The sequence below is a fragment of the Heteronotia binoei genome, chromosome 1 (assembly GCF_032191835.1).
Source record: "Heteronotia binoei isolate CCM8104 ecotype False Entrance Well chromosome 1, APGP_CSIRO_Hbin_v1, whole genome shotgun sequence".
Classification (NCBI taxonomy): Eukaryota; Metazoa; Chordata; class Lepidosauria; order Squamata; family Gekkonidae; genus Heteronotia; species Heteronotia binoei.
In genome coordinates, this window is record NC_083223.1 from 20,895,117 (window position 1) to 20,955,600 (window position 60,484).

The following is a 60,484-nucleotide window of genomic DNA, read 5'->3' on the forward strand; positions in this document are numbered from 1 at the left end:
TAAACATTGGTTTGCCCTTAAACTACCAGCTAAGCCTCACAACTAAATCCCCCACCTTAAGTGAGGAGGGCAGTTTGGCTAACACAGGCAGTGTACAGTTGCCAGCTCTGGGAAATCCCAAGATTTGGGGTCCAGGCCTGTAGTGGGTGGGTTTTGGAGAGGCCCTCAGCGGGATATGATGCTATAGGGTCCACTTTCCAAAGCAGCCATTTTCTCCAGGAAGATAGTTTTAGAAGGTAACCATGCTGGTCTGCAGTTGGAACAGTTAGATTCAAATCCAGGATCAGTAACACGGTTTTCAGGGTCTACATTTTTGAAAGCCTCAGCCCCCTTTGTCAGGCACAAGCAGAGTAGAAATGCAGATCTCTGAAGGTTTTCTTAAAAAAAAAAATCCTAGTCAGAAAGTGAGAGGGGTGGTGGAAACAATGTTTATAAAGCATGCAAAAGTGATGAGCAATAGTAACACCATTTTTGAGAGATTTTGCAAAGTTGCTGCAGGCAGCCAACATCAGGCTGGGCTTTCACTCAACTCAGTGAACTTTTATATAGTTTTTTTGTGTAAAATAAGAGACAAGGGCATTCTTGTGAGGTGGGAGGTATTGAGTACAGAAGAACAAATTGTCTCTGTGTGAAAAGCTTATCTGTTGGCTTGCTGACACATAACTAGACTATAAAATGTGCAAGAATAGAATAAGTCCGTGCATGGAAACGTGCTGAAGACGAAAGCCATTCTTCTGTGGCAGTTGTGTTGATGGCCACAGTAGCATTTGTTAAGCATAAAGGAAGGTGAGAGAACAGAGGGAACTTGACAGAGGCCCAAAAAGGTGAAGATTTCTTCACTGAAGAAGATGTAGTTCCTCTTGTTATCTAGGTTGCTAAATGAGCAACACTCTTATCAGTAAAGAACAGTAAAGAATACCTGTAGTGTTCAGTCTTGATTACGTACTATACAGGCTAACATCATGATATCTTAATCAGGCCCTCTGTGCTGTTGTCTGATAGGGGTCTCCTTTATCCAAATAAAGGTCCACTCTGCAGGGAAGGAATCCCTCCTGTTGTGTTACACACCAGGAAAACAGCCTCTTTGGCATAGGGTTGGCAGGTCCAACTCAGGAACTATCTGGGGACTTTGGGGCTGGAGCCAAAAACAAGGTTGTGGCAAGCACAATTGAACTCCAAAGGGAGTTCTGGCGGTCACATTCAAAGGGACTGCACTCCTTTTAAATGCCTTCCTTTCTTTGGAAATAATGGAGGATGGGGGCACCTTCTTTTGAGGCTCATAGAATTGGACCCCCTGGCCCAATCCTTTTGAAACTTGGGGGATACTTTGTGAAGAGATACCAGATTCTATATTGAAACTTGGGGGATACTTTGTGGGGAGATACCCGATTCTATATTGAAAATTTGGTGCCTCTACCTCAAAAAACCACCACCCCCCAGAGACCAATGGATCGATTTTCCATTATGCCCTATATATAATGGAGTGCCCAGTGGACATTCAAACCCCATCCTACCCCCTTCTCCACTGGCACTGGGGAAGGGCCTCCAAACCAGTGGATCTCTTGCCCCCAACTGGGAGATTGGCAACCCTACTGTGGCATACAAAAGTACAGAACATACTATCATGACCTTGATTAGAACAGAGGGAAAACGCTTGGGGAACTGATCTCTGTAGTCTTGAGATGCCTTACAATTTTGGGAGCTCTCCAGGTCCCCCCTAGAAGTTGGTAACCTTACTGAAGGTGCGAAAGCACTTGACCTGTTTGGCTTTGGCTTCTTCTACCCGCCACAAAAAGCGGCTGGCCAGCATGAGCATGCATTGCCCAGTCAGGCAAGAAGAGCCCCTCCCACTCTATGCTGTGGGAAGTGTGGCACCCACAGCTGCTTTGCATGGGGGGCCGACTCAAGCCCCAAGCTCGCCCCACAGGGAGCACATTTCTCGCCAGCCTGCCCTTTCACTCACACCTGCTGGGTTGGACGGGGCAGGGAAACCTGAGGGGAATGGCACTAGGGCAGCTTCCTGCACGGGAGGAGGAGGAAGAAGAAGGTTTTCATTGCAGCCGTTTTTGTCCTTCAATGTATTTCCGTGGAGCCCACGCAAGTCAATTGACAATCTTCTCTCCCATTATATCCTATGGACAACCCAGCGTCTTCCATTGTTTTCTAATGGGCAATCTTGTCATTCCTTTTAGTGCATCCGGAAGCAGCAGCAGCAACAGCAACAGCAGCCTCTTGCAAAGGGGAAGTCACGTTTGTCAGCTTCCCCGAAAGCAAAGGGGTGGGTAGGGCGCTCATGGCGGGGACTGGAGGGAGAAATTGGCTTCCTAACGAGGAGAGGAGGAATCTCCCCCCACCGGGCGAGAGGTGGAGCTCTGGGCGGCGCTGAGGCTGTCGGGCCTGGCAGGAGAAGAGGAGCTGCGTGAAGACGAGGAGGAAGAAGCTGCTCCGTTTCTCTCGTGGGGTAGGAGAGATGCAGGGCCGCCTGGGCAGCTCTCAGGGGAAGGGAGAAAGGCCCCCGGGTCGCCTTCAGAGCCGGTCCCATGGAGAGAGCTCCGGCCGCCTCTTCCTCCGCGGCCGCTGCCCGGGGGTGGGAGGCTGGGGGTTGCCTGGCTGCCTCTCCTTTGTCGTCCCAGTTGGGAGGCCTGCAAGAGGGGAGTCGCGTCGTCGTCTCGGCTTCTGCCCCCTTGAGAGTTTGGGGGGCTCTGCCTGGGAAGGGAAGGGAAGGCGGGCAGGGCTGGGGAGGGGAAACTAGTGGATTTCGTGGTTTTGGGCCACCGGCCCAGCCGCCTCCCAGGAGCCAAAGTTTTGAGACGGTTCTGCTCCTCTGCAAGGCGGGTGGGAATGCCGGCTGTGGGGCAGCCTCGGCCTCTGCAGGGTGTGTGTTTGCAGGGCGAGTGGTTGGTCGCTGGGGGAAAGGGTGATTAACATGTGGAATTCACTGCCGCAGGAGGCGGTGTTGGCTACAAGCATGGGCAGCTTCAAGAGGGGATTGGATAAAAATATGGAGCAGAGGTTCATCAGTTGCTATTAGCTACAGTATGTGTGTGTGTGTACACACATATATTGGCCACTGTGTGACACAGAGTGTTGGACTGGAGGGGCCACTGGCCTGATGCAACAGGGCTTCTCTTATGTCCTTATGTGACACAGAGTGTTGGACTGGATGGGCCATTGGCCTGGTCCAACAGGGCTTCTCTTATGTCCTTATGTGACACAGAGTGTTGGACTGGATGGGCCATTGGCCTGGTCCAACAGGGCTTCTCTTATGTCCTTATGTGACACAGAGTGTTGGACTGGATGGGCCACTGGCCTGATCCAACAGGGCTTCTCTTATGTCCTTATGTGACACAGAGTGTTGGACTGGATGGGCCACCGGCCTGATCCAACATGGCTTCTCTTATGTTCTTATGTGACACAGAGTGTTGGACTGGATGGGCCACCGGCCTGATCCAACATGGCTTCTCTTATGTCCTTATGTGACACAGAGTGTTGGACTGGATGGGCCACTGGCCTGATCCAACAGGGCTTCTCTTATGTTCTTATGTGACGCAGAGTGTTGGACTGGATGGGCCATTGGCCTGATCCAACATGGCTTCTCTTATGTCCTTATGTGACACAGTGTGTTGGACTGGATGAGCCATTGGCCTGATCCAACAGGGCTTCTCTTATGTCCTTATGTGACACAGTGTGTTGGACTGGATGGGCCATTGGCCTGATCCAACAGGGCTTCTCTTATGTCCTTATGTGACACAGTGTGTTGGACTGGATGGGCCATTGGCCTGATCCAACAGGGCTTCTCTTATGTCCTTATGTGACACAGTGTGTTGGACTGGATGGGCCATTGGCCTGATCCAACATGGCTTCTTTTATGTCCTTATGTGACACAGAGTGTTGGACTGGATGGGCCATTGGCCTGATCCAACATGGCTTCTCTTATGTTCTTAAGGGGACTGCATGGAGCGCTAGGCCTAATCCAGCAGCCAGCAGGGCTCATCTAGTGTGCAGAGATAAGAGTGCGGCCCAGGATAGGTGGCAGGGGGTGGCCCAGAGCAGGGGTGGGCCAACTGTGGCTCAGGAGCAACATGTAGCTCTTTCATACATATTATATGGCTCTCAAAGTCCCCACTGGCTTGGAGAAAGTATTTCTCTCTCTAAATCATTTCTCCAACCCAGCTGGGGGCTTGGAGAAAGCATTTAAAGTTGATTTTCCCCCACCTTTCTTCCTTCCCTCCCTCCATTCCTCAAACATCTGATGTTCCTGTCTTGCAGCTATCAAACATCTGAGGTTTATTCTATGTGGCTCTTACATTAAGCAAGCTTAACATAACGGCTGCGCACCTGGGCTTATGTTAAGCAGGTTTGGCCATCCTTGGCCCAGAGCAGACCCCCCCGCCCTCCAAAAGCCCACCTGATCAGTCTTTCATTAAAGCCCTGTTCACATGGTACAGCGAACCTGCATATATCCTGCCTATACAGGTACATTGTAAGAAAGCGCCATTGTGATTTTTTTACAAATGAAACCAGCAACCCTACCTGGATAAAAGGTGGGGTTTCGATCACATGTTCAGCTTTACATGGGTTGACTGTAACATGAGAATCATTCAATGCATGTGTAAAGAATAAGTGAGCGTACACTGAATGCATACATGTATTCAGATGTAACTTATGAAGAGCTTTTTAAGAGCATCCCAAATGACATGCCTACCACGTTTGTGTTCCTGTGGTGCCAAGGGGTTGTTCCCAGAAAGGGAATAAAGCAAAACCCCAGTGTCACCTTAAAGTCTAACAACATTGATTGTAATAGGAGCTTTACCTTTTTCAGCCCACTTTCTCAGATAGATGAGAAGTGGGGGTTACATGGGCTGTCTGGAAAGGGGGCTTTGACTCCTGAAAGCTGTGCTATTGCAATCAATGTTGTTAGGCTTCAAGGTGATACTGGGCTTTTGTTTAAATTTTTCTATGTCAGGCTAACTCAGCTACCCCTTTGCAACTCACACGGGGAGACTTCTTCCCCATTATTATTTCCCACAGTTGACTTTAGCCTGTCCATCTGTATCCTCAGGTGGGTCACAGAGTCCTTCCTGTCAGGTCATGGCCCCGTTTAGGAAAGCCATATTTATTTGTGCTCGTTTTTGGAAGGTCTGTTTATTCTTTTCTTTAGGGGCTAAACTCTTTGAACTGTGTACAGAGGCACTGTTGACACATGATGGCATATACCTCACTGGAGGATGTTCCTAAGGAGAATATGCTCAAAGGTGATGGTTGACTTATACCAGGGCAGAAGGACTAGTGTGGTGTAATGGTTAAAATGCTCTGCTGGGAACAGGGAGACCCAGATTTTAATCCCCATTTTGCTGGGTACCAATCACTGCCTTTCAACCAAACCTACCTAACAGTGTGATGTGATGGCTAAAAAGGCAAAAGCAATTTTGGGCTGTATCAGCAGAAGTGTGGTTTTAAACAGTTTTTATTGATAACATATGGTAACAATTTCCATTAATAACTTCTTTTCATCTATCCCATATGCTTCTTTCTAATCACCCCTCCCCCCGTTACTTGACCCCCGCCAGTGTTATTTACTCAAAATACTAACATTAAAAGGTACCCTTAATTCCTAAGAACGAAAATTAATATTATTCTTTCTTCTAAAGTTTAATCATTATTAAAAAGCCGTATATGGCCTGGGACCTGCCTACCTGAAGGACCGTCTCTCATCACACGTTTCCCAGAGAGTACTGAGGTCTGGGACTCAAAACCTTCTCACCATCCCCGGGCCTAAGGAAGTCCGTCTCAAGACAGCCAGAGACAGGGCCTTCTCCACAATGGCCCCTACATGGTGGAACCAGCTGCCGGAAGAGGTGAGGGCCCTGCGGGACCTTGCTCAGTTCCGCAGGGCCTGTAAGACAACCCTCTTCCGGTTAGCCTACGCCTGACTGGGAAATAAATGTAGCTTATTAGACTTCTGTGACTCATATGGTATAGATTTAATGTTAAAATTTTAAGGTTTTTAGGTTTTTAAATGTTTTAACTTTTAAATGTAATAATTTTGAACTTTGTTTTATTGTTTTATTGGTTGTTGTGAGCTGCCCTGAGCCACTTTGTGGGAAGGGCGGGATATAAGTTATAGAATAAATAAATACATAAATAAATCATTATTAAAAATTGTCCAATGTCCTTTTACTTTCCACTCGTCTTCTACATAACTTCTAAATTTTTTCCACTCCCTTTTAAAATCTTCTAAATCATAGTCTCTTAAAGTTCTTGTTAATTTGTCCATCTCACTCCATGTCATAACTTTTACAATCCAATCCCATTTTCTGGTATTTTTTCTTGCTTCCATAACTGCGCATATAGTGTCCTAGCAGCTGAAAGCAAGTACCAAATTATAGTTCTATCTTCTTTTGGAAATTTTTCCATTTGTAATCCCAACAGAAAAGTCTCTGCAGCTTTCTTGAATTCATATCCCAAGATCCTAGAAATTTCTTGTTGGATCATCTGCCAATACTTTTTCACTGTTTCACAAGTCCACCACATATGGTAGAAAGAACCTTCATGTTTTTTACATTTCCAGCATCTGTCTGGCATCTTGTTATTCATCTTTGCCAATTTTTTAGGAGTCATATACTATCTATACATCATTTTAAAACAGTTCTCTTTAATACTCTGACATGTTGAAAGTTTCATAGAGTTCTTCCATAAATATTCCCATGTATCCATCTGTATTTCTTTATTTACATTTATTGCCCATTTAATCATTTGAGATTTCACTACTTCATCTTCTGTAGACCATTTTAAAAGTAACATAAGTTTTTGAAATTAATTTTTCATTATCTCCAAGCAGAACTTTTTCCATTTGTTTGCTCTCGTCTTATTCTTTCAGTTTTAATATCGTTTTCCACCAAACTCTATTTGTTGCATTTGAAACCAATCGTATTTGTTATTCAACTCCACAGCAGTTTTCAATTCTATTTTGCCACTTTGTATTTTTAATAATTGATTGTATGACAGCCATTTTTCCTCACCTATCTCAGCTGTTATTATCACTTCCTCTGGCACTATCCATAATGGTTTTCTTTAATCACCATATTTCTTATATTTCATCCAGGTATTCAACAAATTATTTCTTATATAATGGTAAGAGAAAAAACTATCCCTCTTTTTCTTCCCATAATACATAAAAGCGTGCCAGCCGAATTTATTTCCATGACCTTCCAACGCTACAAGTTTTTTATTCAACTGCATCACCCAATCTTTTATCCACACTAAACAAACTGCTTCATGATATAATCTTAAATCTGATCATTGGAATCCTCCTCTTTCTTTAGCATCTATTAAAACTTTCATTTTAATCCTTGGTTTCTTCCCAGCCCATACAAATTCCGAAATCTTTCTTTGCCATCTGTTAAATTGTTGCCAAAATCCTTCTTTGAACTGGTTAAACAAGAAAACCTAGAAGACATATGGAGAAAATTTAATCCTGAAGTACGAGATTGTATCAGCAGAAGTATACTGTCCAGATCACATGAAGTGATGGTATTGCTTTACTTTGCTCTGGTAAGACCTCACCTGGAGTATTGTGTTCAGTTTGGGGCACCACATTTTAAGAAGGATATAGACAAGCTGGAACGGGTCCAGAGAAGGGCAACAAAGATGATGAGGGAGACAAAGTCCTATGAAGAAAGGTTAAAGGAGCTGGGCATGTTTAGCCTGGAGAGGAGGCGGCTGAGAGGTGATAGGATCACCATCTTCAAGTACTTGAAGGGCTGTCATATAGAATTGGTGTGGAATTGTTTTCTGTGGCCCCAGAAGGTAGGACCAGAACCAACGGGTTGAATTTAAATCAAAAGAGTTTCCGGCTCAACATTAGGAAGAACGTCCTGACCATTAAAGCAGTTCCTCAGTGGAACAGGCTTCCTCGGGAGGTGGTGGGCTCTCCTTCTTTGGAGGTTTTTGAACAGAGGCTAGATGGCCATCTGACAGCAATGAGGATCCTGTGGATTTAGGGGGAGGTATTTGTGAGTTTCCTGCATTGTTCAGGGGGTTGGACTAGATGACCCTGGAAGTCCTTTCCAACTCTGTGAATCTATGATTTTACCTCATGGGGTGGTTATGAAAATAAAATATTGAAGAGGGAAAACATGTACACTGCCCTGAGCTCCTTGGAGGACAGGTGAGATGAGGAAAATTGAGGAGGATACTCTACAGCAGGGGTGGCCAAGCTTGCTTAATGTAAGAGCCACATAGAATGTGAGGAAGGAAGGAAGGTAAACAGATGGGGGAAGGAGAGGTGGAAAGAAATCAACTTTAACTTTAAATGCAGAGACAAGCCTGTTGATGGGGCGGTGGGGGCTTCAAGAGCCATGTAATATGTGTGAAAGAGTCACATGCGGCTTGAGAGTCACAGCTCGACCACCCCTGATCTACAGTAACCGTTGAGATTTTCAGATTGTTCTGGGAGATGGATAGGAGAGCAATTATAGATATAATGATGGTAAGGATTTTTGTTGTTGTTTGGCACAGGCCGTGATATCACTCCTCAGCTGTAAAATGCAAAGTAAATATTTGCCAATTTGGATTCCACTTTTATTGATCACATCCAGTGTAAACATTCACAGGAGGTACAAAATAGTGGACCCAAACTGCCTTTTGTAACTTTATACTGGTTTTCTTATTGCAGCAGAGCTATTTGGGAACCGGTGAATTATTTGCAGATGTTCTGAAAATTAGATGGGTGGGAATTTTCTCAGTGACTTGGATGGGAGCCCCATTTAAGAGCAGGATGCAAGTGGGAAAGTCCACTTTGCCACCGGAATGCCAACAAGGAAGTGAAAGGTAATTGACATTCAGTCTCCTCCTCACTGTGCACCCAAGGTAGATCCAGGCGGGCAGCCGTGTTGGTCTGAAGCAGTAGAACGAAGAAGGGGTCCCGTAGCACCTTTAAGGCCAACAAAGTTTTATTCGGAATGTAAGCTTTCCTATGCTTGCATACTTCTTCAGACAATGGAATGGGGTGCAGCGAGCAGAGCTATGTATAGCTGGCAGGGAGTGGTTAAGAATGCAAAGTGGTACGAAGTTAGAATCCAATGGCAAAAGAGTGAAATCACCAAATTGAAAGAACATTTGCTATCCAGGCCAAATGATCTTTCGATTTGGTAATTTCACTATTTTGCCATTGGATTTTAACTTTGCATGCTTAATCACTGCCCACCGGCTATAAGTAGCTCTACTCACTGTACCCCATTCCATTGTCTGATGAAGTATGCCTGCATATGAACGCTTACATTCTAAATAAAACTTTGTTGGTCTTAAAGGTGCTACGGGAGTGGACTCCTATTGTGCACACAAGAGCTTGACTAGCTCCTGGGCAGTGGACCAGGAAGAAGAGAAGAGAGACCTCCCGGCACTTGGAAGGCAACCCAGAATGGTTGGTTTGGGTTGACAGTGCAGGGCCAGGTCACCTCTTCATTCTGGCAGTGCCGCTGAGGCTGCACAGAAGGTTACTTCTGGCTTGACGCTTGGGTATTTGTCAGAACACTGCACTGATCAGCCCAAAGTGTTGGACGTCTGATAGCATAATCATTTGCACTCCCACCCCAATACATGCTTTCCAGGTTATTAGTTGTCCTGCTTACCTAGTATTTAACCTCATAACATAGATTTATATACTGTTCAAGAATTTTGCTTGGAGTGAAATAATATCTTAAATCACACTAAAAGAGGTTGAAATGGAATTTCTTTACTTTTTCAGGCTGGTCTTCAGGCTGAGCTGTCCAGGTCTACATGGTCGATACTTTAAAGTAGGGTGTGCAAGAAACCTGCACTTGCCCATTTACATAGTCAAGCCAAGAGACAGGTACTGTTTACATTGTGAATGAATCAAGCTTCCTTCTAGTGCTTTGAATTTTTGACTCTGTTGAAATGTGACACCACTGGCATAACTGTGCCTTAACTTCAACTTCTGATGAACTGGAGAAACAGGTTAGTCTCCCCCTTCGTCTTAAATATGCTGTGGTGATATAGCATCAAAATAAACTTCCTTTGTGACCATCATAAACGATCTGCTAAATCGTGGCTGCAGAAATATTTCAGATCTTTAAGGTTTCAAATTCCTGGGCACCAGGCATTTTTCTAGGCAAATGCTCTATCCTGGCTCACCTTGGGAAACTGGGATTCCCCTCTGCCACCATTGTGCCAAATGGCTTTCAGTGGATTTTTAAAGTGTGAACTCACTGCAAGATGGTTACAGGATCTGGCAGGTGGTTCTGTAAAGAATGGCTGGACTCTTCTGGACCCTGTTGGGCAAGATTACATAGAGATCTGGAGAGAATTGTCACCACTCTGTTGGATTTACCACTCTTTGTCTGATCTCGAGAAAAGAATGAAACCTTAATTCTCTTGACATTTTGAGTTTCCTGTCTGTTGCTGGGGTTCAGTACCAGGTGCTGGTTCAAAGCCCTTTGCAACCTGGAACCTGCATACCTATTAGGCCATCCCTCCCATTGTGAACAAAGAGCCCCGTGGCGCAGAGTGGTAAAGCTTCAGTATTGCAGTCGGAGCCCTCTGCTCATGACCTGAGTTTGATTCCAGCAGAAGTTGGTTCAGGTAGCCGGCTCCAGGTTGACTCAGCCTTCCATCCTTCCGAGATTGGTAAAATGAGTTCCAAATGTCTGTTCTCCCCCTGCACACCATCCCTGTGGAACTGCCTTCCCGAAGGTGTTGGGAAAGAGATCCCTTCCTAACAAGTTTCAGGTGTATGTGTGTCTGCACCTGGAAGTCATGGCGACCGCCGGCGACTGACCCTTACTGGGGCCTGGAAGATATTCAGAGAGGTGGCTGAATAAATCCTGCCCCTGCCTCCAGGTTCTGGTATTTCAAGGAGGTCTCCCATCCAAGTACTTGCCAGGATCGACCCTGCTTAGCTTCTGAGATCTGACAAGGTCGGGCTTGCCTGGGCTATCCAGGCCAGGGCAACTGATTGCCACTTCTGATTGGCAGACTGGGTGACAAGGAGATGCTCTCTCATTGTTAGTGTGTGTGAAACCATGAGATGCAGTTTGCGGTGTATTCCATACAAAAGATATCCCAGGTGAAGTGACAGCTTATTCATGTCAACTGAGTAATCATCCACTTCTCTCCTGGAGACAGGCTTGCTACTAATCCAGTCTATATTGGAAAGTGTTAGGAAAGATTCCCAACAATTCTCAAAGCAAAATTGTTACTGCTTCTTAACTATGGTTCACCTGAAGCTTTTCATCTACACCCTTTCTCTCTTTCTCTCTCTCCCTCTCCCTCTCCCTCTCCCTCTCCCTCTCCCTCTCCCTCTCCCTCTCCCTCTCCCTCTCCCTCTCCCTCTCCCTCTCCCTCTCCCTCTTCCTCTCCTCTCCTCTCCTCTCCTCTGTTCATGACACATGGGCATTCCTGAAATAGTAGCAAGCTTCCAAGATATTTGGGTGGGACTTCTGTGCTATTTTCTGACTGCAGCTTGTTTTTTGCCCTTTGTCAGGTATGCCTGTGACCTAGCATGTTTCTAACTGTATGTCCCAGCAATATTGTCTTGCTCATGAGGTTGAAGGCAAGTCCCAGGCCACAGCAGCTCGCTCAGCAAGGGTTCTAGGATCCCCATTCCAAGTCATAGTCCAGAAGCACACTCCAGGGTCAGGTAGCAAGGTTCTCAGAGCTTCAACAAGGCAGGTAAGTGGCAAGATTGCCAGCAGCACTGCAGACAAGTTGCTCCCACACTGGCTGCCGCCTTGTATAGGGAATTTCCCTGGGTTTCCTGTTAGGCTTTTCCTCACAAGCTGAGTCAGCATCTCTACTCATGATGAATGCTGAAGCTCAGATCCTGTGGTGACTTACTTGTCCTGGCATTTCTTTAGCAGACGGGGCCGCCAGGCACTCCTGCTCTGGTCTATGCCTTAGCCCTACCCTTTTGTTTTCTCTGCTCCTGGGGTGTTTTGGAAGACCATGGTGGGTCTGGTCGTGGGCAGGTGCATGCTGGGAGGCGCCAGTGCTGGCTCAGGGTCCCCTTGGGAAGGCTGAAGCACTTTATCTTTAGCGGCCCAGTTTGAGGTTGACTACATCCTACCAGCCCGTTGGCTTCAGCTTTGAGACTGTGGTAATCTAGTTATGTCACTATATGTATAAACTGTATGGCTCTAACTGTTTTAATTATTGAATTTTTCATTATTGTGTTATGGGGTGGGGTTTTTTTTGCTATAATCCACCCTGAACTCGCTTGTGGGAAGGGCAGAATAAAAATCCACCAAATAAATAGATAAATAAATTAGAAAGTCTGCCAGGGTAGGGTTAGGGGGTGGGTTGTCTTCTTCCTCCAAGGACTCTTCTTCCCATGGTAAACCAAAGGCGGTCCATGAGAGATATGCCGTTGGTTCTCAGTGGCTCTGAGTCCTGTATATTTTCCCTGTTTGCACAGCTGGGAGCAGCCACCCTCTTGAAGATGCCACATTCATATTTTATAAGAACACCAAAGGCACGAAGTGTTTTCTTCCCTTCTAGAGGTTTGCCAAAGTCTGACCTGGACGCCTGCATTGCTGGTCAAAATGTAATTGTCAGTTAATCAGAATTTCAGAAGCAAGGCTGCTTTAAAGTATCAACGCTAGTAATTTAACTTCCTTGAGCCAAAGGGGGGGGGGGGGGAGATTTACTGTCATGTCAGTCTTTAAAATCTTCTCTTTTTTTTTTCCTAAGGTGAAATAACATAAGAGTTCAGCGGCACCATAAAGATAATGGCGAAGATGTTAAGAAGACAGTGTGCATTTTGCCCAGAGGACGAAGAATGTTCCATTATGTATGTCGCTGAAGGACAGAATCTTGCCGTTCATCAAGACTGCTTGGTGAGGTTTGCAGTGACCTCCTACCTGTGAGCGATAAATGGCTGGAAAACTGAAAATGCCCAAAGGTCTCTTTCAGGACAATCCATGACAAGTGCATATAATTGATGTGTGATGTGCTTTGTAGCGATAGAGCACTGCTACTGGGACAAATAAAAGTGGCTAAAAGGGTCAGGGCAGTGGTGTCGTTGAAACTGGACAGGGGGAGCACCTCATTGCCGCTGATGTAAGTAATCCATGTTGGTTGAAAGGCCAGGAGATGGAATCAGAGCGGGCATGTTGCCTCTCTTTACGGTGCAAAATGGACTTCTATAAGTCATGTAGATTGGCATGACTGAATAGCGGAGAAGACACCTGTTCCTAGTCTTTTGAAGAGCAAAAAATGTAAGCACTGTACAGCTACGCTGTACAAGCACATCCGTTACCCCATCTGTGGTAAATGTGCCCAGTGGTTTGAAGGAGAGGTGAAAAGGTCAACTTCATCAGGTCAAAAGGACAATATATGAACATATGAAGCTGCCTTATGCTGAATCAGACCCTCTGTCTATCAAAGTCAGTATTGTCTGCTCAGACTGGCAGGGTCTCAAGCTGAGGTTTTTCACGCCTACTTGCCAGGACCCTTTTTAGTTGGAGATGCCGGGGATTGAACCTGGGACCTTCTGCTTACCAAGCAGATGCTCTACCACTGAGCCACCATCCCTCCCCTGACAATAGAAGGCATACACCTGTTGAGAAGCAATGAACAGTTTGCATCTAGGTGAAGAAATGTGTCTTAGATTTAAGAGCTGCCCACTATGTCTTTAAAAATACTTAACTTTTTTTTTAGTAGTTCCCAATCTTTCAATTTTTTCCATTGGAAGACTTGGCAGGGGGAGAGCCCTCCAAAAAAAGTGGAGGGGGGGGACTGGTTCCCCCCCATTTTTTTCCCTGGGTGTTTTTCCCCCCTGGGTCTTTGCATCTCTAGGCTGCTCCCTGTATCCTTGCACTAGCTGACTGAAGCACTGAGTCCAGAGGTGGGGGAGATGAAAGGCCGCCTCTGTGAGCAGGTTACCTCAGTTCTTCAGGTTTAGAGTGGGATGAGATGAACACAGATAAGGTGGCTGATTCTTAATCAGACCACGGGTCCTTCAAGATCAGTATTGCCTGCTTGAGACTTTTAGCCACTCTCCAGGGTCTTTCAATTCGCTTACATCCTGATCCTTTTACCTGGGGACTGAACCTGGCAGCTACTGCATGCCGAGCAGATGCTCTGCCTCTGAGCTCTGGCCTCTCCCTCTGAGCAGCTAGATGCTGCCTTGCAGTGCAGTGCATTCTTGAACAAACCCTGAGGTTTTTGGGTGGCTCGAAGTGAGTGAGCCTTTTGCTCCACGGTGGCTAAAATCCAAGAGTGTGTATAGTTTAGAGCAGGGGTGGAATTTTAGCAGGAGCTCCTTTGCATATTAGGCCACACACCCCTGATGTAGCCAATCCTCCAAGAGCTTACAAGGCTCTTTTTTGTAAGCTCTTGGAGGATTGGCTACATCAGGGGTGTGTGGCCTAATATGCAAAGGAGCTCCTGCTAGAATTCCACCCCTGGTTTAGAGTGGTTGTTTGTAGATGAGTAAACTCACCAAAGAAACTTCTGAATCAAAGACAGTGAATTCGAATCCCTTGCAAATTCTAGTTGCTGTTTCTTACTGCTTCATCTTTATAGTAAATCCTGCAAAATTATTATTATTATTATTATTATTATTTAACTTTTGTTTCCATTTTTCTTTTTTTAGTTATATTCCTCTGGATTTGTGGAATCTGAAGAACATAACCCTGAAAACCTTGATATAAGGTTCGATGTGTCCTCAGTTGTGAATGAACTAAAGAGAGGAAGGAGGCTGGTGAGTCATCTACTGGTAGCACTTTAACAGTTAAGCACTGAAGTTCCTAAGGATCTCCTGTAGGTGACTCCTACAACTGACTTGCTGCAGAGTGATTTATTTGTCTCACGTGAGATTAGTCCCATCTCAGTAAGAGTAGTTGGGTAGCGTATGGATTTTCCAGATTCTGATAGACAAGATGCAGTCGCTTTGAGGTAATGAGAATTTTCAGGGAAGGGGAGAAATGGGTGTTGAGCTGATTGGAGGGGGGTGGGGGCTTCACCAAGGGCAATTTCCCCAGAGCCCTGAGGAGACAGCTTCACAACTGTTTTATTTACTTTATCGAAATCCTGTCTTTCTCTCCCAGTGAGAGCACAAGATGGCTTACATCGTTCTCTTCTCCTTCGTTTTATGCTCACAGCAACCCTGTGATGTTAAGCTAGGTTGAGAGCGTGTGACTGACCCAGCAATCTTCCATGGCAGAATGGAGATTTGAACTTGGATCTCCCAGATCCTAGTCTGACACTTTAACTACTAAACCTTGATGGCTTGCTACTCCTGAAAAATCTTTATTTCCTAATGATGGATACTAAACTTCAACTAAATATTAGCCTTGCGATCCCTGTTGTTGCAGATGTGTAATTTCTGTCGCAAGAAAGGAGCCACCGTTGGGTGTGAGGTGAAACACTGTCGCAGGAGTTACCATTATTTCTGTGCTCTGTGTGATGACGCTGCAATAGAAACAGATGAAGTGCAAGGCATTTATCGGTATTTAACAAAACCTATTCTGAATTCTGTACCACCATCAACATTTTATCTCGGGTGGCCTCTTCCATTTATTTGTGGTTTGGAACCATCGCTTTTGTGGCGCTGAATAAAAAATGCTTTCTGGTAAAAGGAGCCTGTTTGATGGCTAGGCAATATCAGTGAATCCAAACAATCCCAGAGTGTCATGAAATAGAGCTGATCATCAGCAGTGTAAATCTTTGGTATCTGTAGAATTAATGCTAAGCCCAAGGCCCTGACTTGGATAACCCAGGCTAGCCCAACCTGGTCAGAACTCAGAAGCTAAGGAGAGCCAGTTTGGTGTAGCGGTTAAGTGTGCGGACTCTTATCTGGGAGAACCGGGTTTGATTCCCCGCTCCTCCACTTGCACCTGCTAGCATGGCCTTGGGTCAGCCATAGCTCTGGCAGAGGTTGTCCTTGAAAGGGCAGCTGCTGTGAGAGCCTTCTCCAGCCCCACCCACCTCACAGGGTGTCTGTTGTGGGGGAGGAAGGTAAAGGAGATTGTGAGCCACTCTGAGACTCTTCGGAGTGGAGGGCGGGATATAAATCCAATATCTTCATCTACTTCACAGGGTGTCTGTTGTGGGGGAGGAAGGGAAAGGAGATTGTGAGCCGCTCTGAGACTCTTCGGGGTGGAGGGCGGGATATAAATCCAATATCTTCATCTACCTCACAGGGTGTCTGTTGTGGGGGAGGAAGGGAAAGGAGATTGTGAGCCGCTCTGAGACTCTTCGGAGTGGAGGGCGGGATATAAATCCAATATCTTCATCTACCTCACAGGGTGTCTGTTGTGGGGGAGGAAGGGAAAGGAGATTGTGAGCCGCTCTGAGACTCTTCGGAGTGGAGGGCGGGATATAAATCCAATATCTTCATCTACCTCACAGGGTGTCTGTTGTGGGGGAGGAAGGGAAAGGAGATTGTGAGCCGCTCTGAGACTCTTCGGAGTGGAGGGCGGGATATAAATCCAATATCTTCATCTACCTCACAGGGTATCTGTTGTGGGGGAGGAAGGGAAAGGAGATTGTGAGCCGCTCTGAGACTCTTCGGAGTGGAGGGCGGGATATAAATCCAATATCTTCATCTACCTCACAGGGTGTCTGTTGTGGGGGAGGAAGGTAAAGGAGATTGTGAGCCGCTCTGAGACTCTTCGGAGTGGAGGGCGGGATATAAATCCAATATCTTCATCTACCTCACAGGGTGTCTGTTGTGGGGGAGGAAGGGAAAGGAGATTGTGAGCCGCTCTGAGACTCTTTGGAGTGGAGGGCGGGATATAAATCCAATATCTTCAATATCTTCATCTTCTATTTGGATAGGAAACCAGCAGAACAGGGTTGCTATGCAGAGGCAGGCGGTGGCAAACCACCCGTGAATGTCTCTTGCCTTGAAAATCCTGTGGGGGTCACCATGAGTCAGCTCTCGCTTAGCGCAAAAAAGAAGCCCATCGGTGTCTTCCCAGCTTTCCTAAACCCTGGATTGCTGTGGATTCCAGCTATGTGGTGGAAGAGATTAGAAGTTAAGAGCTATTTCTGTGCAGATGTCTCACAAGGAAATAAGTTGCAGAGATCTTTGTAAAAGCCAGGAATAAAAGGGATTACTGATTTAGGCTTACGCTAAAAATTGCAGTGAAATGTGCTTATCAAAATGTGTATTAAGTGATACAGCATGAGAAAACGTCGGCCTTGTTAGAAAGGAGAAGGCCTGGAAAAACTGGGAGAGAGAACCCATTTTTTGATCGAGGGAGGCAGGTTTTATTAAATACTTGCTCTTTTAAAATAAGAGCCCCGTGGCGCAGTGTTAAAGCTGCAGTACTGCAGTCCTAAGCTCTGCTCACGACCTGAGTTCGATCCCCGGTGGGAGCTGGGTTTTCAGGTAGCCGGCTCGAGGTTGACTCAGCCTTCCATCCTTCCAAGGTCGGTAAAATGAGTACCCGGCTTGCTGGGGGGGAAGTGTAGATGACTGGAGAAGGCAATGGCAAACCACCCCGTAAAAAGTCTGCCGTGAAAACGTTGTGAAAGCAACGTCACCCCAGAGTCGGAAACGACTGGTGCTTGCACAGGGGACCTTTCCTTTCCTTTTAAAATGGAAGAGATATGTGTTTTCCAAAAGGGTTTTAAAACGTTTTCACTATTCATTAATCCCCTACAGTGCTTTCTTGTAATTGTTTTACACAGTTTCCGGTGTTCTGTGTTTGCAGTCCCTGTCCATTACAGATGCCCACCGCTTCCAAATCCTGTTACCTGCTTCAGATCCCTCCAGCTTCTGTGGCTTGTGCAAAAAACAAAACACTTTTTATTTATTTTTGCAAATAGAGACTCCAAACAGTGAACATGAGAATGTGCAGAGAAACTTATTTTAATCAGTGCGACTCTGAAAAAAAAGTTTAGAATTGGCAACTGTTGCTCTGAATCACACCGATTCTGATTAGAGTAAGACACTTGAGATGGGGGTTATTTACATATTGCGAGATATTGCGGGGTATTACATATTGCTGACATTGCATGATAAAGGTTTCATGTGGCTTATTTTATAGGGCAGGGGAGGGGAACGTCCAGCCCGAGGGCCATTTACAGCCCTCGAGATCACTTGGTCTGGCCCTCAGGGATTGCTGTGCCAAGCTGAGCCATGTGGCAGCCTCCCTGGGGCCCAGCTGGCCAGTGAGGATCGTGGGGTCCAGCTGTACTGTGCAGCAGCCTCCCTAGGGCCTGGCTGGCTGGCAGGGATCATGGGGCCCAGCCATGCTGCATGGCCGTCTCCCTTGGGCCTGGCTGGCTGGCCAGGATCGCTGTGGGGCCTGGAAAAGTCAGTTGATAAATTTTAAGTTGATAATTTTGTATGGCCTGCAAATGATGTTATAAATATCCAAATGGCCCTTGGCAGAAAAAAGGTTCCCCACCCCTGTTCTAGGGGAAAGAGCAAATACAGTGTGACAGAGAGTTAGAATTTTCTTCTTGAACATATGAATGTCTTCTACTGAACTGGACCTTGGTCCATCAAAAACAATATTGTCTATTCTGACTGGCAGCGCCTTTCCAGGGTATCAGGAAAAGTCTTCCACATCTGCTTCCACTTGACCCTTTTTTCCTGGAGATGCTGGGGTTTGAACATGGGACCTTCTGTATGCCAAGCAGATGCTCTACGAATGAGCCACAGCCCCTGTAGCAAAGCAAAGGTTGCTGTTCGCATTTCCTGTAAAGACCTGAGGCAGATCTTTTGTAATTTGGCAGCTGAATAAGAGGGAAATATCTTAACACTCTTAAGCCAAGGGAAATTTCTGAATTTGTTTTTACTAGGCAATTTTTAAGCCTTATTCTCTGGACTCGTGTGGAAACACTTATATGAGCAAGGAGCCAGAGGCCAAGTAGAGCAGAACCAGAGAACGGTTATCAAGAGCTTAGGTGAACGGAGGCTGTGGTCTTGAACACACCGTTTTTTTAAATGCATGGGACGTGCTTCTAATCAAACATGACTAGGGGCAGCCTTGGAGTACTGAATGCTAAAAAAAAAAATACAATGTCATAGTCTAAAGAAATTTGTCGAATTGAAATGAATTTTTAAAAAATGCATTAATCTCTTAAGAAGCGATTGAATCAAATCTTCCAAGGGAATATTGCTAGAATTTTGAGACATCTTGTATTTCCATTGTTGAATTCCTTTTTCAGAATTTTCTTAAAGCAATGAACAGGGGCACTGTACTTGGTTCCTCCTAAGCCAAATGCTTCTTCTACTGAAATAATATCATTTATATATTTGTTTTACTAATCAGTGAGCACTGCTGTATTAATCTTGTGTATTTTCTCTCACAATTTCCCCAACATTTTAGAGTGTTCTGTCCAAATCATGACCCAGATAGGAAGGCCAACCTGTACGGTGAGTTTCTTTTCATTGTAACGTTGTCTACAGTTCGTGTTGGACCAGCTGCTTGGTTTTGAAGCACATTGTGTGGGAAAGTAGGCCTCAGTTGCCATCCAACAGATATGCCCAGGAGGGACGTTTTGATCTCAGCTGCTCTTAAGGAAAAGTCATCTTTTCCTTACTCCCTGTGTTGATGTAGCACTTGGTGTATTTCCTGAGCCAGGCTGCCTTCTCAGGCTTCAGACTCTTTGGGGCTTGCTAAAACAGTCCCCCCCCCCCATTGAAGACACGTGTGTACCCATCACTGAAACTACCTGTCATATAACTGTGTAAAAAACACTCTATGGGCTGTTTAAAACCTAATTTGTATTTCTCCTACTCCACTAAACAACTTAGGAAAACCCAAGAATACCCACTAAAACTTTCCAGAGCCTGGCTTGCTGGAGGAACCTGTTGATTTGGACCAGCATGGGCTTTTCATTGTGGAAGAGTTTCCTTCCAGTGGTGGTTTCTTGTTGTTGTTAGGCTTCAAATCCAAACTAGTCATAACTAGTGGGGTGGCCTGTATATGGGTGATCATATTAGCCATAGTTAGCATAATTTAATCTTGGTTTAATGGGAGGCCTTATCAAGGGGTGTCCAATCAAACACTACCAACCCAAATAAACCAGCCTTAGGTTTCTGGGAACTGAGTGGGAATCTCTGGTTTTGTGAATGCACACACACCCCTCCAATAATTCTTAGTGTTTCCACTCCCAATAATACTGGGATTGGTGATTGTGTCAGGGAGGCAGCTACAGAGGAGGATTATGGGCCCCAAAGGGTCTGTAGCTCTTTAAAGTTGAAAGGACCGTTATTTTTTTTACAGGCTGAGGACCTGATCTCCAGAGTCCAGGTCCACCTATAAGTCCTGCATAGTCCAGATATACCTATAGAAAATAATGGTCCTTGAAAGTTTAAAAGGGCCCATTTGCTGCAGACCAAGTGGAGCAAGGTTCTGGAAGCTAAGCCTTCCTTCCTGCCTGCCTTCCTTCCTTCTCTTCTTACCTCCCTCCCTCCCTTCCTTGTTACTGGGGATGGTTAAGCTCTCCAGAAAAGTCAGAAAGCTAAAGTGGGGCAGCTGCCCTCTGTGGTTTTTATGGTATATCTTGTGCTATGAAGTATTATAAAACGTTGGCCTTTTATACTATACTTATTATTGCTTGTTGACATTTCTAGATGAGGACACTAAAAGGGAAAAGTCGCCCATTACAGTGCAGTCTTCATCTGCTAGGAAAAAAATGGTAAAGTATAGCCAAACACTTACTGAGTTCTTTCTTGATAGCTAGATTCGAGTCCTGTAGCACTGTGAAGACGGACAGGATGGGGTGGGTGGGTAATAAACACCTGAGAATTAGTGCTCCCTTTGCCAGATACCCTTCTTGCTTGACAAAGGGAACTTTGACCCTCAAAATCTTACACGCACACCCAAATCTTGTCCGTCTCTAAGGTGCTACTGGACTCAAATCTAGCTGTTCTACTGCAGACTGATATGGCTGCCCTCTGCAAATGAATTCTTGATGCTGATCCTCTAAGACTCTTCAGCTGCCACATTTTATACCAGCTTCCTCCCTCGGCCAAGCATATATGGCTCCATGTGATACGGTGTTCCCTGCAGCATAATAAAGCAGGGCCCTCCCAAAAGTAATTTGCTACGTTGCTTTTACTCCTGCTGACCAGCCTTACTCTTTTTGTCTGGGAAAAGTTGGGCTGCCTCCCCCCAGCAATACGCATCGGCATTCCACCCTCTGGTTGAGGTAGTCTCCCCCCTCCCCACAATTCTTGGTTAAATATGTCTTTCGAGATCATAATAGTTAGGAGCTTTTTTTTGAGCAGGAACGCACAGAAATGTAGTTTCAGCTAGCTTGGCGTCAGGGGTGCATGGCCTAATATGCAAATGAGTTCCTGCTGGACTTTTTCGTCCAAAAAAGCCCTGGTTACACATCCACCTCTGTTTTATCTCTGGAGCTCTAAACCTAGAACAGGATAAAAGTACATGAAATGAAAGGTTTGGGATTCTCACACTACTTCCTTTGCGGGCGATTCTAAAGCCATTTGTGCTCTTTTAATTAGGAAACACTGTAAAATATTAATATATAACATAATCAACCATCAGTGGTATGTAGTCATTATCCCCATATTCTCAAACAGTTGTTTAAAATTGGAACCGATAGCACAAAAGTGAGCGTTTGCTTTTCCTGCTATCGTTCTGGAATGAGATTTCTCTATTCGTGGTTCAGCCCCCTGTTTTTTTGTGTATAACAGACTTGTTTAGATGCAAGTGCAATCCACCCCAGTCCTTTTCAAGCAATCCGCAATCTTGTGGTTTTTAGTGGTGAATTCATTGAAAATTCCAAATCTGGGAAAGCGAGCAGGGAGGGCATCACTGGCTCTTCCTCCTCCTTTCATCTGCTGAATTGATCTGTGTAGGGCAAGTCACATTTGTGAAATATGCGGACTTCTTTTTTTGATATTGCAAGCTGCTTTGAGCCTGAGAAATAGCAACCAAGTGAAATACACGGGAAGGGGGAAGTCGAAGTCAGATCGGTAGCCCTATGGGTACTGTGAGATGAGAGCAGTCACCGACTCGAAGAGATGTGAAATCATGCAGTGAAGCTTCAAAAAAGCCTTAAAAGGCTTAAGGTTTCTAGAGAAGCCCGTACGCGTCTATGAACTTTTATAAGGATTTTTCTCACCTCCAAGAATCTTCGGACAAGCCTCTGCACTCAGATGCAACGTGAGGAGGTGCGTCTTCTTCACCTCTAATACGGCAAAGCAGGAATAAACACCGAGGGAAGAGAGAAAAGAATTACGGTCGAAGGACTGGGTCTTTAAGAGTGTAACAAGTTTTTGTCGAGTAGCTTATCCTGCTCTTGTATGTTCTGTTTCTGCATGAATATATGTTGTGTATGAAATTTTGGTGAAACAATTTGATATTTAGTTCAAGTCTTTGGAGTGTTCTGCAGTTTTGTGGGACATTTTGCACGGCGGCTTGCTTCCTTGACTTCCCCCTTCCCGTGTATTTCACTTGGTTGCTATTGAGCCTGAGAAATGCAGATGAAGAGTGCCCTAATCTTTCTGAAATATTGACCCTTCTGTGTAGCTGATGCCCTTTCAGTGACCATGGAAGCAGCCTCCGCCTGCACTGCTATATCACCATCCCTTCTGTAGCTCTTTTCAAAGGGGTGCGGGTGGGAGATTTTTCATGCGCCTGAGCAGAAATATTGTGCTGCTGGCCCATGAAGCATGTGTTAGGGATACTCCCTCTAAGCTGTGGAGTCTTGTGAGCACAAGTTCTACTTCGTGGGCGACTGGCATTAAAGTGGTGAGCTGCGGCATAAATTAGTTAGCTCTCGGGCCATTTCTCCTGAGCTGATTAAAAAAAAAAAAGGTGTGAGCTGGAGGTTAGAAAACTGCGCTAGCTCACACCAACTCAGCTTAGAGGGAACGCTAGTAGGGAGTGGAATCCATCCTCCAAAAGGGAGAGGCCAGGAATCAAGGCTACTTGGGCAGAGCTCCAGGAGGTCCATTGTATAGAGGTGACCTTGCTTTCAGCCAGCATTTATGTTAATGCTGCCACCCCTTTTGTTCTTGTTTTTACAGATTGGAACAGGAAATGCACAAGCCAAAATTGCTTGGAGACAGTTTTAGTTCCAGACTGTTGCCCAGAGGTGTTTGTTTGGGGGAAGGGCTTCCCTCGGGAGAATAAGACGTGTCGCCACTGGTAGCTTGGATGGTGGGATGCTAATAAACAGGCAAACTTTATAATTTTTTTGTTGGCAGAGTGAAAAGGAGAAGATCGCAGAGGACAGCCTGCAAGCCTTAAGGAAAAAACAGGAGCGGCAGAAAGGTATATGACAAGGGTGGACAAACTTGCTTAACGTAAGAGCCACATAGAATAAATGCCAGATGTTTTGAGAGCCATGAGACAGGAGCGTCAGATGTTTGAGAGAAGGAAGGAAGGAAAGGAGGGAAAGCAAATAGATGGGGAAGAGAGAGGTAGAAAGAAAGCAACTTTGAATGCATCCAAGCCACTGGCTGGCTTGGCTTGGAAAAGTGATTTAGAGAGAGATTTGCCTTCTCCGAGCCAGCTTCGAGAGCCACACAATATGTGTGAAAGAGCCACATGTGGCTCCCAAGCCACAGTTTGGCCACCCCTGGTCTATGACTTTTGCTATCTCTTGACACTGATGGATCAGAACAGCCTGTGAAAGGACAGCATCTCTTTGGATGGTGGCATCCCATTGTTGAGATCGGTGGCCAGATGTTGCTCTCGCTACAGCACAGCACTGTTCCCAAACACAGCAAGTAAGAATATGACATGAATGAATGAATAGCATGGTGGCACCTGACTAAAGTAAAGGGATGCACTGTGGGATTTGTTGGGGAATAAGGCTATTCTGCCCTTGATTAAGAATCAAGCCTGCTTTCGCCCATTTTACCCAAAGGAGCTCAGCAGTGTTGCATGGTCCTGCTCTCCCCCGTTTTACCCTCACAGCAGCCCTGTGAAGCAGGCTAGGTTGTGTGCCTGTCTCATGGGTAAGGAGCGAGAAAATGAGGGATTCTCTATTGTTTTAGAGTAGTTGCTGTCCTTGAGTAATAGAAAGCCTGGAGAACAGAGAGGGAAAGTGGGTGGAGCTTTGTATGCCTCTGCACTGTGGTTTGCTGTGCCAAGTAAGGGGGGGGGCCTGGCCAATGACAGCCTCAACTCTGATAGGGACAGTCAGTCATAAGCTACTCTCTTGTTGAAACTTAAATGGCACGAGAGGAGGCAGGAAGAGTTTGTTTCTGAACTCCTTTGTTAGCCTTGTGGAGAAATGCAAGGTCCATTGGCAGAACTCTGGCAGAGCAATGTGGTGGAAACAGAAGCCGTTGCCTCTCGAAAGGAAATGTTCCTGGGCTTTTGAACGTGGGCCTTCAAGCATCTCGGAAATCACGTGTGACTTTAGTAAAAGGTTTTCTAACAGCGGCAAGCGACAGAGCCAGGAAAGCGATTCCACTAAAGGTGCATTTCTTTCTGTTACTTAGTCAGGGTAGAGTTCTTGAGGAAATGCAAGCGGGCTGGGCTTCTCGATGAAATCTTCGAAGAGATGCTGGACACCCTACACCTGGCGCAGGAAAAGCTGATGGACGACAACACTCCAGATGCAGGTACTGCAAGCAGGCCCGCTTTCCTCACTGCCCCTCTTGAGGCAGCCACCTGCAAACAAGAGCCTTTTGCTCAGAGGAAGAGAAGGGCCGACTCACCTATCACAGTCTAGCTTCCTGGTCCACACTGAGCAAATTCTGAATGCCTCAAGCGTTGGACTCCTCCCCCCTTGCAGGAACAGGATACGTATCTGCTGTTAAACCAGAAATGAGCAAGTACCCGGTAGTTATTCATTACAAAAGTAAGAGTGAAAACCTCAGTATCTAGATTTCAGATCCCTTTTCTGATAGATCTCTTCAGGGGGTTGGTTTGGGAGGAAATGATTATTTTTGGCCTCACTTAACTTGGGGGAGGTTGAGTTACTGACCTGCCATTATGCAGGGCCTTTTTGGTAGGAAAAAGCTCAGCAGGAACTCATTTGCATATCAGGCCGCACCCCTGATGCCAAGCCAGCCAGAACTGCATTCCTGCTCAAAAAATAGCCTTGCCATTGTGGAATTTGAGTATCTGATGAAAAATTATGGAATCTGAGTGTCTGATGAAAAACGTGTCTGATCTTGAGAGAAGTCTCTCTGGGAACATCTTTGATGGTTTTGCGGGGAGGGGGTATTTTTTGTAGTTTGTGTGTGTCTCTGCACCTGTAAATCATGGCGACTTCTAGTGACTGACCCTTACTAGAGGTCTGGAGGACAGCTGGATAAAGCCTGCCCCCGCCTTCCTGACTTGGTATTTCAAGGAGGTCCTCCTATCCAAAGTACTAACCAGAGTCGATCCTGCTTAGCTCCTGAGATCTGACGATAGAGCTTGCCTGGGCTCTCCAGGTCAGAGCAAATATCTTTGGTGCTTGATGCAGACCAGCTAAAGGCTGGTGTTAAAATGCAGTGACCTGCAGCCATGGAGAGTGCGTTTCCCTTCCGTTGCATTCCCAAATCTGTTGCTTGAGATGGACTGTCTCGCCCTGCCAGCTACTCTGCTCTTGGTCCAGTGAGAAGTGAAACCCACTTAGCAGTCTGGATGGGCAGCCCCAGCCCCTCTTCCAGTAAAACAAAATGCCACCGTTGTTGTTCAGTAGGTCAGCCTGAATATATTTATGTGCCAGATCTGGGGATTGTGCAGCAACCTCAGGCTTGTACCTTTTCATTTTGCCATGGCAGGCAGGGAATATAAATTTTCCCATTCTGCTGGAATATTTTTTGCACGATGAAGCTTCTGGGGCCTTGGATTGATTCCCCACTAGCCTTATGCCGCTCTCACACTCCTCTCCTCTGCGGGGCTCCTGTCAGATTTTACACTATCTGCCCTCGGGCTGCAACTAGCTTCTTCGTTTTCGTGCGGCAAACAGAAACTGTTTTTTTGAGGATCTTGTTTGCTGCGCGAAAGAGGCAGAGCGAGTTGCAGCCCCGCAGAGGAGAGGAGCGTGAGAGCGGCATAAGGCTAGTGGGGAATCGATGTTGATGTCATTGCTACTCAATTTAGAGCAATTCAGCTAAAAAGCATAACACTCGAATGTGCAAGTTTTAGACTACCGTATTTTTCGGACCATAAGGCGCTCCTGACCATAGGATGCACCTTCCTCCTGGGGGGTGATCCGCTGCCTCCGCCTCCGATCCCGGTGCTTCCCCCGCGCCTGCCTGCCTGGCCCCAGCTTCTTCCAGCAAGCGCTGGGATTGCTCCACGCTGCCCCCACCGCAAACCGAGCGCCGGCTGCAGAGAGGGCAGCGTGCTTCCTCCGTGCCTGTCTGCCTGGCTCCAGCTCTGACACTTACAGCAAGCGCCAGGATCGCTCCCTCTGCCCTCCGATCCCAGCGCTTGCTTTAAGCATCAGAGCTGAAGCCAGGCAGACAGGCATGGAGGAAGCACCCGCCCCCTCCGCAAACCCAGCGCTTCGCGAGCGCCGGCTGTGGAGGGGGCGGCGTGCTTTCTCCGTGCCTGTCTGCCTGGCTCCAGCTCTGATGCTTAAAGCAAGCGCTGGGATTGGAGGGCAGAGGGAGCGATCCTGGCGCTTGCTGTAAGCGTCAGAGCTGGAGCCAGGCAGACAGGCACGGAGGAAGCACGCTGCCCTCTCTGCAGCCGGCGCTCGGTTTACGGTGGGGGCAGCGTGGAGCGATCCCAGCGCTTGCTGGAAGAAGCTGGAGCCAGGCAGGCAGGTGCGGGGGAAGCGCCGGGATCAGAGGCGGAGGCAACGGATCGCCCCTCCCCCCCCCGAGGAAGGTACCTTTGCTCCATAAGATGCACACACTTCCCCCCCACACTTTTTTTTGGGGGGGGGGAGTGCGTCTTATGGTCCGAAAAATACAGTATATCTCATCCTTAATAATTCTGGGCCTAAATTTCGTTCCCAGCTTGGATTAAAATGGAACACACCTCGCTAATGCAAATTGATAGTTCCTGACACTAAAGTCAGTGTCAAAACAATACTTTTCTCTGATACAAAAATGTTTCTCTTTTTTTTGTCTTTTTGCCCTCAGAATATGAAGAGACGGTAATATCCCTTTTTGACTGTGGCTTGTTTGAAAACATTCTTGCAAATACACATTCCGGTAGGTATGAAACAAAGTCCATCTCTGCTGCAAGTGTAGAGGCAGGGTGGCCCTTAAATTGCTAGGCTAACCCTGAGGCACAAGGGAGCCCTCGAGCGTATCACTCACTGGCACAACTGAGGTGTTGTGAGATAGTGTATTCTCAAGTCCAACTGAAATAGTGCTCTTCAAGATAGTGGAGTCAGGTTGGCCTCTTCCCCCCAGCACCTGCTGAGTGTTGACATGTTTGTTTTGAGGGCTGGAAACAGGAGCTCTTGCTGCCTGCCAGAGGAATCCTACCCGCTATTTCTGGCATAAGTAGCAGTTTGTTTCCCCGTGTCATGGTTTCCATGAAAGTTTGAAATCTTGAAAATTTCCAGCTTGTCACCATTTGAAGAAGATGACCGCAGATTTATACCCTGCCCTTCTCTCTGAATCAGAGACTCAGAGCAGCTTACAATCTCCCATATCTTCTCCCCCCACAACAGACACCCTGTGAGGTGGATGGGGCTGAGAGGGCTCTCACAGCAGCTGCCCTTTCAAGGACAACCTCTGCCAGAGCTATGGCTGACCCAAGGCCATTCCAGCAGGTGCAGGTGGAGGAGTGGGGAATCAAACCTGGTTCTCCCAGATAAGAGTCCGCGCACTTAACCACTACAGCGAACTGGCTCTCCTTGTAGCTAGTTAATGTGGCTATCTCTAGAAGTCTTATGTCATCTAGCAGTCTATTGATAGTGCTCTTCAACAAATTGCATTGCATTTATTAATAAGCATCTTATACAGGAACAGAGGAAAAAATTCAGGAACTACTGGAAACGCGGAAAAGACTGGATACCCAGATAGAGCTTCTAAAAGATCTGAAAGTTGTGCTACCTGCTCCAGAAGATGCGTCTAACTGTACTTCTGAATAACCAGCATTTTTTTTGCAGTACAGCTCCTGTGTTTTCTCTCGACTTTAGAATACACAGGCGGCCATCTACTGGCTGGCTTTTCATACCTCTTTCGTGCTGTCCTTTCCTGTGGCTTGAGAGAGATGGGTTTTTTTACAGGAAAAAACAATCATTTTGTATGCCGGCTGCCCTGTCCAAGCATTGTGACTCCTTCCTTCCTTCTGTCTACACCCAACCTGACAGGCAATCTGCTCAGTTTACCGCAGGCTGTCTTCTGACCAGTCGTAGAAGATGGTACTGACCAATCGCCTTGGCCCTTGAAGGTCTTCACAAACGGAGCTCTGCCCCGCCACCTCTGTAGCTTGCACCGGAGACTCTGGCAAACGACTTGTGCTAACTTTCTGACACTTCACTTCCTTCCTATTTGTTCCTCAGGACCCATGAACAGGATGTAAGAGAGACGAGGAATCATGCTTGTATGACTGTCCAAAGAGAATCGGTCAAATCTTGCACTTTTTACGTATGTTTTTTAATAGAACGCAATGTGTAAAAATTCAAGTGGTTGTAACTGTGACTGAGGGCAGGGCGTTCGTTGGGTATGGATCCCAGCAACGACTTGGCCTCATCCTGTGAAAATGTGTTTTAAGCAAATCAGAAGTTTACAAGTGTAGGCATTGATGTATTAAAGATTATTATGCCCAGAATCCTTTAAATACTGATGCATTGCTTAGGTATACAATTGCAAAATGTTTAATAAAAGATCTTTTATAATAAAAGTACATGGTAGTTGTTGAGGGCCTTCCAGGCTGTCTTTTAAAGCTAAAGGGTAAATACTGGAACTGTATCCTCATTTTGGCAGGTGACTGATAACATGTAAGGACATAAGAGAAGCCATATTGGATCAGGCCAATGGCCCATGAAGTCCAACACTGTCACACAGTAGCCAGAAAAACAGCTGCCATCAGGAAGTTCACTAGAAGCTGTCCCACTGTGCCCCCCCCCAAGCAGCAAGAATACAGAACATCACTGCCCCAGACAGAGTTCCATCTATACCCCGTGGCTAATAGCCACTGATGGACCTCTGCTCCATATGCTTATCCAATTCCCTTTTGAAGCTGTCTATGCTTGCAGCTGCCACCACCTCCTTTAGATGAAGTTGACAGAATGTCAGCCAGAGCTGTTGGTTTTGACAGACTCAAGCAGCCAGACTTAATGTTTTCTAAGTATGAGCATCAAGCTGATAGGCTCATATGCATACTCTACCAGGCTGTTTCAGTACGGAATGCTAGAACACCCAACTGTGAATGGAGAAAAAAAATCGAATGGCCTTTAAGTTGCTTTTGGTACGGCCAAGACAGTAAACAGATGGGATCTTCTTATTGCAAGTCTAATGACCTGCACACACTACAGGGACTCGCAACTTTGTTGCACCTGTGGGCACTTTGGGAATACTAGAACATTAAAATGAGTGCCATCACAAAACATGAGGTTCTAAACCAAGCATGGTCCTATATTGGAGGCAGCTAATTTCCAAACGGTTGCTCCCTGCAAAGACAGGCAATGTCTCCTGTTCCAGCAAGAGGGTGGGGGGGGGGAGTCAGGATATAATGATAACACTGCCACATTAGGAATCTCTCGTTTATGAGCTATGTATATTTTTTTAAAAAACGTTTTCTGAATTAAGGGTTGCTGACATGAAAGAGAACATGAGAGAAGCCATGTTGGATCAGGCCAGTGGCCCATCCAGTCCAACACTCTTCAGCAATTTGTTCCCGAAGTCAGCTGACACAGAAACAGCCCCTCCCCTTAAAATCGCCATCCCTCTCTAAAAGAATTTGATGCACCAATTTGCAAAACCTGTTTTTATTACGAGGAACTCACACACAATTTCAGTACAGAGCATTTGCCCAGTTATCAGCTTCTCTACACCCTTTTCAGCCCCCCAAAATAGGGCTGTAATTGTTCCCAGTCCAATGTATAATTTAACAGATTATATGGTGGGGGAGGGAGAAAAGTGGCACATTCAAGTTAATTAGGAAACAATGAAGTAGAACTTGCCCAGGTCTCTCTCTTTTTTTTTTTAAATTACAAAGATCAACTGAGACAAAATAACACATTTCCGCCCCCTCCCCACACCTCAGATATCAATATATACAAGTCTGTTCCAGCAGCTACCTTCAAATACACAAGTGAAGCTGGAAGGTGGTACATTTGCATTTTACACACAAGGCAAAAAAAATAAAAACTTGTCCCTTCCTCTTAATTCCATTTGGCGATGCATGTTTGCACCAGATGCTCATGGGGCCAACAAATACACAAGCGTCCCCCCCCCAGAAGTTTATCTGCCAGTTTCAATAGGCTACGCTGAGCAAGCCCAACGTGTAGTCCCAGAAGACTAGTCCCTGTGAAGATCTTGCACCGGCAGTTCCTGCTAATATCTTTTGTTTGCTCAAGAGAAAAGAAGCGCCCTAACAGCTAGGGCTGTCCAGTCTTCGCTGCTTTCGTTGGAAGATCCTCTCAAATCACCGTTAGGGGAAGAGTGGGGGGGGGGCTTTTTAATTTGACGTCTTGTAACTCACTGATACAAGGCAAGAGAAAATTTCATGTTCTGCGCAGGCACGCCAGTGTATGAAGTCACCGTACCAGCTACAGCCGCGCCATCCCATACCAAGACAAGAGCTACGTTTCTCAGTTCTTAAAGGCTCCGCATTTACTGGCTTTAGCAATGAATTCCTTTAGCAGAGACCCATCCATTTGCCAAAAGGCTGTGGTCTGGGTGACTTCGGTCAAATGATTGACACAAAACTTAAAGCAGAATTCTTCTAAGTCCTAGACACAAAACGAGACAAAAAAAAGGCCTTTTTATTAGCTTCCGTCATCTAAGAGAAGCTTTTAAAAACCAAGCAAATCAAATTGTTTTCATACAGGTGTCACCGTCACAGCGCCGCTAAAAGATCACCAATTGGGACAAAGAGTTTTGGAACAAAGAGCTGGTTTCCGAGGCCAAACTAACAGATCTGGGAATCAGTCCCAGAGGCTTTTCTTCATTTGTATCACACATCTAAATGAAGAAATTTGGAAGTACGTTTGCTGCATTTCTGCAGGCCATAGATTTTGCATTATGACGTTCTGAGTGGCTATCACTATAGTTTTCAGCTTTTCTTTTGAGTTAAATTTTCGAGGCTCTCAGCTGAACAGTAAAACAGAAAATAAGACTACAACATACAGCAAATACGTATCATGGGTTGTTTTTATTCCAAGTTTGGGTAATACGAAAAACAAAAGGTTGTATTCTTGATGAACAAAAAGGCTGTATTCTTGACGGACAAAAGGGTTGTATTCTTGAGGGACAATACATTTTAAAAGATCAGAATTCTACAGAGAAAAAAAGAATCAACAACAATCTGTTTTTAAGCATACAGCTGGGTAGCCTGCTGAGAATAAACCTCAACAAAATGTCAACAAGAAAATAAAGACTGATAGCCTCATGACAAGTAAAATACGCATTGCTGAAACTTATCTGCAAACTAATGCTAATGAGGCCTAGAATGCAATAAATCACGCACAGGGGTTTTTTTTGTAGCAAGAATTTCTTTGCATATTAGGCCACACACCCCTGATGTAGCCAATCCTCCTGGAGCTTACTCGGCTCTTAGTACAGGGCCTACTGTAAGCTCTTGGAGGATTGGCTACATCAGGGGTGTGTGGCCTAATATGCAAAGGAGGAGTTCCTGCTACAAAAAAAGCCCTGGTCATGCAGCAATTGACTTCAAAAGGAACACTTGTCTCCTGGTATCTACCTGTCTATTTCCAGTGAAAGAAATGCCCTTCTGCAATTTGGGGGTACAACTTCTGCCAATTCCCCTTTCCAGTGCAGAACCCACCCCCCATGTCTCCGTGTTGTTCACGTACCTCTGCAGACATCCCAGCACAAAAATTGAAAGGGGAACTGAGAAAGTCTCGCTCTGCAAACTCTGCTTTACCCCCAGTTTTTGTAGGATACAAGCTAAAAAAACAAATTAATGGGTTGAAGAGAGAATGTGGTTCATGTTTGTTGAAGGCACGCTGGGGACTTAGCAGGCTGTTCACATCTTACGGATGTTTTATGGAAGCCCCTTTAAAGTTATTCCTTGTGCCGATTCGGCCCGCAGCAATCCATTTGCAGAACAATTCACGGACTTCTGCTTGCTGGCGCCTTTCTGGGATGCTCTAGTGTGGAAACTGAACAGCAAACTCATACAATCTACCCTCTGCCAATGTCTGCCAGGCAGAACAATTTTCAGTGGTCTCCATGTAGGGGCCGTAACAAGATGATGAGAAGGGGGAGGACTTTTTTTGTAGCAGGAACTCCTTTGCATATTAGGCCACACACCCCCTGATGTAGCCAATCCTCCTGGAGCTTACAGTAGGCCCTGTACTAACAGCCCTGTAAGATCCAGGAGGACTGGCTGCATTAGAGGTGTGTGGCCTAATATGCAAAGGCGTTCCTGCTACAAAAAAAAAGCCCTGGGAGGGGGACCTAATTGGGAAGGGGAAATCATGAAAAAGAATCTGTGTTCCTTTTGGTAACTCTTCCAATCCACAGCCCTTGAAAAAAGCACTATGCAATTTGCCTGAAAAAAGCAAGATTATGCGCAGAAGCACCTGAGAGAAGAATTAAATATTCAGCGTAGAAGAAATCAAGTGCGTGGATTTTTCTACGCCGTTACATGGTTAGCCCTAGGGCTGTCACCCTATCTCTACTCATCAGTGCCTTTTTGTAGCTGGAACTCCTTTGCATATTAGGTCACACACCCCTGATGTAGCCAATCCTCCAAGAGCTTACAGCAAGCCCTGTATGAAGAGCCCTGTAAGCTCCAGGAGGATTGGCTACATCAGGGGTGTGTGGCCTAATATGCAAAGGAGTTCCTGCTACAAAAAAAGCCCTGGAGCTTCCCAATCTAATTTTTGAAACAAGCAAAAGCGGGTCTGTAGCCCGTGGGGCACTCAAGATATGCTAGGAAGTGCATGAGACCTGAAGCCAGGGAAGTTGGTGCTTAGTAAGATTCCCAGTAGTCACAAAACTGCAGAACCCTGTGAATCTCCCAGCTGCCTCTGCCACGATTAGTGAAATTACCCAAATCAGTTACTTACGGAATAAGTAACGCAAGAAAAGTTCTGCGGATTTGTCTAATGTGTTTGACAGAACGCAGAATTCGTTTTTTCATTGCAGAATGTGTGAATTACCTCAGATGCCTGGTGAACTGAATAAATTCTGGGCATCAGCGTAATGCTATTTAAACTCATACAGTCTTCACATTCGGTCCTGTGGTTATATTTGGATTTCAAACTACTGAATAGCAAGAGTATTGCTACAAGCATCTAGAATACAGCCTTCAATGAGGTATCCGACAGCTGGTAAAATATCCGGAGACATTTTCTTCTTAGAAAAGGAACCATTTACTTACACTAATAGTTGCATAGTAAAATCTGAAAATGGATTCCTTAGTGGTTTTTCCCTAATGACTTGGAAACTATGCAGTAGAGAGGGTCAGGAGGGCAGGCGCTAGATATGGGGAGCAGAATTAATAGAGTACAGTCTTTGGTGGTCTCTACACTCCAATCCCAGCTCTTCCACCTATGATGTGCCACACTGGCTTCCTTTCCCAGTCAATAAGATTCCATAACATAGTTATCCAAGCTCTCCTGCAAAACGGAGATCAAGGCATTACATTCTGCACTCGCATGCCAGGCTCTGATCACCAGAGTGCGGACATCCAACTGACACCTGGCACCAAACCTTCTTAAAGCAAAAGGGATGGGCACGAACCCATCATACCTCCCATGAACGGCTTCAGAGCTCACTCGGAATGGACCGAACTCCTGAACCAGATGAACCGTGAACCCGTTTGTTCAATGGAAAAGTTTGTTGGAGGTTTGCGGCTCATGAAAACCCCAGACCATGAACCTCTATTTTCCTGGTTTGTGTCCACCCCTAAGCAAAAACATTTCAACATACTAAAACACAAGCCAAATAGACAGCCTTGGCCAAAGAAACCATCCCGCTCCTGCGTTTTAAAGGCACAGTGAAAAGCAGCCAATATTCCCCCCACATACACTGATTGTCCTGGCCTCTGATATATAAGGCTAAATGCAGTCCAGCCTCTTATACCTGTTGTCACCACTAGAGAGGCCATTTCAAGCCACTACAGCATAGCTTCAGATTCAACTTCATTTGAAGATTTAGCTTTAACAGAGCTCAATATGAGGAGACGGAACACATTTCAAAAGTCGCATCAGCTGAGGGATAGCGATGTTTTTAGGAAGGTGTTCCACTGGAACTTCAGACAGACTTGGTTTCAATCAAACAACATCACAGGAAGATAAAATGTGGTTTGCCCCCACCAAGAAGCCAGCTAATCCTAGGGAAGATTTGACATTACGGTTTGGTGCTGGGGACCACACCTGGTTGAAGTGCAACATTAATACGTATGCATGCAACTGACTTCCGGTGAACTCAGCAAGGGGCTTTCTAGGGAAGTGAGAAGCAGAGGTGGTTGCCATTGCCTTCCTCTGCAGAGCCTTCCTTGGTGGTCTCCCTTCCAAGTACCGACCCATTAGCTTTCGAGATTAGCTATACTATGCCACTGTAGCCAAGTGTAATTTAAAGAGGGAGCAACGAAAGTTAGAACAGCAGGGGCCTGAAAGTAAGGAGCCTAGTTGTGCATAGGCAATCTCTGAGCACAATTTAAGATTAAGGCTGCTTTTGAGCAAAACAGGGTTATGTGGAAGGAGGGCTTTGTTTGGTAGCAGGAACTCCTTTGCATATTAGGCCACACACCCGTAACGTAGCCAGTCTTCCAAGAGCTTACAGGTCTCTTCTTACAGGGCCTACTGTAAGCTCCAGGAGGACTGGCTCCATCAGGGGTGTGTAGCCTAATATGCAAAGGAGTTCCTGCTACAAAAAAAGCCCTGTGGGGAAGTACAGTGAACGAAAAGATTATGGGTTTTAAAAACCTATGAGTGGGTTTCTCAGAATCCTTAATTTTTACTCCTCTCTTTCGAGCATTGTCCTTACAACTGTCCATGGTTCCTGCCCACAGAGCAGCCTTCCTCTCTCACTCCCTAGCTTTCGTCCGGCAACCTGTTCTCTTCTCTCCTGTCTTCACGTGCCAAGAAGTCTCTTCGTACAGGATTAGGAACCACAAGCTAGAGTCCCCTCTCATTCCGCCTTTCACTCTGAAGGGGCATTCAGTCAGACAGAAACAACATGCAGGCCTTTAAGCAGAGGAGCACCTACTAGTTATGATGAGCAGGTCGCCTCCCCCTCCAGTAACCACGTGCAGAGCAGCAAAGCAAAATAGCTTGCCCTGCTTTGTCCCAGTAAAATCCCCTCTGCCGATCAGAGGAATTTCTTTTGCAATCGAAAGTATCCCCTGCCTTGTTCGGGATCCCGTTTCATGGACTGGGAGAGGCCTGAGTGTGTTTTGTTCTCAGAAAAGCTTCCTCAAGCAGAAAGGCCAATTCTAGCGCTCCGAGTCTGATAACGGAGTGAGGTTTTTTTAAAGATTTACCTCTGCGTCGTAGCGGACGGCAGCAGACAGCAGCGAAAAGGCGTTTTCCACCGTGATCCCTCTTTTGATAAGATGCTGGCACAGTTTCTTCAGCCTGTTCTCGCAATAGGAAGTAGCCAAGTCCAGAAGCCCTGAAAATGAAGAGGCTGTGGTCAGCAATGCTCTCTCTAAGCTGCAGAGTCTTGTGAGCAAAATTCTACTTTGTGAGCTACTGGCATTAAAGTGGTGAGCTATTGCATCAATTAGTGTGCTCTGGGGTCATCCTTCCTGAGCTAAGACAAAAATGTGTGAGCTGGAGGCTAAAAATCTGTGAGCTAGCTCACACTAACTCAGCTTACAGGGAATATTTGTGGTCAGTTGTGTGTCTTCCTGCCTCTGGAGTGACACAGCAAAGTTGCCACTGCCCTGGCTTTGTGGCATGGAGCAGGCAGGTATGGTGACCAGGAGAGAAGGCAAGGGACACACAGCCCTCCAAATGTCAACAGAAAGGGCACAGCAAGGGCTGCTTGCACCCACAACCAACTGGCACAGGAATACTGCCACATCAGGGACTACAGATCAAGCGCTCTCTCTGCTACTGAGTCTCTTCTTTTAAAATGCACTATACTTTTTTTTCCAAGCTGGCAGATGAAAACAATGCATCACTGATGGGGTTGCCAAACTTGAACATATGAACATATGAAGCTGCCTTATACTGAATCAGACCTTTGGTCCATCAAAGTCAGTACTGTCTTCTCAGACTGGCAGCGGCTCTCCGGGGTCTCAAGCTGAGGTTTTTCACACCTATTTGCCTGGACCCTTTTTTAGTGGAGATGCCGGGGATTGAACCTGGGATCTTCTGCTTCCCAAGCAGATGCTCTACCACTGAGCCACCGTCCCTCCCCAAACCCCTCTCCTCCCCAAACTTCAGGTAGTAAATCACAAAAAATTACACCAAGATTGAAAAAAAACCACCCAATACTATGTTGCAAGTTAAATGTGTAATAAATTGTAACATTGTGTAATCATATATCCAGTGGTGGAATTCTAGCAGGAGCTCCTTTGCATATTAGGCCACACACCCCCCCCCCCGATGTAGCAAATCCTCCAAGAGCTTACAAGGCTCTTTTTCATAAGCTCTTGGAGGATTGGCTGCATTGGGGGGGGGTGTATGTGGTCTAATATGCAAAGGAGCTCCTGCTAGAATTCCACCACTGCATATAACTAACAATATAAATATCACAAGCGCACAAGGTTGCAGTACGAGTTGGATGAATTATGAAAGGTCAATCCTGCTTCTCTGTTCCCAACACTCTTCTTCAGGTCTAGAGCTGATTAATACTACTAACAAATTTTTACGTCTTCATATATTGGTCAAACTTGACTGTAACACTCAACGGCAAGGACAGATTCATGAGATGACATTTCCATTCTTCAAAAACTTCTCTCAAATTCCTAAATGCAGCAGCAGCAGCAGCTTACGAGTTACCCTTCCATAAATTTGCTGGGACTGTGACCAATCTCCAGTCCACAAAGGTCAGTTCCCCTGGAGAAAATCGCCACTATGGAAGGTGGACTCTATGACATTATACCCCTCTCCCCTCCCCAAACCCTGCCCTACTGAGGTTCCAAAATGGAAATCGCTGCGCAATGGAAACCCAGTGAGGACCACAGTCTAACAGAAGAATAGCAGCCACTAGACGAGCATCTCCAGATACGAGGACCTCGTTTTTGCAAAAAGCTTTGTCCAAGCTTCGGGGAAAAAAAATCATAGCAAGTCTTAGCGATCCAACTACTCCTAACTCTGTCCAGTGACTGTGTCACTATCTGACTTTACTTGTGGAATTTTTGGGATAGCTCTATCTGTTCGGCACTGCATTCATTCCGTGTTTTGCTGTTTAATATTCTAATCTATGTTTAATACTATGAATGTTTTTGCATAAGAGCGTATTTGAATTTGTTATAGACTCAGTCTGAATGTTGTTTACACAGAGGCTTCGCCTTGTTTCCTTTCCCCCCCGCAGGAGGCGGGCTACTCTGGGATGTGCCCATTCCTTCCACCCTTCTTGAAATCATTATTCCCAGGCCCGTAGCTAACCAGGGGCCCATGGGGCCTGGCCCCTTGACAGAGGTTTTTTTTGGGGGGGGGCCCTCACCCCCGGGGCTGCTGCCTCCTGCGTGATTTAAATCACATGGGAGGGGCATCCAGGAGTAGCTGCTGCCCCTCCCATGCCATTTATAGGTCCCAGAAATCAGCTGATTGGTGAGATCTAAATTATGCAGGAGGGGTGGCAGGAGCACTTACCAGCCTCCTGCACGATTTAAAGGGCCCCCTCCTCCATGGCCCCCAGTGGCCCCCTCCCTCTGCGGCCCCTGGCTACGGGGCTGATTATGCCCCCGGAAGACCTCTTTTCTCTGCATAGCAGCTCAAATGCCCAAGTGCTACCTATAGCGTCTTCAGGTGGCAGATCAACGCTGTCTGTATACAGGTACTCAAGAAAGGCACGGTACACCGGGTAGGAAAACTGGTCTATTTCTATCACCTCCTTCATGTCTTCATTCCAGTAAGACTGGAACATGGTGCGGAAGTGCTCGCATCTGCAAGAAGAACGTATGAAAAGTTCAGAACGTCAAGCTAGCTCACACCTCCAGATTCTGCACAAATACATACTTAAGAGCCCAGGGAAACAGAAAGAGCTCTTGCTAGGATTTGTCAATGACAGTTCCCATGCAGATGCCTCCGCCCCATATTTCGATAAAGAGGATTTGGTCATGTGGGCAGGTCATCATATAATACCAGGTGTGGCCAAACTGCGGCTTGGGAGCCACATGTGGCTCTTTCACACATATTAGGTGGCTCCCAAAGCCCCCACTGCACTGCCCCATTGACCATTTTGGAGAATAATAATAATAATAATAATAAAAATTTTATTTATACCCCGCCCTCCCCGCTGAGGCAGGCTCAGGGCGGCTTACAAGGTGTGGCAAAAGCCATGTTAAACAATAGAACAATTGTACATCTCAATACAATTTACAATTAAAATTTTACATAATCTAAAACAGTCTAAAATCAATCTAAAATAGTCTCATCTCTTTAAATTCTCTCTTTAAATCACTTCCCAAGCCCAGCCAGCCGGCAACTTGGAGAATACATTTAAAGTTAAAGTTGCTTCCTTTCCACCTTTCCTCCTCCTTCACATCTTCCTTCCTTCCCCTTTCTCTAATCAGTTGGGGTAGACAACTCCCAAGACAGTCTTCTTTGCATCTGTGTACAATTCTGGTCACCACACCTCAAAAAAAAAAAAAAGAAATTATAGCATTGGAAAAAGTCCAGAAAAGGGGAACTAGAATGATTAAAGGGTTGGAACGCTTTCTCTATGAAGAAAGGCTAAAATGCTTGGAGCTCTTTAGCACTGACTGAGGGGTGACATCATAGAGGCTTACAAGATTATGCATGGGATAGAGAAGGTAGAGAAAAGTACTTTTCTCCCTTTCTCACAATACGAGAACTTGTGGACACTCAATGAAATTGCTGAGCAGTCGGGTTAGAACAGATAAAAGGAAGTACTTCTTCTCCCAAAGGGTGATTAACACGTGGAAATCACGGCCACGGGAGGTGGTGGCAGCTACAAGCATAGCCAGCTTCAAGAGGGGATTGGATAAACATGGAGCAGAGGTCCATCAGTGGCTATTAGCCACAGCGTATTGTTGGAACTCCCTGTCTGGGGCTGTGATGCTCTGTATTCTTGGTGCTTGGCGGGGCAACAGTGGGAGGGCTTCTAGTGTCTTGGCCCCACTGATGGACCTCCTGATAGAGCCTGGTTTTTTTGGCCACTGTGTGACACAGTGTTGGACTGGATGGGCCATTGGCCTGATCCAACATGGCTTCTCTTATGTTCATCTGCTGGCCCCTTCCCAGCCCAGGGTTGGATTTCCACCTGCACACAGCAAGTGACTCCACTGCAATCCTCCCCTCACCACCAAACAGCTTGCAGAGGGTTGGCAGCCCCCTTCACTGCCTTAGCCAGCGTGGTGTAGTGGTTAACAGCAACGATCCCTCTAAGCTGGGGAGCAAAAATTCTACTGCCATTAATGCTACTGGCATGAAAGCTGTGAGTGAGTGATTTGGCTACTGCATAAATTAGTTTGCTCTGAGGCCATTTTTTCCTGAATTAAAGCAAAAATGCACTAGCTCACACTAACTCATAACAACATGAGAAGCCATGTTGGATCAGGCCAAAGGCCCATCCAGTCCAACACTCTGTCACACAGTGGCCAAAAAAAACCAGGTGCCATCAGGAGGTCCATCAGTGGGGCCAGGACACTAGAAGTCCTCGCACTGTGCCCCCACCCCACCCCCCAGCATCAAGAATACAGAGCATCACTGCCCCAGGCACAGAATTCCAACAATGCACTGTGGCTAATAGCCACTGACGGACCTCTGCTCCATATGTTTATCCAATCCCCCAGTTTAGAAGGAATGCTGGTTAAGAACAGCAGGCTCTAATCTGGAGCGCTGGGTTTGCTTCCCCACTCCTCCTCCACTTGAAGCCAGCTTTGTGATCTTGGGACAGTCCTTGTTCTCTCAGAACTCTCTCAGCTCCACCTGCCTCACAGAGTCTGTTGCGGGGAGAGCAAAGGAAGGAGATTGTAAGCCACTCTGAGACTCCTTCGCTTAATGAAGAGCGGGCTATAAAACCAACTCTTCTTCTTCTGAGCCTAACCAATGGATCATGTAATCACTGAATGCTTACTAGTCCTAAGACAGTAGGCATTCCCATCTTCCCACCCCTCTAAATATCCGCAACCCACAAAACAGACACTGCTGGCATTTATTATTTTTCAGAGCCATCCTATCCAACCCCCTGCAGAGGTGTTCACTGAGGACTCATCAACCCAAACAGTACCTGATTTTCAGAACGGCTTTGTGCACATAGATGAACTTCCCATCCACTCTGAACTTCAGATCTGCAGTTTCTGGACTATCGAACTCTCTTTTCAGAGACTCTGCTACTGTTAAATAGTCCTCATGCTCTGCAAAAATAAAACATTGTCCTCTTAATATTCACACACGCAAAGGGACCTGATGTTTAACCACCACCACATCTGGCAGCTCCCACAACAGCACATTTACCCCTGGCTCTGCAAACGAAGTAACTGACTAGTGATCTAGGTATATCCACAGGGGAGGGGAGAAGATCCATTTCCTCAGGGAGCTCTTCAAATAAAAGAAACCATGGCAAGAAAATCCTTGCAAACTGGCCGCCCCTTACAACAGCGGTCCCCAACCTTTTTGGCATCAGGGACCGGTTTTGTGAAAGACATATTTTCCAAGGAGGGGGAGGGGTATGGTTTCAGGATGACACAATTGTGCACTTTATTTCTAAAGTGTTTGGTGCAGTGGTTAAGTGCGGGGACTCTTGTCTGGGAGAACGGGGTTTGATTCCCCACTCCTCTACTTGCACCTGCTAGCATGGCCTTGGGTCAGCCATAGCATCTCATAGAGATGTCCTTGTAAGGGCAGCTGCTGTGAGAGCCCTCTCCAGCCCCACCCACCTCACAGGGTGTCTGTTTTGGGGGAGGAAGGTAAAGGTGACTGTGAGCCGCTCTGAGACTCTTCAGAGTGGAGGGCAGGATATAAATCCAATGTCGTCATCATCTTATTATTATTACTACGCTGTAATATACAATGAAATAATTATACAACTCATGGCCCAGTTGCTAACAGGCCATGGACCCTTGCAAGACGGACCATCTTGTCTAGCCTATGAGAAAGCAGCAGGTAGGAGGACTTCCCTTGCTATTCTCAATGCACAATCCCCACCCAACCCCTCTGTGCTGTATCAACCATCCCCAATAGCTTTTGGAATGGATGCCCAAGTTCAAAGATCTGGATTTCAGGGGCATAAGCTAATCTAGTGCAAAGGAAAACTCACAGAGAGAAGAATAAGAAGCGAATGATATTGGATTTATATCCTGCCCTTCACTCTGAGTCTCAGAGCGGTCCCAATCTCCTTTTACCTTCCTTCCCCACAACAGAAACCCTGGGAGGTAGGTGGGGCTCATATGAACATATGAAGCTGCCTTATACTGAATCAGACCCTCAGTCCATCAGTCAGTATTGCCTACTCAGACTGGCAGCGGCTCTCCAGGGTCTCAAGCTGAGGTTTTTCACACCTATTTGCCTGGACCCTTTTTTGGAGATGCCAGGGATTGAACCTGGGACCTTCTGCTTACCAAGCAGATGCTCTACCACTGAGCCACCATCCCTCCCCCAAAGAGAGTTCTGACAGAAGCTGCCCTTTCAAGGACAACTCCTGCGAGAGCTATGGCTAACCAAGGCCGTTCCAGCAGCTGCAAGTGGAGGAGTGGGGAATCAAACCCAGTTCTCCCAGATAAGAGTCCGCGCACTTAACCACTACACCAAACTGGCTGGGGAAATGGGTACTGCCTCAAAGGGAATGAGAAGAACTGTGACACAGAACAGCCTTCTAACAATCGCCAACCTTTGGGAGGTGCCACCCACTGCCCTGAAAGCTCTCCTCCCCCAGCCTGAGCCACGGGGACTAGACACTGGCAATTCCCCTCTCACCTAACGAAAGAAGGCGCCACATCACAGCAGGGGTGGAAAAGCAGGCAAAGACGTCATCTGTGCATGAGAAATGGGTGGCGTGGGGGAGGACCACCGACTGTCCCCGGCACTGGCCCCACATGTACACCTGGCCGCTTTGCGTCTTGGCAGCAGATGTGTGAGCCGAGTGGCAGGCCGCGATCTCTACGACCCTGCAAGGGGAAAGAAGAAGACGACGACGACTGCAGATTTATACCCCATCCTTCACTCTGAATCAGAGAGAGAGGCTTACATTCGCCTTTATCTTCCTCCCCCACAACACACACCCTGTGAGGTGGGTGGGGCTGAGAGGCTCTCACAGCAGCTGCCCTTTCAAGGACTCTGCCAGAGCTATGGCTGACCCAAGGTCATTCCAGCAGCTGCAAGTGGAGAAGTGGGGAATCAAACCCAGTTCTCCCAGATAAGAGTCTGCCCACTTAACCACTACACCGAAGGATGTCAGGAAGCCAAAGGACCTCGGCGTCAATCCACTGAATGACCCCAGACATTTACAATACAGATCCTTGTGCAAAGATTTTGCTAACCCCCCCACTGCCCTGCATCCTGCTGTTCCCGAGCAAAACTCCAAACCCTCCTCCAGGGGTGGCCGAACTTGCTTAACATAAGTCACAGAGAATAAGTGTCAGATGTTTGAGAGCTGCAAGCCAGGAAGGAAGGAAGGCAAACAGATGACGACAGGGAGGGAGAGGTGGAAAGAAAGGGACTTTAATTTTAAATGCATTCTCCAAGCTGCCAAACTTCTTGGCTTGGAGAAGTGATTTAGAGAGAGAACTGCCTTCTCCAAGCCAGTTGACGGGGCAGTGGGGGCTTCAAGAGCCACACAATGTGTGCGAAAGAGCCACAAATGGCTCCCGAGCCACAGTTTGGCCACCCCTGCTCCAGGGTAATGGGACTTCCATTTCAAGGAAAAGCCACTTCCCCAGCCTAGAAGAATACTTGTGTTTACTCCAAGGAAGACGGTGGAAAGGACTGGCCCAGAATAAGCACCCTTAATGTTAACAGGATGAGGTCACCAATTAACAAGCATCATCTTTCTCAGAAGAGAATTTGAACAGGTGTCTCTCTGAGCAAGGCACCCCCATCTCTTTACAACATACCCATCTGATGCAACACAGCTAATTGCACAATACAGGAGAGTTGGCTTTTTATACCCCGCTCTTTACTATCCAAAGGATTCTCAGAGTGGCCGTAACAGGCTTCCTTGTGAGGCAGGTGGGGCTGAGAGAGCTCTGAGAGAACTGTGACTGGTCCAAGGTCACCCAGCCGGCTTCATGTGGAGGAGAAGTAGGGAATCAAACCTGATTCTCCAGATTAGAGTCTTCTGCTGTTAACCACTACACCAAACAAGGTTGCCACCAAGCAGGCTATAAAAAGGGCCTCGTTGCCAATTTCTGCCACACTGCACCAGCCTTTACCTCTCCTTCTCCATCATGATCTGCACTGGGCTCAGCTGGTTGCTCTTGTTGCCTGTCCCCAGTTGCCCGTAAGTGTTCGCTCCCCAGGTGTAAAGCAAACCCTCGTCCGTGAGCGCCAGCGTGTGTGCATAGCCACAAGCAATCTGCAAGCACATTTTCAAGAAAAACCAACAATACACTGCTGTTACACACTTATATCCTGTTTTGACACATTTATTGCTTCACCAGTTGTTCCCCCTTAATTGCAAAAAGCAAGCTCTCCCTCCCCACCTTCCTCCCCGAGAGGAGCCTCAGCGAATGGAGAAAAAAGAGACTTTGCTCTGTAGCTTCTATGTGATTGAGTAAGCCTTGCAAAGCAAGCTGTTATGCACAAGGAAGCAAGAGAGAGGGAGAAGGAAGCAGACGACAGCCAGTTGCTCGGGGGCCTGACAGGAACCCCCCCGAGGGCCTAATTTGGCTCCTGGGCTGCATGTTTGACACCTCTGGTTTATTCATTTGTATTTTATTCTGCCTTTTCTTTTTGAGCAATCTGGCTTCGTTCTACATGCTTTAAAGAAATATTCATTATATTAAACAAAACTCTCAGTTCCGTACTTCAGTTTTTTATTATCGATAATTTGTATGACTGAATCGGCTTCCTGTATTCATGTGGAAGAATACCTGAATATCCTTACAGAATTAATAGTTGTAACATTTTGTGTCAGGAGCAAGGAATAAAACTACAAATGAATTGACACTGTTCTGTGTTTTATCTAGATTTTTTAAAATGTCACAATCCTCTTCTGCAGACTGGATCCCTTGACACCTGTGCTGCCGTCAAGCAACTCAACATTTCCTTCCCATAGCCTCCTAGAACCCAAGGAAGTTTTGCCAGCCCACCCGAAGCCACTGTGTACATCTAACCTGCTCTTAGCTGCGACCTCAGCAGTATGCATCTCCTAGACCAGGGGTGTCAAACATGTGGCCCAGAGGCCAAATGAGGCCCCCAGAGGGCTTCTATCAGATCCCCAAACAACTGGCTGTCATCTGCTTCCTTCTCCCTCTCTCTTGCTTCCTTCTGCATCACAGTTCTATTTTCTCCATTGGCTGAGGCTCCTCCCTTGGGGAGGAAGGGGGGAAGGTAGAGCTTGTTTTTCTAGGCTCTCTATATTACACAGCAGAGCTACTGAGCCAAGCCTCTCTTTCTTCTATTGGCTGAGGCTCTTCCTGATCCCCTGGGGAGGGAGAGAAAGAGCCAGTTTCCTCTGCCCAGTTCCCTGGATCCCATAGGAGAAATACAAAAAAAGCACCTTTAAGACAGAGTGCTAGTGTTTTAAGTTTTTTTTTTTAAATTAATTGTGTTTGTCTGCGTCCTTTATAAAGTTTATATCCCTAGCTATCTTAAATAGGTACACACATGGCCCGGCCCAACACAACATGACTCAGCCCAACAAGGTCTCATTTATCTGGCCCTCGTAACAAATGAGTTTGACATCCCTGTCCAAGACTCTTCCGAAAGCACTCTGGGATACGGTAAAAGATGACAGCAGATTCAACCACGAGGCTGCCCACTTCAGCCATAGGGCCCTTCAAAGGGTGAGCCTCTCCCAGAGTTTGCACCACTCCCTAAGCGCTGCTGCACGCCTTCGTGGCACTGCCAGGTCCAGAAGGGACGGTGACCAGTTCGCCCGATGTGTGAGACAGGACACTAGACTGGATGGATCAGTGGTCCAACCCAGCGGGGCTCTTCTGATGTACGAAGCAGCACCCACAGCCAGAAGAGATGCCGAGACGAGACTGCAGAAACAGCAGCTGAGACAGTCACCCAGCGGCTTCTGTTCTGAGCCCCTTGTTCTGATTTGGCTTGTGTTGACTTTAACCTTGAGACCAGGCAGAAAGCTCAAAATTAGGCAGGTGATGGGCGGAAGCATGTCCACACTCACCTGCATTACGCACATCCCTTGAAGCGCCGCCACCCGGCATGGAGTTAGCTGATTGCCATTGTTCCCCAGACCCAGCTGGCCGTTGCCATTATAACCCCAGCCGTATACCTAGATCAAGGAGACGGGACGGTTAACCTGCAGGCCTTTTTGCTGCAGAAAAATTAATGAAACAGAAGAGCTGTAGTTCAGAGGCAGCTGCCTAGAGCTGCAAAATGCTCTACAAAGAACACTGGGAACATGCGGACACCAGAGAGAACCTTAACCCTGCTGGCCGCATGAATCAAAGCTTTCCTCCTGTTCCATTCTAGACTCTCTTAAAACTCTGGCTTGTTTAAAATGTAAGGCACAGATTCCCCCAGTATGATTTTGCATGGGCTGGGAGAGTCCTTGAACTGTGCTACAGCTAAGATGGCTCAGTTTGCATGTAAGCACAATGTCCCCAAAGGCTACATTTTGCAGGGGCTGCAGCAGGGCTAAAGTGAGACCCTGAGCTTGCGCAGAGCCTGCAAGAGAACCTCCCTGCCTCACCAGGCTCACTTTCAATTGGGTCTTACCAGGGGGCGTTTGGGTAGAAAAAGCCCAGCCAGAACTCATTTGCATATCAGGCCACACCCCCTGCCATCGCCAGAAGTGATGTCGCCCACTCAGTAGGTTACTTCCTGCATGCTGACAAAACAGCACAGTGCCATCAGCAGCATTTCATGAATGTGTGTTCTCACACAGCCCAATGAAACACCTTATTTCACAGCCACCCCAACACGGCTGGAGAGAGAGAGAGCCATGTACAGTGGAGCAGGCAGCGGCAGGCCCAGCTTCTTCCAGGAGGGGCACTCATGGACGCCTCTGAATCTCTCGCTCTATTTGCAAGCCCACTAGAGGTGGCAGAGAGGACAGAGCACACGATCTGGGAATGTGTGGCTGCCTAGTGCCTTCCCTCTGCCTGGAGACCTTTTTTTGAGCTGGCGCCCTGGCCAACCCAGCTGGAACTGTGCTCCTGTGCGTTCCTGCTTAAAAAAAGCCCTGAGCACTGCGGAAAAAAGACCCAATTGCCTGTGTCCTGGCAAAAGAAAAAGACATTATCGGAAGTCTATATTCAGCAGCACCCAAATATGGTCTATAATGGTGCAATGACCCCCGAAACCCAAGGAGTGGCCTGTCACAAGTTCCTCCTCACCCAATACGTTCAAGAATTAACCGGGATATATTTATACTGAGTTATAAAAAAACTTAGAGGGACATTTCTGTTTAACTTGCGCTGTGCAATGTTCACTTAGCTATCGCAGGATGCAAATGGTTTCCTACAAATGCACCCACCTGCCCAGCTCTTGTTGGACTGGATACAGGATATGGAGAAACAGGTTGGCTTCTGTACACTGATGGTCAAGGGAGCAACAATTTTTAAAAAACAATACTGATTCCCAGCTGGGGTTTCCTATTTCAGACTGACCTGGCTTCCTGTCATTAAAGCCCTGAAGAATCCTTTAATGACCGGGCAGCTGTCCAAGCCTTTGAGCACAAATCCTCTTGCATTTTATTCTTCTAAACATTCAGCCTTGGGTCTGAAGCACTTATGTCAGTGCAGGCTAGGAGCAGGCTGAGTGGTCAGCTAAAGACGGGTAAACTAGGGAATAAGATTAGAACTAAAAAAAACGCAATTGATCTTAATAGCCAGGCAGGAAAACCCTAGATCTGTGGGAAATAAACAGTATGCTGTATGGGGAAAATTTAGCAGGAGAAACAACCTATTTGCAACAGGTCATCCTCAACGGCAGGGGTGGAATTCTAACAGGAGCACCTTTGCATATTAGGTCATACACCCCTGATGTAGCCAATCCTCCAAGAGCTTAGAAAAAAGAGCCTTGTAAGCTCTTGAAGGATTGGCTACATCAGGGGTGCTTGGCCTAATATGCAAAGGAGCTCCTGCTAGAATTCTACCCCTGCTCAGCAGCATCCCGCACTAAAACTTGCAGGCCTGAACACTGGTTGCTTGCAACTTCAGTAAGTGTGCACTGAATTTCCTGCGGCTGCTGTCCATCATGGGTTCCTGGCACATCTTGCGGACCCAGGTTGTTCTCCACTCCAGCTTTTCCGTGGGTGTCCTGCTTACCTCGCCGTTGTCTACGACTGCCATGGAAGAGGTCTGGCCACAAGCAATGCTGACCACCACTTTGGTCTGCAGGCAGTTGGAGACTTTGCGAGGAGTTGACTGGTTGGCGGTGGAGCCCGATCCCACTTGGCCACAGTTATTGTAGCCCCAGGCGTACACCTTTCCATAAAGGGAGAGGAAGAAAGAGCAAGTGATGGGACATTCCGCTAGCCGAAATGAAGATCAGATTGTCAATTGGTCCCTTGGCTTTTGAGAAGACAGCACCTAACGCCTACTTTCCAAGAAGGCCCAGCGAAGACTGCCACATTAGGAACATAATTGTTTTCAGAAAACCCCTCTGAACTGAATGGCCTACATTAAAAAAGTATGTAACAGAGGATACTGAAATAGCTAGCAACCAAATGCCTTCACTTTGAAGCCAACTGGACCTGCGGACAGCATCCCAAAAGGCATTTTAATGGAATCTGCTGACAACAGAGCTGCAGCTAGGATTTTAAAAGGCGGAGGGCTTTTTTAAAAGTCAGGGGCACCCTTTCCCATCCCCTGTGGGGCTTGCCACTTCTCAGCTTTCTGGGGTAGGGGCAAAAGCTGGAGGCTCTTAAAATGGTCAGGTTGAGGCAGCCAACTCTAAAATTTGGAATCAAGAAGGGTCTGCTTCATGCATGCAGGCAGGGGGGTTTCCTTCCACCTCCATATCCCCCACCCTGGCGCTTTGCATCTGGCCACTCCATCAGTTCCCCGCCCCTCCCTGGCCCATTCCACGAGGCTTCCTCTGCAACCCCTTCCTCCACCTCCCTCCTCTCCACCCACTGCTTTTGCTGCTGCAGTGCCCTGCTCAGCTCTCCTGGCTCTGGCTGCTGCTACTTTGCCGGCTTAGCCATGGTAAAAAGAAAAAAAAGCAGACTGCACCCTGGAAGTCAGGGGGTGGTGCCCTCACAGGCCCCCCTGTGGCTACAGACCTGTCTGACAACCAAGCCCCATCTACCTGCACAGCCTCATCCCATCACGCCTGTACAAGGAAGACCAGATCCAGAAGTTCTCTGCTATGTGTGTTGCTGGAAGGCAGAAGACAGAGCAGCCTAGCGAATGCTAAGCAGGGCTAGGTTTGGGCAGCATCGCCATGAGATTCAAGGCACAAAGAAAGCATAAACATAATAAAGAAATGAATGAAACAGTCTGGCAGGAGACAGAATGGGGAAGACCTTGTTAGGAAGCTAAAAGTGGCTAGATCTGGCTGAGTTTCTATTTCACGGCTCACAGCCTGGGCACCGTGCCGGAGGTACAAGCTGGAGGGCAAGTCAGGGGGTCTTGCCCTTCATAGCTCAGCCTTCAGTTTTGCATTCAGAAGCCTTAACCCACCCTCCTGCTGCTTGTTTCACAAGGATAATTACACTTCCATGATACGCAATGCTACATATTAAAACTTGACACACCAAGAAGAAAGAGGATTAAGTCTCAATGCTTTTGACTGGTGCCCTCTGGACACACATACCAGAAGAACCCCACAACCTGTACAAAGAAGTACAGTAAATGTATCCACTATTGCTCTTTATGAACATTCCTCGTCAGAGGTGTTCTTGAAACAGGAAGGACTCCGATTTGTTCCTCAGAGGTGTAGCTATCAAGCTTGCAGTGCCATTCATCCAACTTGCTATCTACTCTTTGACTGCTCCAATTTTATTATAAAAGATCTGCAACAGTGAAAGTTTTCCCAAATAATAGCCGCTGGGGGCCTGTTCCTTTTGAAAACATCTTGTTATGTAGCATTAGGCTTTGTTTTAGGACAGGGGTGGCCAAACTTCCTCAACGTAAGAGCCATGCAGAATAAACATCAGATGTTTGAGAGCTGCAAGATGAGGAAGGGTGGAAATATTTAGGGGGAGAAGTGTTAAGAAAGCAACTTTAACTTTGAATGCATTCTCCAAGCCACCAGCTGGCTTGGAGAAGTGATTTAAAGAGAGAAATGGCTTATCCAAGCCAGCTGATGGGGCAGTGGGAGCTTCAAGAGCCACATAATATGTGTGAAAGAGCCACATGTGGCCACTCGTGTGTTAGAAGATGAAGAAGACTGCAGATTTATACCCCACCTTTCTCTCTGAACCAGAGACTCAGAGTGGCTTACAATCTCCTATATCTTCTCGCCACACAACAGACACCTTGTAAGGTGGGTGGGGCTGAGAGGGCTCTCACAGCAGCTGTCCCTTCAAGGACAATTCCTGAGAGAGCTATGGCTGACCCAAGGCCATTCCAGCAGCTGCATGTGGAGGAGTGGGGAATCAAACCTGGTTCTCCCAGATAAGAGGCCACACACTTAACCACTATACCAAACTGGCTCCAGTCAGCCGTGTCATTAGAAAAACACAACCAAGCAATCAAGGGCTACGCCATGTCCAGCTTTCCGAGGCAGTTTACACACCCATAAACTTTAATAATACCAGCAGGTCTTTTGAGCAGCAAGCATCTTTTCAAGATGGACTTACATCTCCATCGGATGACAGGACCATAGAGTGATGGGAGCCACAAGCAACTTCGATTATTCTCTTAATTAGCAAGTTGGTACAGACTTGGATAGGAGCAACGCCCTGGTTGGTGGTGCCATTTCCAAGCTGGCTGTATCCATTGTGCCCCCAAGCATACACTTCGCCATCTAAAGACACAAAAACCACGAACGCATTCACAGTTACTACCGTTTATGTAACCGAAGACACAGATTCCCAGTTCCAAACAAAAACAAAACCAGGCAAAAAAGCAGATAAGGACATTTCAAAGCATTAAAGAAGAAACATCCAAATGGATCATTTTTATCCTTTGCCATTATTCTGCTTAACCAACGCCAGATGTCAAATTCTAATCAGGAGGACAAGAATACCACAGGCCAGACCACCTGAAGGAACAGGTCTGTATTGACGGGAAGACACTGCAGCTACTCCATGACCATAACAATCTTTCCTTCCTTCAAGCTGAAGAGAATTGCCAAACTTAGCATCCTCACTCTGCACCCCACGCTTAGGACAGCTAGTTAAGGCAGACTAGTTTCTAAAGCCATTTCCATACCCCAGCAGAAAACAAGCTGGTTAAAATGTGGTTTATTTTCATGCTTGACACAGAAGCCAGCTTTCCCTGTCACAGAACAAGAACCAGGACTTTTTTTGTAGCACAAACTCCTTTGCATATTAGACCATGCCCCACTGATGTAGCCAATCCTCCTGGAGCTTACAGTAGGCCCTGTACTAAGAGCCCTGTAAACTCTTGCAGGATTGGCTACATCAAGGGTGTGTGACCTAATATGCAAAGCAGTTCCTGCTACAAAAAGAAACCCTGACAAGAACTAATTACATATACTTTCACTACAGCATTAAGTATTCCAAGAATGGTTTCAGTCATTGTTGGACAAGAAGGAGACAGCATCTGCTCTTGGATATAAAGCTCCACTTGATGGGGGCAGGACAGGAAAGTGGGTGAGTTCATACAACACCTCCCCCACCTAGGCTCTGAGGAAAGATCTTAGAGCAGTGGTCCCTAACATGGTGCCCATGGTGTCAGTCAACACCTTTCCTGGCACCCATGAAGCGTCTTAGTAAGTGGACAGGGCCAGGTGGGGCTTTCCCCAGCAAGGCTTCTGATTGGCCTTTGGAGATCTCATTGGCTGCAAAGACTTTTAAAAACACTGTTCTGGTAGTGGCTGCTGCCACAGCACAAGGAAGGTGAACTGTGGCAGCCATTTTGTATCTGGCTCCAGCTTTTACAGCAGCCATTTTCTAGCAGCCATTTTGTGTCAGAAGTACCCACAGGCTCCAAAAAGGCTGGGCACATCTAGCCATTCATATACTAAGCATAAATTTGGATCAGGAACCCTGAAACTGGTTGATATAAAAATAATGTTACTAAGCATTATTTTTTTACCATAATTTCTGCCAAGGAGAATCATTCTCAGATCATACTAACCAGAAACAATTCATAACAGTATTTCTCAAGAGCAAAAGCCTTCTTACCTTCTGTACTAAGTATCACATGAGGTCCACTTCCGTAACTGAGGCTGCGAATCTTCTTTCCACACAGAACATCAAGTTTCTTTGGGACAATGGTGCTTTGGTTATCTCCAGTCCCCAGGCAATTACTACAGTTTAGTCCAAAGACAAATACCTAGGAAAAAGACCAAGCTCACATTTTAATACATGCACCTGACAGGCTTCATGACTGAAAGGGTTTGTTTTTAAAACTCAATTCACTTTACTTTTACATTTCAGTTATATTGTTTCAGTGTGAACTGGGTCTCATTTGTACTTCCAAGTTTTTAATGGTGAATCCAGATGACTCACTGGCTTGTCTTTTAAACCTACAGACTTTGAAAATACCAGGAGATTTTGAGGGTGGAGTTGGGGAAGGAAGGTACTGGTAAAGAGAGGGACTTCTGTAAGGTATAACTGACATAAAGACCACTCTCTAATGCAGCCATTTATGACAGATAAACAAATCTCCACTATTTGGAGGTCAGCTGTAATTCCGGGAGACCTCCAGGCCCCACATGGAGGTTGGCAACCCTAACTGTTCCTGAGAATCTGATGACCACCCCCAGGAATAATATTCTGGGCTGTTCATGGGTTGCTGCAGCAGAAAGGGGGGGGGGGGGAAATGGCAGAAATCTCTGCCCCCTCATAAAACAAGGAGGTACTTTATATTCTCTGCTGTTAGATACAAGCTCCTGTGGGTAAACACAGTGGGAGGGGAGTAGATGATTTAAGAAACTCATGCCTTAAAAACAAAACAAAACAATAACCATACATTTCTCCTCAGCCCCACCTACCTCACAGGGTGTTTGTTGCGAAGGAGGAAGATAAAGGAGATTGTAAGCCACTCTGAGATTGATTTAGAGAGAAAGGAGGGGTTATAAATCTATGGTCTTTTTTTTTTAAAGGTTACATTAAGTGCGACGTCTGAACTTAATACTATTATAGACCCTTAAAACTGAATTTAATTACTTTTGTTTTAGAGAGGCCATGTTTTGTTTTAGAAAAACAACAACAGAACAACAATGGAGTTAGATTCAGATCCCACGGTCTAATTCAGAATAAAGGAAGCAGGCAACTATGAAGATTCTCACTACATCATCTCAATTTGGACATACACAGATGTTTTCTGTAATCATCACATCTGCCACACATGAGACCACCTTTTCATGGCGAATGCAACATTATACTGCAGGGGTGGCCAACGGTAGCTCTCCAGATGTTTTTTGCCTACAAATCCCATGAGCCCCAGCCAGCATAGCCAATGGCTGGGGCTGATGGGAGTTGTAGGCAAAAAAAAATCTGGAGAGCTACCGTTGGCCACCCCTGTTATACTGCATACTCCATCAGCTTGACAGCGACAAAGGAAGCTGTAGTCCAAAATATTTTTAAGACATGAATAAGCCAATAAGTTCATGTCAGGCTGCCTACGTATCCAATTTTAAAGAATTTGTTTGATGCCACTCATAACCAATTAAACCATTCTTCCTTTTGGTCCATCTGAACACATGCAATTCAACTGGATTTCTGTGCTCAGTGCACTGGATAATCCAGGGGTGTCAAACATAAAGCTCAGGGGCTGAATCAGGCCCCCGGAGGGCTATCAGGCCCCGAGCAACTGGCTGTCATCTGCTTCCTTCTCCATCTCAACTTGCTTTGTAAGGCTTGCTCAATTGCACAGGAGCTACAGAGTGAAACCTCGATTTTCTCCATTGGTTGAGGCTCCTCCCACTCCTCATCCCCTGGGGAGGGAGGGGAAGAGCCAGAGCTTCCTTTGCCCAGTTCCCTGGATCCCATGGGAGAGATACAAAGAAAGCACCTTTAAGACCAACAACTGCTTGTGTTTTAAGCATGTTTTATTTTAAGGGTTTTTAAAAAAAACTTTAATCGTGTTTGTCTGTGTTCTTTAAAAAGTTTATATCTCTGCTACCTAATTTTAAATAGGTACACGCATGTCCCAGCCCAACATGGCCTGGCCTGACAAAGTCTGATTTAGGTCAGATCTGGCCCTCCTAACAAATGCGTTTGACACCCCTAGGATAAACAAACAAAAACGTTCCGCAGGGCCTGTAAGACCGAATTGTTTCGACAGGCCTTCGATATCTAACTGAGAGAGAGCTGCCACTGGACATCATACAGAGCACCAAGTAGAGTACTGGTGGTCACCACCGAATTTTCAGAACCGCCTATATTGTACTGTATTAACACAGCACCATGAAATGGTTTTAAATAATTTAAATATGTAATTATGTTTTATATGTTTTATTGGTTTTAATGGTAGTAATGTAATGTTGTGAGCCGCCCTGAGTCCGGAGAGGAGAGGGCGGGATATAAGCTTAATGTAATAAATAATAAATAAATAAAATATTAAGTAATTTCAAGTACAATGATTTGCAATTCACTATGTGGCAGAGTGACTTAATTATCAGCAGTTTGGTTCTGAACACAAAGTAGAAAAGTTAATGGAATTTCTCATTCATTCTGTGGGCTCTCTCAAACTGGGTTATTGCCTGTCTACTCCTGACAGTGAAAAACTATGCAAACCAGGATTTTGGCACAACCATATCTTTATTAAAATCCACCAGGGATCGGGCCTTCTCAATAACGGCACCTTACTGGTGGAACCAGCTGCCGGAGGAGGTGCGGGCCCTGCGGGCCCTAGGGCAGTTCCGCAGGGCCTGTAAGACAGCCCTCTTCCAGCAGGCCTATAACATCTAACTGACAATGAGAATATCTTCCGGAAGGAACAAAAATGCATCTACAGACCGCTGGTTTTATTAATTATGGTTTTAACTTATTTGTAAATGTTTTTAAACTGAAGTTATGTAAATTACAATGTTGTAAGCCGCCCTGAGACACTTCGGTGAGAAGGGCGGGATATAAGTATAAATATAAATAAATAAATAAATAAGTGGATGCTCACATGGCTTGTCTGGTCTTACCTCGTCATTGTGGGTGATGTATATAGCTTCGTTGGCAGACGTTCCAAACACGCATGCTTTTCGGATAGTGGCTACTTCCTGAGGCGAAAGCAGTGTAAATATTGGCCACTTTCCTACATCCACCATGGCTCTGCTGCATTTCATACCACATCTATGGGGTTTCAACAGCCATTCAACTGGAACTCATCTATGAGGTCACCTGGAAAAAAGGAGGGCATGTTTAGATCACAGAATCATAGAGTTGGAACTCCAAGGTCATCTAGTCCAACCCCCAGCACAATGCAGGAAACTCACAAACACCTCACCCCCACACACACACAGTGACTCCATGTCCAGAAGATGGCAAAAACACACACACACGCCAAGATCCCTGGCAAAACTGGCCAGGAGAAAAACTGCTGCCTGACCCCCAAGTGGCAAACAGCATTTCCCTGGGCATGTAAGAAAGGACCATAAGAACTAAGCACCGATGCAACCCTTCCTGCCCTCCTGATCATGATCTGCCTAAGTTCACAGAATCAGCATTGCTGTCAGATGGCCATCTAGCCTCTGTTTAAAAGCCTTCAGGGAAGGAGAGCCCACCACCTCCTGAAGAGGCCTCAGGAAATAGATAAATCACATTTTGCATTTAGGGAGCAATAACAGATTCCTATATTATCACATTCATGCACTGCTACGCTAAACAAACAGTGAAAAACATGTCTGACATCCAGGTGTTAAACTCAGGACATCACGGATCTGGATTCTTATGGTGCTGCGCATTATCTGGAACTAATTCCTGCACAGCCATGAAGACAAGGGAGCCAGTGTGGTTTAGTGGACAGAGTGGTGGACTAGGACTTTAGGCAATCTGGGTTTGAATCCCCACTTCTACCATGGTCACAAATTCTCAGCCTGGTCAACCTCACAGGGTTGTTGTGGGGAAAATGGAGGAGGAAAAGAACAATGTTCTAGGCTGCTTTGAGTCCCAGCTAGAGAAAAAAGCTGGATATAAATAAAGGCCATAAATAAAATCGAGGGCAGATGACCTCCCAGCTCCCTCCCCTGTGCTATTCTCACTCCTAGGACACTGAAAGGCAGCAGTCAGAAGAAGAAGAAGAAAGCGGGGGGGAGGAGATTGGATTTATACCCCTCCCTTCACTTGGAGTCTCAGAGCAATTTACAATCTCCTTCCCTTCCCCTCCCCACAACAGACACCCTGTGAGGTAGGTGGGGCTGAGAGAGCTCTGACAGAAACTGCTCTTGAGCAGAACAATTCTGGGAGAGTTATGACTGACCCAATGTCACTCCAGCAGATGCATGTGGAGGACTGGGAAATCAAACCCTGTTCTCCCAGATTAGAGTATATGCACTTAACCACTACATCAAAAGCACAACCCAAGTGCATTCTGCAAGGAGCAGACGAGAGCCACAGTAACCTCTGAATTCAGAAAGACCAAAGAAGAGAAGAAGAAGAAGAAGAAGATGAAGAAGAAGATATTGGATTTATATCCCGCCCTCCACTCCGAAGAGTCTCAGAGCGGCTCACAATCTCCTTTACCTTCCTCCCCCACAACAGACACCCTGTGAGGTGGGTGAAGCTGGAGAGGGCTCTCACAGCAGCTCCCCTTTCAAGGACAACCTCTGTGATAACTATGGCTGACCCAAGGCCATTCCAGCAGGTGCAAGTGGAGGAGTGGGGAATCAAACCCGGTTCTCCCAGATTAGAGTCCGCACACTTAACCACTACACCAAACTGAGTGGATTCCATAGCATTCCTATGAAGACTGAACACTGTGTGCGTTTTCTCTTTCCCTGGCAGAGACAGGCAGCCAGCAGTACACTATGCTCCATTTCCCAGGACTGACTTTCTGATCTGAACCAGCCCTTGATTTCCTTTCTGTCCCATCCCTCCGCTAGGAGAAAGACTCACAAACACAACTGCCCAAGTGGTGCCTTCTACTGCAGAGCTCCTTTGTGAAGACAGCACATGAGTCTATTCTGCCTTCCTCCTCCACCCCACACCCAAGAAAGGGAGACAGCAGCGGAGGATTTGTGCTCTGAAGGCAACCTGTGCGGCCAGATCTCTTGTCCAGGAGGGGACCAGGTGAGAAGCAACTGCAGGTTCCACTTCCTGCTCTACAGGGCGACGGAACAGACAGTTTCAGCCAGAGGCAAGCCTTACTCGCCCCAGCAATGGACTGGAAGCAAGTCCCATAAAGAAGAATGACTATTCATCATCACTGTACAGGAAAGACAGCTAATGCTCCGAACACGTAGCACGGCTCTCCTGCATCCTTGGGATGCTTAGTATCATGTATGCCCCATGCATTATTTGACAACACACAGAGCTGCATTCTACATGCAAGCATAATGAGAACTGCTAATCTTATCAGACTGACATTTGTCATTCTTTCAGTAGCCACTATTGAAATGTGTGCTATCGCAGCAACATTGCACCGAGGGGACAACAGTCTTGACTATTAGGACAAAACACCCAAGGTAAAGCTATTTATAGTAACCGATGTCCCCTAAACATCCTTAAAATGGCTCAAAGCTCTAGCACATGTCTCCTGAGTGCAAGTTTTGGTGTTCTTAGCAAGATTCGTTTATATTAAACATCATGTAGATGTGAGAATACAGGTGAGCCCTGAAGTATACGCAGGATCGAAGGGGAGACCTCTCTCTTGCTGACATTTTTAATAGTGTAGTGTACAGTTAAAGCAAATCCAGCACTCATCCAAATAAACTGGATTTCTGTTCCAACCAATGTTTATTGGAAATCCTGGAATTTAGTTTGCATTATATTGGAACAATAACTGCTATGAACAGAGACATTTCCTTTGCTGATGGAGCTACCAGTTACAGGGAACAAATCGTGATACTCAGTGGTTATATAATTATCTACAGCTTTTGGAGGATTCAGATCTATAAAGAGATCAGTAGGATTAGACAGAAAGCCAGATAATTACTATTATTATGTGAACTCCATCCCTCCCCAGGACAGTTAAAAACTACTGAATAAAAATTTTATTCTCCCTTATCTCTGGTACAAGACACTGTGGGATGAATTACTGACGGAGGTATTTTAGTTAAGGTATATAAAAGGTTAATCCCCCCCCTTAGAAATGTTTAACAAAATTACTTAGAAAAAATATTAGGCACTGTGGTCTATACTGCTGCGTATAGCTTGTGGAAACTAGGAACCCACTATGGAATTCTGCATCATTTTAGTTCTGCTTTGAGACTTCTGATTGGTTTTACAACCTTAATTCTATTGCATTGTCTACTGAATGTCCCATCGTGTAAGCTGCCTGGAGTCCATGTGAGAAAGGCGGACTATAAACAACCTAAGCAGAATAAATAGATTTTGTATACTTCTTCAAAATATTGATGCTTACGCACTGACTTGGATAGCCCAGGCAAGCCCAATCTCGTCAAATCTTGGAAGCTAAGCAGGATCAACTCTGGCAAGTACTTCTGCGGGAAACCTCCTTGGAATACAAGGAATTGGGGACAGGCTTTATTCAGCCACCTCCCTGAATATCCCCCAGTAGGGGTCAGTCACCAGAGGTCGCCATGACTTCCAGATCGACCCTTGGCACTTACCGTGAGGGGTCCTTCTCCTAAGAGGACAGGAGGACATCTTGGGTGTTTTCCCACCGTCCAATCAGGGAGGCAGGAATCTAAAAGATCTTCCCCTTCCTGTGGCTGTGGGAACCACCCTTCAGTTCGGGTGACTCCGAGAAGCAGTACAAAAAACCTATATCTAGTAAAAAAAAGGAACTTCTCATGCAAACAGATAACGGTACGTCAGGTACAACTGCCTAAACGCGGCAGATTGAAATTCAAGGTAAACCCTAAAAAAGGAACGTAAGAGAGAAAAAACAGGCCCATGACAATGGACATAATTAGTAGAAAGTACCAGCAACAGGTGTAGAATAAAGGAGTAGGAACAGGCTGCCCAAGGTAGGGCGATAGATGGGAGGGCAAGATGTCCTCCTGTCCTCTTAGGAGAAGGACCCCTCACGGTAAGTGCCAAGGGTCGTTCTCCCTAAGAGGCGGAGGACATCTTGGGTGCTCCCAGAGCAGTATTGTTAAGCAGGGTGGGGTCGCCCTACTCGGGCAGGACGTGTTGAAGGATTCGCCTGCCGAAGGCGGCGTCTGCTGATGCGTAGCCATTCAGTTTATAGTGCCGGATAAAGGTGGATATTGAAGACCACGTAGCTGCCTTGCACACCTCCTCGACAGAGGCGTTCTTATTGAAGGCCGCGTTGGCCGCTGAACTCCTGGTCGAATGTGCCGTGATTCCTTGTGGAACTTTGAGGTGCAACGCCTTGTATGCCTCCGTTATGCACTGCTTGATTGCATAACTGATGGCAGACTTGGACATCTTCTGTCCCATTCTGGGTTCTGCCACATTGACAAACATGGCGTCAGATTTACGAAATGTCTCAGTCCTAATCAAGTAGATCTTGAGTGCCCTGCGCACGTCCAAGGTATGCCACGTGCGCTCCTTCGGGTGCTTGGGATCTGGACAAAACGATGGTAGGTTGATCTCCTGGCTCTGGTGGAATCTAGAGGAAATCTTCGGGCGGAAAGTGGGATCCGGGTACAGAACGACCTTGTCCTTATGAAATACGCAAAGCTCCTTCCTGACCGACAGCGCACCGATTTCCGAGATCCTCCTGGCCGAGGTTATTGCCACCAGGAAAATCGTCTTCATGCGCATTATCCTTAATGGTACGGACATTAATGGTTCGAAGGGTGGATTGGTTAGAGCCGAGAGCACCGTGTTCAGTCGCCAAGTTGGAAAGCGATGCGTTTGTGGTGGAGAGCTCAAGGAAGCCCCTCTAAGGAACCGCCGAAGGTGTGGATGGGATGACAGATGTACGCCGTCTACCTGCTGGAGAACTGATGCCAGGGCCGCGACCTGTCGTCTGAGAGTAGCAGGTTTCAGTCCGGATCGGAGGCCGTCTTGAAGAAATTGTAGGATCCTAGGGATCGTAGGCTGTAGCGGGTCCACCTGTTTTCTCCTACACCACCTGTGGAAGGCCTTCCAAGACGCGTTATAGATCCGTGTAGTGGATTCTCTTCTGGAAGCTAGAATTGTATTGGTCACATCACTAGAATAGCCTAGGTCTAGTAGTGATCTCCTCTCAACCTCCACGCGGTCAGACTCAGCCATTCGGGATGGGGGTGCCATACTGGTCCCTGCAATAGCATGTCTGGTTGAACTGGTAGGTGGAGAGGTTCTTCTACCGACATCTGCTGAATTGAAGAAAACCAAGGACGACGAGGCCACCAGGGTGCAACTAGTATGACCTCGGCCCCCAGCCGGCTGATCTTCCTGAGCAACTTGGGAATGACCGGTATCGGGGGAAAGGCGTATAGGAGATCCTGCGGCCATGGAGATGTTAAGGCGTCTGTGGCCTCCGCCCGACTGTGGTAGTACCTCGTGAAGAACCGAGGGAGCTGGTGATTCTGGTGAGACGCAAAGAGATCCAGTGAAGGTGGGCCAAAATGGTTCACTATCTTCAGAAACAAGGCCCTGCTTGAATGCTCTCCCGACTGAGCCAGTCTGCTTGGACATTGCAGGCCCCCTTGATGTGCTCCGCTCTTATTGATTTTAAATGGAGTTCCGCCCATTCGAATAACTTCGCAGCCTCCTTGTAAAGGGAACTGGACCTGGACCCCCCTTGATTGTTTAAGTAGGCTTTCGCCGCTATATTGTCCGTTCGCACTAGCACGTGCTGTCCCGATACCTGGACCTGAAAGTAGAGTAGTGCCAATCGTATGGCCCGGAGCTCCAGAAGGTTGATTGGAAGAGTCGACTCCTTGGCTGACCACAGACCCTGTGTGGGAACCTCGTTGAGAGTAGCCCCCCAACCTGAGAGGCTGGCGTCTGAGAACAGTTGTAGTTCTCTCTCTGCGGCGTAGACTCTTCCCTGCCGAAGGTTGGTGGTCTTGGTCCACCACAGAAGACTCTCCTTGACCTTCATCGGTACCGTCA

General features: G+C 46.6%; 2 protein-coding genes across 8 annotated transcripts; one reads left to right on the plus strand and one right to left on the minus strand.

Moving 5' to 3' along the window:
- The first annotated feature begins 2,202 nt into the window (after nucleotides 1-2,202).
- On the plus strand, nucleotides 2,203-28,712 carry PHF11 (PHD finger protein 11). Of its 7 annotated transcripts, none has more exons than XM_060231938.1 (12): nucleotides 2,274-2,461; nucleotides 9,749-9,853; nucleotides 11,504-11,691; nucleotides 12,709-12,854; nucleotides 14,615-14,722; nucleotides 15,336-15,469; nucleotides 19,308-19,354; nucleotides 20,558-20,622; nucleotides 23,162-23,228; nucleotides 24,407-24,529; nucleotides 26,996-27,067; nucleotides 27,818-28,712. In XM_060231938.1, exons 4-12 carry the CDS (start codon nucleotides 12,747-12,749, stop codon nucleotides 27,955-27,957), a joined length of 864 nt encoding a protein of 287 aa, XP_060087921.1. In that variant the 5' UTR covers nucleotides 2,274-2,461; nucleotides 9,749-9,853; nucleotides 11,504-11,691; nucleotides 12,709-12,746; the 3' UTR covers nucleotides 27,958-28,712. The 7 variants fall into 7 exon arrangements, with proteins under 7 accessions (XP_060087949.1, XP_060087929.1, XP_060087921.1 ...); XM_060231956.1 differs by having other exon boundaries at nucleotides 27,830-28,712; XM_060231993.1 differs by having other exon boundaries at nucleotides 28,180-28,712.
- A 1,071-nt stretch (nucleotides 28,713-29,783) lies between these two features.
- RCBTB1 (RCC1 and BTB domain containing protein 1) lies at nucleotides 29,784-54,691 on the minus strand. The gene is made up of 11 exons (XM_060232020.1): nucleotides 54,493-54,691; nucleotides 51,536-51,686; nucleotides 50,024-50,190; nucleotides 47,544-47,702; nucleotides 45,437-45,544; nucleotides 43,515-43,657; nucleotides 42,061-42,251; nucleotides 40,376-40,502; nucleotides 37,915-38,066; nucleotides 35,490-35,620; nucleotides 29,784-30,765 (listed from the first exon to the last, which is right to left on the minus strand). Exons 1-11 carry the CDS (start codon nucleotides 54,634-54,636, stop codon nucleotides 30,625-30,627), a joined length of 1,614 nt encoding a protein of 537 aa, XP_060088003.1. The 5' UTR covers nucleotides 54,637-54,691; the 3' UTR covers nucleotides 29,784-30,624.
- Between the last annotated feature and the right edge of the window lie 5,793 nt (nucleotides 54,692-60,484).

What these genes read in the sequence shown, in the direction of transcription:
- PHF11 (XM_060231946.1), top strand. Translation starts at nt 12,747, where the DNA reads ATGGCGAAGATGTTAAGAAGACAGTGTGCATTTTGCCCAGAGGACGAA. An exon ending in GAAGTGCAAGGCATTTATCG is followed by an intron (nt 15,470 to 19,307) that starts GTATTTAACAAA and finishes CCAACATTTTAG; the next exon opens with AGTGTTCTGTCCAAATCATG. An exon ending in TCTTGCAAATACACATTCCG is followed by an intron (nt 27,068 to 27,817) that starts GTAGGTATGAAA and finishes TTTATTAATAAG; the next exon opens with CATCTTATACAGGAACAGAG.
- RCBTB1 (XM_060232020.1), bottom strand. Translation starts at nt 54,636, where the DNA reads ATGAAATGCAGCAGAGCCATGGTGGATGTAGGAAAGTGGCCAATATTT. An exon ending in TGTGATACTTAGTACAGAAG is followed by an intron (nt 50,191 to 51,535) that starts GTAAGAAGGCTT and finishes TTGTGTCTTTAG; the next exon opens with ATGGCGAAGTGTATGCTTGG. An exon ending in CAGTCGTAGACAACGGCGAG is followed by an intron (nt 45,545 to 47,543) that starts GTAAGCAGGACA and finishes TCCTTGATCTAG; the next exon opens with GTATACGGCTGGGGTTATAA.